At 38.0% G+C, this 50,526-nt stretch overlaps 3 protein-coding genes across 3 annotated transcripts; 1 reads left to right on the forward strand and 2 right to left on the reverse strand.

The window, feature by feature from the left end:
• Window positions 1-5,536: 5,536 nt before the first annotated feature.
• On the reverse strand, window positions 5,537-44,501 carry LOC125238193. Its single transcript, XM_048145466.1, has 15 exons — window positions 44,431-44,501; window positions 29,260-29,316; window positions 28,801-28,956; window positions 27,211-27,406; window positions 26,557-26,747; window positions 25,787-26,196; window positions 25,285-25,396; window positions 24,716-24,978; window positions 23,666-23,918; window positions 9,559-9,714; window positions 8,446-8,644; window positions 7,869-8,059; window positions 7,104-7,486; window positions 6,668-6,776; window positions 5,537-6,034 (listed from the first exon to the last, which is right to left on the reverse strand). The coding sequence occupies exons 1-15, from the start codon at window positions 44,444-44,446 to the stop codon at window positions 5,772-5,774; spliced, it is 2,955 nt and encodes a 984-aa protein (XP_048001423.1). The 5' UTR covers window positions 44,447-44,501; the 3' UTR covers window positions 5,537-5,771.
• LOC125238400 (ornithine carbamoyltransferase, mitochondrial-like) lies at window positions 12,813-23,167 on the forward strand. Its single transcript, XM_048145712.1, has 7 exons — window positions 12,813-12,937; window positions 13,103-13,223; window positions 15,709-15,857; window positions 16,123-16,276; window positions 18,270-18,395; window positions 21,291-21,467; window positions 22,729-23,167. The coding sequence occupies exons 2-7, from the start codon at window positions 13,104-13,106 to the stop codon at window positions 22,903-22,905; spliced, it is 903 nt and encodes a 300-aa protein (XP_048001669.1). The 5' UTR covers window positions 12,813-12,937; window position 13,103; the 3' UTR covers window positions 22,906-23,167.
• Window positions 23,353-24,695, reverse strand: LOC125238401 (probable 28S ribosomal protein S25, mitochondrial). Its single transcript, XM_048145713.1, has one exon. It carries the CDS (start codon window positions 24,081-24,083, stop codon window positions 23,580-23,582), a length of 504 nt encoding a protein of 167 aa, XP_048001670.1. The 5' UTR covers window positions 24,084-24,695; the 3' UTR covers window positions 23,353-23,579.
• Window positions 44,502-50,526: the final 6,025 nt, after the last annotated feature.

Genomic DNA, 50,526 nt, shown 5'->3' on the forward strand with positions numbered 1-50,526 from the left:
AAGTTCACCTCCTACTGGAAAAAAGTCGCTGGCGCATCCAAAAAAACGGCCTCCTCAGGGAAGCGTTCTGGCTCCGATCCTGTTCAATATATACACTAACGATCAGCCAGTAACGCCCGGGACACGGCGGTTTGCGTACGCGGATGACCTGGCAATAGCAATACAGAGCGACAATTTCGAAGATATTGAGAGAGGACTATCAACAGCCTTGGAGGGCCAATCCAGATACTACAATGCCAACTTCCTCAAACAGAACCCTACAAAGACACAGTCGTGCGCATTCCACCTGCGAAATAGGGACGCAAATAGACCGCTCAACATAATCTGGGACGGAACTGACATTGAATATTGCCAGAACCCGAGGTACCTGGGAATTACACTGGATAGAACTCTTTCTTTCAAAAGCCACTGTATAAATACACGCCAAAAGGTCACAACCAGAAACAACCTCCTGAGGAAACTCACTACAACGCACTGGGGCGCCTCTGCTCACACACTCCGCACCACCGGTCTGGCACTCTGCTATTCGGCGGGTGAATATGCAAGCCCGGTGTGGCACCGCTCCCCCCATGCAGGACAAGTTTCTTCAGCTCTCAATGACACCTGCCGCATAATAACCGGTTGTCTGAAACCCACCCCTCTCAACAAGCTCTACCCTCTGGCGGGTATAGCGCCCCCGGAGACACGCAGGGAGGTGGCCTGCGCTGTGGAAAAACTCAAACAAGAGCAAGACCCAAGACACCCTCTCCACGGACACGAACTACCGCCGCCGCGTCTAAAGAGCCGAAGAAGCTTTATGCGGTGCACCACTGCTATCAGTGCCCCACCACCCGAAAATCGGCTAGCACACTGGCAAAGTACCCGTGCCCCTCCTGAAGACTACGTTCGTCCCGCCGAAATGCTCCCAGCCGGGCATAAACAACCATGGCCGACCTGGAAAGCCTTAAACAGACTGCGTTCCCAAGTTGGCCGGAGCAAGGAGAACTTGGTAAAGTGGGGCAGCCTAAGTTGCTCAGACATCTTATGTACATGTGGGACGGCTCCCCAAACCATGACACACATGCTGTGCTGCCCAGCAAACCCACACACATGCTCCGTGGAAGATCTACGGGACGCGACAGACAGGGCAATAAGCGTCGCGACCTTCTGGTCCCGCTTAATATAAAAAGAAAAGAAACCATCGACACGAGAAGAAGAAGCATGCATTCTGTCTTCTGGATGTTCGCCGCGGCTTGCGCGTGCGCGTGTCTGTTCACGGCGCGCTGTGTGCCCGAGACGAAGGGGAAGAGCTTGGTGGAGATACAGGAGATGCTGGGGAAATAATGCAGCGAAGATAAGTTGCCAAAATAGTGAATGTTCTGATGGAAAGTTCTTGGTATCGGTCTGTGCACATTCATTGCCAAACTTTATTGTATTTAAGCTTGTAAGTATAGGTGGGAATTTTAGCGAAAAAAGATTCAAAAACTTTTTTTCTCAAATAGGTTAATTTAATGTTTTTCCTACTCAAAATTCCATCCTACTGGGCTGAAAAAAGCGTCCCAAATTATTTTTTCCACTTCGTTACCATTTTTCAAACACTTTGTACATTGGTTACAAAGTGGACAGTATGCAAAATAATAGAAAATTTTGGGATCATTCTTTTGTCTCTTGTGTTTTTGTCCTAGATCGAAAGAGCTTATGATTCTGAGTAGGAAAAAAATGAAATTTACTTACCTTGGAAAATTATTTTTGGTGATTGTTCACTCGAAAATGCCCAGGTACTACGGGTGCTAGGCGACGATATACATACTTACATATACCTACATAGAAAACATCCATGACTCAGGAACTCATCACACAAACAAAATGTCCTTACCAGGATTCGAATCCGGAACCGCGGCTTTGCAGGCAGGGTCACTACCAACTAGTCTAAAACGGTCGTCAAAACTGCAGGATTACTTATTAAAATATTTCTCACAAAAATGTATGTTTTTAGGGTTCCGTACCAAAAAGGTACAAAAGGAACCCTTATGGCACCGCTCTGTTTTATCACTGGTCACATCAAAGTGTGCCCTCGTCTCCGGTACAACGAAAAATAAATCAGAATAAATTATACAGAAGAGGCGGGTTGTTTTGACTTATTAACCCTTAAGTAACCCCTAGCATCCTATATACCTACTTATACAGAAATATGTAAATTATGTAACCAGATTCATGTATTCCTTAAAGGGGTAGCGGAACTAGCAGAGCACATTAAAAGCAAGTACCTACATGAGTAAGTAAGACTGCTCAAAGGCCTGTGCCACTTTTGGACTAAGACTAAAAAAAAACCTTATAGCAAAAAAAAAATGACCGACGGGCCAAACTGGGAAATATCCAAACATTAAACGTCGATATGAACTCTACATTATACCAAAGTTTCATCCTTGACAAAATGAGGATGGTCTGGCGGCTTTGAGCTCTTAGTCCATTTGGTCAAGTAAGTTGTGGTATTACAGTGATAGGTTGACAGCCCATGGTCGACTACTTCGAGACCATTTCGAGACCAGTGGGGGAATCCGCTAACCTAAAATTGCTCTAAATACATAGAAAATATCCATTATCCAGGAAATTGTTCACAAAATAAATGCCCCTACCGGGATTCGATCCCAGGCGAGCAAGCAGGGTCGCGTGATATTGCCTATCACGTCGCTGCTTCCTTTTCACACATTCTATAAGTGCATCAAGGATGCAACGACGAGATAGGCTTTATCAATTATCACACTAGTGTGCTAGGCCCGTAGGATAGGACTGTCTGATTAGTAGGTAGGGTCACTCACTCAATTCTCTAGGCCAGACCGGTTGTCACAAGAAGACAGGTCGACAAGGACGGAAATCCCTTTGACATGCTTGTAATCAAAATACGATTTTATTTTGTTTTTATTTATTTAAGGTTTACCAACAGATACAACACGACAACAATTACAGATATTTATAGCTAAAAGATACATGAATAAATGTCTATCAAATTATAGGCGAACAGAATATGCGACTAAATGATATCTTAGGCGCTTTTAAATATGACAAGGTTACCAGCGATTCTAGACAAAGCACAACACAGTAAGAAATCTTTAAGACTCTACAGGAGCGAAAATGCTAAAATGGAAAGGAGCCCCCTTTTTCAATTTGGGAATTTTAGTTAAACATGCTAGTGTTATTAACTAGATTTATCGAAAAAAAATTAAAAGATATTGCGAAAAAATCTTCAAAATCGAGGTTCCGCTCTCGACTGTTTCCTCCTTCAACACTTAATCACACAGCGGATATTGTCTCGCTCGAATCTAGAGCAGAGCCCAACTGGGGTAGTACCTCCGCCTTACAGAAGACCGCAGCCAAATAGCACTAGACCCTACTCATAGTGTTGTGTTCCTGTCGGTGAGTAAGGCTGCCAGAGCTCAACGAGGGTGCGGTGTGCTGATGACGGGAGGACTTACGGAACTAACTTGTTCCGTTTATTGTCCTTTGAGTCGTCGGCAACCCGAACCCTCCTTAGAACTTGTACACTCCTTTTTACTGTGTACTTAACACAGCAAAAGGGAATGTACAAGTTTCTAATGGGGTGGCAACGCGCATGTGACACTGTTTGAGTTGCAGGCGTCCATAGGTTACGGTGACCGCTTTACATCAGGCGGGCCGTATACTTGTTTGCCACCGACGTAGTATTAAAAAAAAAAAAATCAATCGTAACTAAATTTGAGAATAACAATGAAATAATCAGTGTTGGACCGTTTAGTTTTTTTTGGCTAACTAATTACCAATTCAAAATTCAATAAGTACCACACATTTTTTTGCGCCATAATCTTCAAATTGCGGTGAGCTCTAGTCTTTAAAAATATTATGAATATCAAAAAAATCTAAACGGTCCGACACAGATAAAAGGATCGACACAGATGAAGGATCTTCTTAAAGGCCGGCAACGCACCTCCAACACCTCTGGTGTTTCGGGTGTCCATGGGCAGCGTTGATCGCTTACCATCAGGCGACCTGTCTGCTCGTTTGCCTATGCCATAAAAAAAAGATGAAACTTTGATGTAGAGTTCGTATCGACGTTTAATGTCTGCATATTACCTTGTTCAGCCATTTTTTTACTGTAAGGTTTTTCTTAAACACTAATAACATTTAAATTCTCAAGGCTGATTTTTATATTTAATTTCATTAAGACTGGACCATGGCCATCACTACTGACTGAAAATGTATTGTAATGTATTTAATAGCTACTCATTAATCTCATTATTTAGTAAGTCGATAATTGGGTCGGTGATAGAGATAAGTACTAATTAATATGTACATAATTTCATTTTGTAGTTCCGTAGCAAAATGTTACTGAAGTATTGCGCATTTTTACAAGCTTTTATTCAATTTGCCTTGTTAGTATGTTAGTGTGCGTCAAAACGTAGAAGCTAAATTTGACCCACTTCGCGGTTTCCGATTGAGCTGAAATTTTGCACACATATATGCAAATCACGTGACAATGCAATATTATGGTATCATGGAGTTGATCTGATGATGGAGCAGGAACTCTCTCATGAAACGTCGTATCCCCATCAGGAACGAGTAGGGGTTTTTAGAAACGTCTCAGAGAGCAGTAGATGACTGTTGAAAGAAAGGTACAGTCGGTGATAAAAGCTTGTGCCAAAAATGTCATTTTTGCAAAAAACTTATAAATAGTATTTTACTGGTGCTTAAAGTTAAAACTTGTTAAAAAGAGTCCTAATAATAAAAAAAAACATGGGGTTCTGATGAATGAAACTTGCGAATGTATGATTATGTAGAAATATGTATTTTTTTTTAACTATTTTCAATGTAAAACTTTGATTATTTGATGGATACCGATAAAAAATCGAGGGAACAGCGTGCATTTGACATTCAAAGGAACGACGCATATCTCATGTTAGGAGATTTGTTCTCTATGTTATGTCACAGAATATATAATAGTACAAGTACAGAAGGCTCACTCCTTTGATATTCACAAAATGCCGCCATTCTAAATTCTTAAATCTACCTACATTAACAAAGAAACCGCACGCGACCAGCCGACATTTAATTCTATTGCGCCGCGCGAAGGTCGTCACCACTGAATGGGCCGCGTACTTTTTTTTATTATTATTATAAATGGGCTTACTCTGGGCCACAGGGCAAAGACGTGGCCTACGATGGAGTGAGCTCGCCCAGAAGATGCCTGTTCACTCTTGATTTGAAGGTCATGTACTTGTAGCGCGGCGATAGAATCGCGGAGTGAGCCGCCCCTGGTTATGTTTGTTAAGCACGGGTTTTGATGTCACATTTTGGTCAAGGTTGAGTTCTGGTGTTGGGATCCATGAGGACTCAAGGGAACTCCTTAAATCTGAATGTCTATAGCCTCTTCAAAACTCGGTTCAGAGACAGTAGCATTGTTAGGGTCACTATAATTATTATCCCTAGGCCAAACTGATCATCACGAGAGGATAGAACAACGATTTTGTTGTTACATTGATATAGAAGGATAGGCAATCCTTTTGATAATCAAAAACTGTTTTATTTCTTATTTAATTTTTATTTGTTGAAAGTTCACCAATAGTACAATACTAGATCAATTTTACAGATATATAGCTAAAAGATACATGAATAAGTGTCTATACAATTATAGGCGAACACGAAAAACGACAAAATGGTATAGAAATAGATAGGTGCTTTTAAAAATTATAAGGTTAATAGTGATTCTAGATAAAGTTTAGCAAAAAAAAAACACAGTAAGAAATCTTTATCCTCCACAGTTACTCCATCATCTGCTGTATCTCCAACAAGCTCTTTCCCTTCGTCTCGGGCACACAGCGCGCCGTGAACAGACACGCGCACGCGCAAGCCGCGGTGAACATCCAGAAGATAGAATGCGCGCCCGAGGCCATCATGTAGCCGAACAGTGATGATACGACGAAGCCGACGATCCAGGAGGTTGTGATAGTGACGGCTGCGCCGGCGCTGCGAACATTGGCGCTGAACATCTCGCCGGTAAGGGTCTCAGGAATTATGCCGAAACCTGGAAAGAAGTATACAATTTAGTTGAAAATACACACATACATAAACTAATGCTTGTAGATGTAGATATTCCCACGCGGGACAGATCTTATGAGCTCTTGGAATTTAAGGGTCAGAAAGGAAAGAATTTGTCATATCGCAGTTACAGGTTGCCAGCCCAGACCACAATAGAATAGAACCCATGCCCTACAGTCGACATACGACACCCTCTGAGTGGACTTCCACCCAAGCACAGTATAATAAAGAGTACTATCGTACAGTATGGCCACTCCCGCTCCCCGCTGAAAGTGCCGCCTACCCCCTCTCGGTTACCTCACAGTTACCGCCTGTCAAAAACGCGAACTGTCGACCTGTCATATCTCACTCATACAAGCATGGTACGCGTTCACCTACACGAGCTTAGAATGTGTGCTAAGAACGCGCCTCTTTCATATATTTGATCGCCAGTGTCCGAGGTGTGACCCAAGGGTCCTGTAACTAGTAAACTTACAGTAAGGTGAGTGTTAAGAGAATTTGGAGAAATCGATATATATTTACGTAATAAACTGCTATTTTTTACGATACTAAGCAGTAATTAGTGTAACTAATTACCCAAATATAAGTAAAAAATTTTTTTTTGAACAAAAGAGTTTACCTAAGCCATAAAACATGAAGTATAAAATCACAGCGAAAAGCGGTAGCCAGCCGACATTCTCTAGTGCATATCCAATTCCAGAAAAATAGAAGTAGGTACCCAGCACAGCCTGAAAAAACATATTAGATGAAACAATGATGATTTTCAAATAAGACCACAAATGCAAATTTTTCGGAGTGTAATATGTAGTATAATTTGATGAATACACATTTGGTAGATAGGTTTAGTAAGTAGTATAAATAACTTTTTCCCCTCACTAGCTCAGAAACACGTGTTTTACAAGAAGACCCATTAGAAACTTGTACACTCCTTGTACAATTGACAAATAAAATAAATATTATTAGAATAATAAAATTGAAAATGCAAAAGCTGAAGAAAGAAGAACAGACATTGTTGCAAAAGTACATATCTCTAAATTATAAATTAATGAACTTACTACGCTCATACCGCAGACAGCCGTTGATAAAAGCAACAACGTTTTTCTTCCAGACCATTCTACAAAGAATGGAGTCAAACAACTAGAACCAAGCTGTGTAAATTGAATAATAATAATCGATACATGAGGAGTAACTAACAATCCAGCCAATTCAAATATAGAAATAGCAAAAAACATCGTGGCCACTGTCCCAGTCATCGCCCGGAATATGACAAGCATTAATATGATGAACAGAGCTTTTCTGTTTGATTTTATTGTGAACAATTCTTTACATGCAGCGCCATTTTTGTGTTCTTTCTCTTCGACTTTTGATGCTAAGTATTCTTTGAATTCTTGGTCTCTTCCAAGGTCTATGAAGATTTGTTTAGCTTCATCTTCTTTATCTAGAAAAGCAAAACAATTAACAAACAAATTCTAAACTTATACGTCGCTGATTGTATAATGTAGTATTAACAAATACATCAATCCCTAGTCGAAGTATAAAAACTGACGAATGACGATAGACTTTCGGTGCAAGGCGTGAAGAAGATAAATCCGTTGTAAGGACGGTACAAAACTGAACCATATGACTTCATATGTTCTAAATTCAAATTTCATTAAAACAATACCTCGATTTATCAAGTTCTTAACGCCATCCAACGATTGTTCATAATTTCATATACACTTTTTGTTATGTTCCTCCAATTTCTGGCCCTCGGGACCATATTGTAAATAAGATCCTAAATAATAACCATCAATATCAGACGGATGTAGTTTTATATTTACCTTTTATCAAATAGAATATCGGAGACTCCGGAATCCGTAGCATAGAGCCGACAAATATTATTGTAAGTCCCAAGCCAAGCCACCCAGTGACTGCATATGATACGAATGGACCCACTAAGATAATGATTTGAGTACCCAGATTACTAGCAATTCCAAGAACAGTAAGGAGAATCCCTCTAATGTTTTTTGATCTGAAAAGAAATCAATTTGTAAGTATGTTATTTTAGGAATCATATAAAAATAATGATATTAATGACGGTAATAAATATGAAAATAAATCTATGGTTTAGCCTTTAGATTTTATTTTGAAAAAAATGAGACACATGCATTAGGTACTCGTATTATGGATAGTCAGCAGCAGAAGTGCCATAGCGGGCAAGATGTTCACAATGATCCTAACACGCTCTTATTGTCTTAAAAATAAGATCGTGTCAAGTTTTTGAACATCAGCTACAACGCCTAATGCTATTTTTATTATATTTTTTATCAGCTACATATTTACTTAATTATGCGTGTTAGTCATAGGTCATAGGAAATGATATAAATATGTAAACAGTATAATATTCTTATAACTTACGCTATTTCTCCAATATAGACAATATTGCCAACAGTGATGATTCCAATCCCGAACCCCTGGATGATTCTCAAAGCATAAATCATGGCCAAGTTACGAGTGCAGATGACGAGGATGAAGGAGAGAGCTGTGATGATGCCACCAAATAACAGACATGGTTTTCGACCGATGATGTTTGAAAGGTAACCAGTGATATAGGAACCTAAAATTTGATCATTTGATGTTTTGAATAGTAAACAAAATTAATGTAATGAAATAACCAACTATCAGAATCTTGTCTGTGAGTTTTAAATAGATATAAGTACAAAGTTATTAGATAACTAACCGACATACGGTATTGTAACAAAACAAAAGCAAGACTACCATAATAAGTTATGCCATTAAAGAAACAATAGTGGGTCAAATATTGTGCCCTGTGATACACCTCTCTTTCTTAGTCTAAAACATTATTTAATCGCTGCTTATCCTTATTATTATAAATATATATGGTTAATTGAATACAGTCGACGTATTTGTATTAAGTAAATATTGCGGAAGTATAATTTACATAAGTATATACTATTATGCCAACCGTATCATAAGCTTTGTAAAAAACAAATGCAAACTATTACTGCGAGAACATTTGCAGCACGTAAACTCGCACGCGATTTTAGTTACATTTCAGACTGTTGAGATTACGTCGAATCGCTAGCCAATCATACTCTCATGAATAGTTTCATACTCGCATAAGGTTCTTGTACTATGTGTAGAGTATATTAAGTTTTGTCTTTGACTTTCTGGTTTCGTGTCTATGATTTAACAGTTGAATAAATCATTCTTAGACCAAGCTAGTCATGGTTGTTGTTTCTTTTAAATACTAATATTACATGGCGCAGTCGGTAGGATACGAACCTACGCTCCCAAAGGGAATCTGATTTCCAATATCTTTTAAATACTAATATTACACTATGTACATCAGACCCTAGTCCCACACTAGCCGAAGTGACAATCATAGAGGCTACGTGGCGAGTGGTTCTCTGTCGCACAACTACAGAAGAGTGATAGGGAATTAGGGATGTACGCTTATGAAAAGTACGTTAGCTACATTACATTAGTTACCCAGGATTGAATACTGACCAATAATACTTCCTATGTAAGGTAGCGAGGAAATCAAAGACATCAAAGATGGTGTGATATGAGTAGAGATAGGAGAATCATCCGGGTCCAGAAGCTTTTGAAACACAGCGGAAGACCACCCGATGCTGATGCCAACTATCATCTGGCCGATATATACTGGAATGAAATAGGGTACGTTAGGAGTTATCTCAGTTTTTAGGATGTATCAGCCATAGAGTACCTATATTGAATAGTATGGTATAGAGTTATCAGTCAAGATTGTCAAATGCAGCACTATCCAATTAAGTTACAAATGTTCATGTAACTTTCCATGCAATTTAGTTCTGAATAGGAGAAAAAATGTGTCTCAGAATGAGGCGGCACACTAACATTTTATCCTATCTTATCGACAAAGTGGGACGTTTTCCCGTGCACACTCACAATAAATAACTGTTAATTAAGTCTAAATCTTATCGCCAATACGATTTATTTTAATGCTTATTATAATTTACTTATTGCAGATTATACCTATTAGATATTGGTGGTTATGATTTTAATTATAATAATTAGCACATGTTTTGCATAGCATTATTATTATGCCTAACCACAGTATAATAAAGAGTAAATACTATCGTACAGTATGGCCACTCCCGTTCCTCGCTGAAAGTGCCGCCCACCCCCTCTCGGTTACCTCACAGTTACCGCCTGTCAAAAACGCGAACAGTCAACCTGTCATATCTCATTCATACAAGCATATATGGTACGCGTTCACGTAGGTACACGAGCTTAGAATGTGTGCTAGGAACGCGCCTCTTTCATATAAGGTGTGACCTAAGTATGTAAGTAGGTACTTAATTATTAAGGTAAGGTTTATTTAAATATAATAATGGTAAATTATGGATTTATTGAGAAACAATCACGTTATACAGTGTGTTACCTGGGCGTTTTCGAAAAAAGATTCAAAAATTTTCTTTCTAAAATAGGTAATGATTTTCCTACTCAGAATTACGAGCCCTTTCTATCCTACTAGGCAGAATAAAGTGTCCTAAATTTAATTTTTCCATTACGTTACCATTTTTCGAACAATCTCTTTTTAATAAGTCAGGTCTCATTGCGTCTACGTGTAGGTAGGTACTGAAGAATAATGTACTATTTTATTCCCAAGGGAGTAATGGATTTAGTTTTAAACATTAATAAAATCCGTACAATACTTCAGGCAAATAATGTTTCAATCATCCAAGGATTTTTTTGCACAACTAAAATATCAAATTTTAGTTGTGCAAAAATAAAAAATATTTAGCTATAAAAATTTATCATGCGGTATGAAAAATGCACTTTATTTATGTTTTGCAATTATTTCATTGAAGGTTTTGCTCTCCAGCCTGCGTCTGTCGCGAGTTATTAACACTCTTTGACAAAATCCTCCTTACCTCACTTGTTGCACAATAAACTATTATTACAAATTGATTACAGGAGTCCAAGGGGACTATTATTAATTGTTTTTGATCGTTTGTGCTATATAAATGCATGACCACAAAACGGTAATAAAAATAGTAAAAAGAAATCCAATAGATAAAGATTGTTTAAGATTTTTTTTAATATTAAAATTGAGACGTGTATCGTAGCACAATTTTATTATTTTAAAGGTTACATTGAAGATTAAATAACACATGGATTTTGCCAGCATTTGAGTTAAGTTTGACCTCACAAGAAATGAGAAAGAAAAAGCACCATTCGTACTGAAATAGTACATTCGAAAAGAGTGGCGATAAATTTACCAATTTCCTTTTCGCACGTGTATCGTACGACATTTTTCAGTGCTGATGACCCTCTGAAGTTTTGCACTAGTGCGGGCAAATAGTAACATTCGGTAAGTAGCTACTTACTGAAAAGATAACTTACAATTTATTCAAGTATAAAAACATAGGTAATTACTTATAAAAGTTACTTAAGCTACCTAGTTAACATTTTAAATTGCAAATTATTATGTTATGAACAACAATATAAAAAAAATACTAATAAGGTACAGCGGGGCAAATCTCGACTGGAAGGCAATTGTAACTGATCAATTTTTTCATTATTACACAATCATGTGTTTTACATGTATCCACTGAACTCGCTTACTATAGGTATATAACTGGTGGACACTCTATTTAATAATGCAAACATTGTAAAACATGGAAAAAATGGAACAGTTACATTTGTCCCTCAGTCGAGATTTGCCCCGCTGTACCTTATACATATTATATATGAATGATACTTACTTATACCGGCTATTGCTAGTTGTTTCCTTAAATATAACTGCATTTTTATAAATAAAATTACTGAAAAACTCGCAATTTAATCAAAATAAACACCCGAGAGAGACTGAATGTTATTTAACAGACGGACTCATTTCAAATGGCTATAGTATAAATTTCTATAATAAATGGTGTATTCATTATATATTATACGAGTTGATAATTGGATCGATTATAAAGATAAGTAACAAATTAGTATGTAAATTTTGTAGTTCCGTAAAAAACGACAATACTGTGAAATATTGGCCAATTTTTAAAATAAATTATAAATTAAATACCTATCAAATGTCTTTACTATAAAAATAAATAGTTATTTGTTTTACAAGGGGGCAAAGTTGTTGTTTAACCGCACGTGCCAATATTGATACCGGAGCAAGCGTAAGATTACAATATTGAACCGCGAGCGTAGCGAGTGGTTCAAAAAGTGGAATCTTGAGCGTTGCGAGGGTTTCAAGGCACGAAGGTTAAACAAACTTTGCCGCCGAGTGAACCACATAATTTTTCACCACAACACAAACTGACAACAAAATATTAAACTAAATCAAATCTATCAATCTAATCATTATTTACTATTCAAAATCATCATTTATAGGTAAATTATACCAGCTCAAGACATCAAGTTAAAATTTGTATGAAATTACTTTGCACTCTTGTGGATAAAATGCAATTTTGCTATCTGTTTTCGAATAGCAAAGTAAGCCTTTACCAGTTGGTGTGGTGAAAAAAACTTTCTTAATCTGCAAATTAAAAACGTGGTTACTCCATAATATTTGAATTTAGCGCCTTTTCCTATTGATAAAGTGGATGTGCCAGAGTATGCCTACTTCTTCTTGATCATAAATAGGTATATATCTACTCGACTCGAACTCAGATTATATTTTAGAACGAAAATTTAAAAAGTTTGCCTTGTTTGTGACAATTTCATCGTGACATTTTACTCCAACTTTATTGGACTTTAAATTGTTTTTTACTAATTTAGACAACAAAAATCACTCGTTTTTAATATTGAAGCAAAAATGAAGATTTTCAGGAAGCTAGCCAAGATTATATCCTGTTATAATTCAAATAAAAAAATACACATCGGACGGGCAGTGTTTCCCGTTAGTATATTTACATATAACCCACATAGATTATTATGTATCTTACCATATCCCGGATTTTTTAGAGGCATCTATGTGTGGTGTAGTGTATGCGCGTTCTTATGCGGTCGCATTTTAATGTATGGGATGGTATATGTAAGCATAGGTATGCATTTCGTTTTGCAGAATGTCTAAACCCAACCACCTAATATGCTTCAAGCAGTGGACGGCGGAAATGGTGATGAATATTATAAGCAGCGCGATAAACCTTAAGTATTGCTATAAAGACACTCATTGCAAGCGAATGGTAAGATGTCATCCATATCTATTGATCGCTCTTTTACCCGATGGGGAAAGTCTTCTGGGGAAATATTCCCTGAAATCGGGTAAATTACTGTAAGGCCCACTTGCACCAATCACTTAACTCAGGGTTAGTGGGCTGTCATATGTCAAATTCCAGTTGTCAATGCAAGTGGCCCTAATGGCGCATTTTCATTAGTCGATAGGGCCCGCATGCGGGGTACGAGAGATTTCTGGAACGCATGCCACAGGGCCCGCATTCGGGAAATTCTATAGAAATAAGTAGAAACTTTCATTGGTTGTTATCTCGCATGCGGGGAGTCCCCGTATGCCGCATACCGAACGAGTTAACGACCAATTAAATTTCACAACTTTCATTGGTTATCTCGCCTGGGGGACTCCCCGTATGCCGCATACCGAACGAGTTAACGACCAATTAAATTGCACCACTTTCATTGGTTGTTATCTCGCCTGGGGGACTCCCCGTATGCCGCATACCGAACGAGTTAACGACCAATTAAATTGCACCACTTTCATTGGTTGTTATCTCGCCCGCGGGGACTCCCCGTATGCATGGGGTCATGACCCCCCCTCTGGGACCTGGGCCTTTACCACGTGACCCCCCCCCCCTGGGCACGAAGCTGGATCCGCGCTTGCCGATACCGTTTATAAAACGTACTACTTTTAAGTGTAAGGCCTGAGTGCACGGTCATATTGGAAGTGCAGCGGGGAGGGGCGTGCGGCGTGCGTGTTGTACAAATTGAAGCTCATACAACTGTCCTGAGTGGACGCTGGACGCTCGCCCCGCCGAACGCTTCGCTCCGGGCGTCCACTCAGGTCTTAGTGCGTTTTCATTATCCGATCCGATATCGGATGTCGGACCGATATCCCATACATTACAGGCGCCATCTTGGATTTGTTCCATAGAAATCCTTCCAACATCCGATATCGGATCGGATAATGTGAAAACGGACTGACACTGACTGCTGGCTTAGCCAGAACATCAACTTAATCGAAGTGTTTGCACGAAGAGGTGATTTATAGAATAGCTAAGATGAATGAGGTACCTAGGGAATAACGGAGATGAGGATAAGATCAGCAATTCCTGAATAGTTTGTACATTTGGATCACGTCTCCGATTTTGATAAAAATTGGTAGGCTGATAGAGTCCATGATGCTGAGCAAGATCCACTAGGTTTCCCAAAATGTCCTAGGTTGTTTGTATGAAACTTTCCTTTTTTGTTACCGAAAATGTATAGAAATCTGGTAACAAAAACCGGCCAAGAGCGTGTCGGGCCACGCTCAGTGTAGGGTTCCTTAGTTTTCCGTATTTTTCTCAAAAACTACTGAACCTATCAAGTTCAAAACAATTTTCCTAGAAAGTTTTTATAAAGTTCTACTTTTGTGATTTTTTTCATATTTTTTAAACATATGGTTCAAAAGTTAGAGGGGGGGACGCACTTTTTTTTCCTTTAGGAGCGATTATTTCCGAAAATATTAATATTATCAAAAAACGATCTTAGTAAACCCTTATTCATTTTTAAATACCTATCCAACAATATATCACACGTTAGGGTTGGAATGAAAAAAAAATATCAGCCCCCACTTTACATGTAGGGGGGGAACCTAATAAAAAAAAAATTCCATTTTTTATTTTTGCACTTTGTTGGCGTGATTGATATACATATTGCTACCAAATTTCAGCTTTCTAGTGCTTACGGTTACTGAGATTATCCGCGGACGGACGGACGGACGGACGGACAGACATGGCGAAACTATAAGGGTTCCTAGTTGACTACGGAACCCTAAAAAGGAAGGTTTCATACTATCAACCTAGGATATTTTGGGAAACCTAGTGGATCTTGCTCAGCATCATGGACTCTATCAGCCTACCAATTTTTATCAAAATCGGAGACGTGATCCAAATGTACAAACTTTTCGAGAATTACTCAGATATGAAATGAGTACGAAGTCTGAAAGTTTCACCCATTGCATAGGCCATAGTGGAAAAAGTGAGAGTGAACCTAGCACGGTATTGGCGTATGAAAACTTACCTAACGGGATAGGCAAGAATGAATGTCGAGGGAAGTATCAGAGGAAGGCTGGGGAAATGTAGGTGGACTGTATAAGAACATTAAAAACGCAGGTGAGTGATCACTTGAGATGACGGGCAACAGAGTGGTGTGGAAGAAGACATACTGCACCAACCCCAAATGAATGGGATTAGGGCAAGCGAATGAATGACATTAAGCCAAAAAAAATTAAAATTTTGAAAAAACCCCCGACCGCGACATAGTGGACCGATTTTCATGAAACATGGCTAAGAACACTCCCGACTAACTCAGCTTTCAAACAAAAAAACTAAATCGAAATCGGTTCATCCGTTCGGGACCTACGATGCCGCAGACAGACAGACAGACACGTCAAACTTATAACACCCCGTCGTTTTTGCGTCGGGGTTTAAAAACTGTTGTTTCTATTTCCATTTGCAGAACGTCCTCCAAGACTGCAAGATTATGATTCTACAGGAGGTGAACGAGCCAGTTCTGAACATGGCCGTGTCGAAAGCAGCAACCTTGCTGGGCGCGTACGATTGCAGCATCATTGACAATGTTGTTTGGAATAAGGACTACAATGGGAGGTAAACATTATTATTATTAGTAGACATAACGTGAGACATGCGCGGATCCAGGAGGGGGGGGTTATGACCCCCTCCCCCCTGTAGCGAGCGTAGCCCGGGCCAACTGTATGGAAAAATGGAAAAAGACGTCAGGCTTTGCCATACAGTTGGCCCGACGCTACGCGAGACGCTCGATGTGGGGCCCTACAGTTCTGTATACCTATTTTTGGAACTTATTCATAGCTTTGTTGCTGAGTACCTATGAGCTATGTATTGTTTCTTTCAGTATTTTCTCATACATGGCGGACGCGATATTCGTAGCGACATCGACACATCATTGCATTCAGCGATTTGCGAACCAAGCCACGGTGCCAGTCATGTGTATGAGGTCTAGAACTCATGCCAGCATACAAGCGCTTTCTACCGTCATGGCTATTATTGTAAGTTGAACTTTGTTTACCTTCGTTGCATTATAAATAAATAAAAAATATTATAGGACATTCTTACACAGATTGACTGAGGCCCACGGTAAGCTCAAGAAGGCTTGTGTTGTGGGTACTCAGACAACGATATATATAATATATAAATACTTATATACGAAGAAAACATCCTTGACTCAGGAACAAATATCTGTGCTCATCACACAAATAAATGCCCTTACCGGGATTCGAACCCGGGACCGCGGCGCAGCAGGCAGGGTCACTATCGACTGCGTCAGACCGGTCATCATAATATAATAAATAAATGCTATTACATAGGCTTGTGTAGTACATGTACTAATAGTACAAAAGACACGATTCCCTGCACTGTACTAGACGAATTACTCCCAAATGATTCTGCTCTAGTACATTTAGTGCACTCACACACGTGCAACAGAATGGGAGCGAAGAGCCGAGAAGTGACAATGACAGCAAAGGGATCCGTGACCACAACCGACTGACTCGAACCGAGAGCGCGCGAAAACGGCCGATCAGCGCTCGGCTAGTACAAGTGAGCGTTACTGCACGCGATATGCACAACTTGTCTCTCGCTCTCTCGGTGTCTGTCCTAAATGTCCTAAAAGAACGAACTAGTACACTTCGGAGATCGTACTAGTTGGGAGCGATCTTTTCAGTGAACGAGCAGGCACAACTCTATAAGTACTATTACATTTGGGCGATCACATTGCTGAATTGATTGGTTCAGCGGTCTAAGTGTAAGGAGTCGACGCTCATATTTGGCGTTGCAGTTTCAGCGGGGCACGGCGTGCGGCGTACATGTCAAACAATTGAAGCTCATGAAAGTGTCCTGAGTGAACGCTGCATAGGGTGGACGTGGACGCACGCTCGCCCGCCCCACCGAACGCTCCGCGTCCGAGCGTCCACAGTCCTTTCGCTAACGGCTCAGCCACGACATTGGTCTAAGCGCGACAGCGGTGAGCGGCGGCCATACACAGCGATGGGACTTTTCATTCGCACGTACGGCTGACGCTCACCGCTGCCGCCCTTAGACCAAATGTCGTGGCTGGGCCGTAAGAGTGAACCTGTTAGAAGTGTTTACCTACAGAACAGTTACCTAGGGGGTCCATTCGGGATCCATAAACCTCATTGGCTAGTTCTGTCTTCGGTTGGGATTGGGAATAGGCTAGTTTCCTATACTGAAAATAAAATATTTAATGCAGACCACGAAATAAACCACCACATAATTAGAAGAAATATATGGACAGTAGTTAATATGTTTAAACATAATTTATATTTAATAAGTCAAAGAGAAAGATATAAAGTAAATGAATTGACCGTGACGTCACTTCTCAGTATTTCATAGTATTTCCATATTAGCAAATCGTTTTGACAGTTCTTAAAAAGATGCTGATTTGACTAGTAGGAAACTAGCCTATTTTTAGCCTCTCTGCACGGGAAGCATGGTCGCGCGATAGACGATAAAATAGCAGGCCGTCCCTATCGCACTATTTGTAAGTGCGATAGGGACGGCCTGATATTTTATCGTCTATCGCGCGACCATGCTTCCCGTGATGACGTTCCGAAGGGGGTGAATAAATAAATATAGCGCCTGCAAGATTACATAGCAACGTTTACCATAGCGTGATTAAACTTACCTTACTGTTTTCAATTACAGCGCTTCCTTAGTCTCATCGTCGTTATAGTAACCTGTAAATTTTTAGGCTTAGAGAATAATTTTTTAAGTGGAAGATGTCTGCCTTAGGTGAGACTTGAACTCACGGCCTCTGGAACAATACTCCAGCGCTCTGTAAATTATTAGCAAAGAGAATCGAGTCTATAGAGGAACACTGTCAAAGAAAATGCGTAGTCACAGTGCGTAGATTGCTATCGGTCGACACAGGATTAATAAGATTTGACCCAAGTTTTTACTGCCATCTATTTATAGGCTTTGGGTTTCACTAAATTTGGCTTGCTTTTATTAAACTGGTTTCAGGAAGAGTATGGAGAGATGAGATGTCTAAACATAGGTTGGATTGGACCAGCTCATCCTGTGTTGAACTCGTATCTGCTGCTCTGCCCTATGCTTGGAGCGAATATTAAGTTTTGCTGCTGCTGTCCAGTAAGTATTGATTAATATAATGCTATGCCTACACCAATTTTCACATGCCTAACGGCCGAATGTATTAAGGCTCTGAATCTTCATTTGTAACATCTTATGTACCATATATTCTTGTGAATAAATGAAATCTAATCTATAAGGTAAGTACAGGGGGCATTTTGACTGGCATGTAATTTCAACTAATCGACATTTTTCGCTGTTAACTTGAGTGCTATACGTGTCCACTGAACAGGCGTGCCATACGTAACCATGGCCCAGAGCTTTGAGGATCCGGTTACCATCAGGCGAGCCCTGGTCCCGATTCCTGTGTTTCTTATAGACACACCTTCAAACTAAGTACCTACTTGTGTGACGATAATTAGGTACTTAAGATCACAAGGTGATAAAAAAAAAACAATAAATCTATGCAGACTTGCTAAGTCAGAAAGACATTTACCACCTAGGACCCGCCGTGTATAACCGCTTGCCTGACAATATAAGAGATGCAGCTACCACCGCCATTTTTAAAGTCAGATTAAAAAACCGGCCAAGAGCGTGTCGAGCCACGCTCAGTGTAGGGTTCCGTAGTTTTCCGTATATTTCTCAAAAACTACTGAACCTATCAAGTTCAAAACAATTTTCCTAGAAAGTCTTTATAAAGTTGTACTTTTGTGATTTTTTTCATATTTTTTAAACTTATGGTTCAAAAGTAGAGGGGGGGGACGCACTTTTTTTTCCTTTAGGAGCGATTATTTCGAAAATATTAATATTTCAAAAAACGATCTTAGTAAACCCTTATTCATTTTTAAATACCTATCCAACAATATATCACACGTTGGGGTTGGAATGAAAAAAAAATATCAGCCCCCACCTTAAATGTAGGGGGGGTACCCTAATAAAACATTTTTTTCCATTTTTTATTTTTGCACTTTGTTGGCGTGATTAATATACATATTGGTACCAAATTTCAGCTTTCTAGTGCTAACGGTTACTGAGATTATCCGCGGACGGACGGACGGACGGACGGACGGACAGACAGACATGGCGAAACTATAAGGGTTCCTAGTTGACTACGGAACCCTAAAAAGTGGCTATTGCTTGAATTGTTTTACGATTACGACGAATTCTTTGAATTGCCGTTGACACTTTAATAGTACGATAAATATGTGATAAATATAAATAAATATACATAAATATAAATAATTATAACTGTATACTATAATTATAATATAGTTTAACATAGATATTGTTTATACCAAATGAAATAAATATATTTGAGTTTAATACACAATAATATTGGGTTGGTAAGAAAGTAATGAGCGATCGATTGAATTCCACATACAATTTTTGAGAGAGTTCTAGAATCTTCTATGGTCGAAAGTATATAAAGGGCGAGTCGCACAGTATCTCGTCAGTCATTCACTAGCTGTCGCCGAGCTAATATAAGGAAGAAAATGGACGAATTAAAAGTGCATGTAAGGCATTGCTTACTATATGAATTTCAGTCTGGCCATTCAGCCGCCGAAGCAGTGCGTAATATATGTCAGCGTGTTGCTCCTGAAGTTGTGTCTGAGGCCACGGCGAAACGATGGTTCCACCAGCGGTTTCGTAGTGGCGACTTTTCATTATCAGATCAACCTAAGTCTGGTCGACCGGTGAAGATTGATGTAGCCAAATTAAAAACCTTCATTGAAGGAGATCCGAGGCTAACGAGTCGTACTCTTGCTACCGAGTTAGGCTGCTCTCATGTCACCATAGAAACACATTTACACGAGTTGGGAAAAAACTACAAATACAGTGTTTGGATACCGCACGAACTTGATAGAGATCAACTAAACCGCCGTGCTGATATCTGCATACAACTTCTGTCTTTTCGCCGCACATTCAACTGGTTGGACCATCTTATCACTGGAGATGAAAAATGGGTTTTATATATAAATCACACACGCAAACGTCAGTGGCTAGCTCCAAACGAAAAAGGAATAGAGGCACCAAAAACAGAGCCTCACCCGAAAAAAGCTATGCTGTTCGTTTGGTAGGATATTCATGGTATTATTCACTGGGAACTCCTACCAAGTGGAATGACTGTTACCGCATCAGTATACTGTAATCAGCTTGAAAATTTAAACCAAAAAATCTTTCAGAATCGTCCACAGCATGCTAAAGTTTTTTTCTTACACGACAATGCTCGCCCACACATTGCAAAAGTGACTCGGCTAAAGCTATTGGAGCTAGGTTGGAAAGTGATACCTCATCCACCGTACGGAGAGTACGGTGGATGAGGTAGGTAGGACTTGGCACCTACGGATTTCGCATTGTTCAGATCGCTAAGCAATGCCTTGAATGAAAAAAAGTTCGATGATCAAACCCATCTACGACACTACATAGCTGAGTTTTTTGAATCTAAACCTAAGAACTTCTTCGCCGATGTTATTCATTCTTTACCAGAACGATGGAGACAAGTAGTAGATAACGAAGGCCGTTATATTTTTGATAAATGATTAAAATAATAAATTAAATAAAAATTACAATATTGGTTATGATTCGCTCATTACTTTCTTACCAACCCAATAACATAATATACTATTTAGTACTGACATGTAACGATCTGTTATCAAATAAATTTCATTTCATTTCATTTCATATGTCCGCTCGCCGTCTTGAAAATAATAGCATTCCTAGACCATAAAAGTGTTCTCATCATGCCCAAATTCAAAAAACTATCAGTCTTATTTAAAAATATTTTAAGCGGGTTACTCACGTGTTAAGTCGATGTAGCGTTCGACATGTTTCGATCCATTTTCGAGGATCTTTCTCAAGAGTAGCGACCCCGCCTTTACATATCGAGACTGCATTGCATACTGCGCAATCAGTCTACGAATATTTCCAAAATTTAAGTAATTTTCTGCACCACAGAAGTGTCCCGTAACCCCACTCCTCTATAAAGCGAGCAAGGACCTCAAAGAGACCACCCACACAGTCGTGGAGACATGTAAGGAGAAGTGTGCGGTGTTAGTTAAATCTGACATTGTCATCGCCGGCCCCACTACGCAGAAGAAGGACAAAATACAGTATTTCACTTTTGGCTTAAAAGTAAGTTCTTGTTAGTGCGTTTTCACATTATCCGATCCGATATCGGATGTCGGACCGATATCCCATACATTACAGGCGCCATCTTGGATTTTTTCCATTGAAACCCTTCCGACATCCGAAATCGGATCGGATAGTGTGAAAACGGACTTACAATACAAGATGATTTTGTGAGTACTAGCCAAACTTTGCATAGTGACTTTTGAGGTCATAATGAACAACTTCTATTGGGCATTTTCGAGAAAACAATCACCAAAAGTAGGTAAATTTTATGTTTTTCCTACTCAGAATCACGAGCCCTTTCGATCTAGGACAAACAACAAGAGACAAAAATATGGTTCTAAACTTTTCAATTATTTTGCATACTCTCCAGTTTGTAACCGTTTCCTGCAAAGAGGATCGAGTATTATAGAGAGTTACTGTCGAAGTAAAATTTGTGTAATCACAGTGCATAGACTGCCATCTCTTGACACAGGCTTGAAACTTTTGAACCTCAGTTTTGACAATTTGGGCCATATTTTTAGTTTGATATGTTTTAAAATGTCAAATATTAATATTAGCGCCATCTAGCTGAGCGTACCCCAAAGGTGTAATGCCATCTAGGCCACCGTACCTTTTTCTGTATGGTAGGTACCGAGGTATGTTTTTTTCTTAGACTTTATCTGTCTATACGGAGTTATATGTCTGGTTTCCTGTAAATATTTTATGAAACACTATGTACATAGTGTTTCAAAAATGGTAACTAAGTGGAAAAATTATATTAGGGATACTATTGTTTACTTAGTAGGATCGAAAGGGCTCGTGTCGTGATTCTGAGTAGGAAAATTTAAATTTACCTATTTTGGAAAAATAAAAGGTTTTGAATCTTTTTCGCGAAAATGCTCTATTATGAGACCAATGGCCAAATTTTGGCTATTTCATACATTTCGACTGATGTGAAGCCTCTCATTTGTACTTATTGAAATCTTTGCAAATGGAAATGAAAATGTGGTGTCTTTAGTGTCTTAGTAAGTTACAAAAAGTACATTGAATTTAAAATCAGGAGGGCGATTTTTTTATCTCACGGATTTTGTCACTAAAATACCGGTTGAAAATGGTGACTTGCTTATTATTTTCAGTGACAATTTTCTGAAATCGAACGCGTGAGACTCAATCAGCCCGTAGGTCATGTTTTGTCACATAATAAGTATCAGCTCTGTCTTTCCAAGATCTACTGACTGATTCAGAGCTTAAGTCAAAATAAAAGCTAATTAAATATTTACAGGAAATTCAAGGTAGCTGCAACAAGCATTGGATTTTCTTCCACACTTGCCCGAGAGGTGAGGAAGTGAAAGATGATCTGTTTTATCATGAAAACACACGGACATTCAGATGTTTTGAGAACATGCAGTTTATAGCGGCCGCTCTGATGGCAAATGGTGTTAAAGGGCATATATTTTAATGGTTTCACGACGAAGAACCTGTGTGGTAGGGACTCATGAACTTTGCTCAGATACCAAACCCAGAGCCCAGCGGGTTGTCACCATACAAGCGGGCGGTTATAGATAACATCCAGTTTCTGACATAGTGTGCCAATTTTTTGTCTGGTAATGAATGTTTCAACAAATTTCATGTGTTGGTAATGTAAAATTGTTTTTGGTAATTAATTGGAAAAGAAGTAATTGAATTGTGTACAAATAATCGTAATACATGTTTATGAAAAATGGTAATTATTTATTACTTCCTTCAACCCAATGCTCTTTTGAATTTATTTCATATATTTCCCTTCAGTAACTTGTAGAAAATAATTACTTGATTATTATCATAACATCAAAATTTATTAACTAGATGTGAGTAGTACTTAAATCTTTAGCTGGGTAGTATGAGTTCAATAAAAGTCAAGTTTAGAATAAGTTTTTTACTAAATTAACAAATTATCTATTTAATAACTACCTACTTATATTACTTTATTGAAAACGCTTATTCATAAAATGCGACGGCATCAAAAAATTTTAATATTTTACACAGTTGTACATACTTTATTTTATTTTAAGACAAATGTACGAAATGTATGTACAATGATGTTGTAAGTGTTCAAAACATGAAAAAGCATAATCAGCATACCTTTACACTACACTAGTTCGCCGGATTCTTGTACTTCCCTCTCATAAACTTAGGCAAAGTCACAACACCGGAGCAGGGCACTTGTCCGTAGTTCTCACACATGCAAGCTCGCTCACACCCCACACCGAAGTTCGCCGGGTTGTCCTTCTTCTCCGCAGCCACCGCCTCCGCTTCCAACACCTCCTTACTCTTCCCTACAGTATTCAATAAGTGCTCTAAAACATCTTCTTTACTCTTATTGTCAATATCTATCAATACTTGCCGGCCGTCTTCAAAATAACACTTGATGAAAGGCGACGGCGTCAGATTTTTCAACGTCGCGACTTGTACGTTCGGATTTTTGTACTGGATCTGAGGCAAATACCAGAACACAAAATCCTTTGCCCCAGCGTTGTTCTGACCCGCAATGTTGTATGCGACGGAAAATATCTTGATTTTGTCTTTCAATACCAGCTTTCCGGCGTTTAGGTAGTTTAATGTGCGACGGATCGGCGCTCTTCCTTTCATGAACGGCATTTTGTTAGTATATTTTAACCTTTTGACGACTAAATTATTGTATTTTTCTTTGGATTATCTAACCTCAAAATGTGGGATTGTGACTATCACTGTCAATGTCACGTCACTGTCAAACAGTTCAAGTTGCGTTTCGTTATCGCAAGATCAATTTTACCCTGAAGGGGTGTACACATGTCACAATTTGACTTATCGCCGCGATTTGTTGAGTCACAAATCGAAATGGTAGTCATTTGCAAAATAAAATACGAAATATTTTAAAAAGTGGTTTTATCTTCATGGATCATATCATAAAATATCTTTGTAATGAAAAGCAATCCATGACTTGTAACAAAATAAGTACTTATTAAACTAACTAGGTTAAGTAGGGAACAAAATATCTAATTATTTCATTGCATATTTTTTGATTTGTTTTTCAGTTTTAGTTCCGTTTATAAAGAAAGTCTCTCTAGTTATGAATTGAACTTTATTTTAATATCATATCTTTGTGTCTGACGAGACACATTTGATACGAGTATCAAATTTAATAACCTATTATAATAAGATACTACATATTATAATTGGTTATTAAATTTATTGTTATTAACACATTAACTGAATATTCTTTAGAGTTTATTTTATAAATCTCATTATTTTTCCAGCATATAACCAATCTCCATTAACGTCTTCCCTCTTGTCTCTGGCACCACGAACGCCGTAAACAAGAACCCAGCAGTATTAATAGCTGAATACAGCCAAAAGACGCCATGATTCTGCAGCGCCGCTACAATGTAGCCAAAGCTGGAGCCAAGGATGGCAGCTAGTGACCAGGCTATGGTGATTGAGATTGCAGAACCTGATCCGCGGAGAGCAGGGCTGTACATTTCTCCTGTTAGGGTGTTTGGAACTATCCCGAGACCTGAAACGAAACAAAACATAGATGGATGATGTCTAGCCTCGCCAGGATATTAATTTAATAATTTCATTGCACAATGCATTAATTTTAATATACTATAATATGTTATTTTTTACTTAGGTTTTCAATGTCAATTATTTTTTACGAAGGTGTAAATGCTAGGGGTGGATATGATTTAATAGTCTAATCGGCAATCAAATTTCTGACCTAATTAGCAATTTGTTTACCAATAATAAATACGCCTAGATAGTCTTGGAAAAAAACAATAGCAGTATTTAAACTTCTTTTCAGACCATGTATAATAGTTACCTATGTTGAAAGCAAAGAGGCATATAACCAATAACACAAGAGGGAGCCACCGAATTGAAGAGATTATGGACACTTCTTTTACTTCCAGGTAGAAATATGTTCCAAGTAAACCCTGAAACAAAAAATAGGTACATCTAAAATATTTTTTCAGTTTTCTGAATCACTCTATAGACCGGTACTGTGCCACTTGTCACGATACAAGCTAGGGTATAATTATTTTTCTGTAATTAAGATAGGTAAAGTCATCATATTAGCCCTTTATCGCCCTCTTAAACAAAGGTTTTTCTTTTAGTGCACCATTTAATGTCGGGTCTGGCCTGTTCTCATCAAGACTACTCGCAACCTTCCGAAATGCCACCCACCCAACAAGTTAACGGACTCCATGCCCTCCGCTTATCCGAAAGCAGCCGTCATTCCAAAAATTATTTACAGGTATGGTCTAGGTAAGAACCATAGATCTAGGAATTAAGTAGAAACTATCCAGAGTTTAGTGAATTCTTACCATAGCCAAAGAGCAACTGCCGGTAGACACAAGCAACAAAACCCGTCTGCCACATCTTTCAATCAACGAAGGAGTCATCATCACCCCACACAGTTCTGTTAAGCCAAGAATAATTGTTCCAACACTAGGATCCACCGATGACTGAGCGTTTTTGAATATCGTCGTTGCGAAGAACACAACAGCCAAAGCCCCTCCGCTGACTTGGAAGCAGAAAAGTGCTGTAGTTATCAAGAAAGCTTTTCTGTTCTTCTTTTCTGATATCAATTGTTTCCAATATGATGTTTCTGATTTGTGTTTCGCTGGAGGCATCAACTTTTCGTCAGCGTCTTCAGTGTTGGGTCGCAGTTCTTTGTCAATATCTTCACTTCGTCCCAATTTTAGAAGTGTTGCTTTAGCTTCTTCTTCTTTGCCTTGAAATAAAAAAGGATTTAGACAGTTATTTTGATCGAGGAAGAAACTGATTCTTTGGAGTTTACGGTTAACTTTGCATTGGACAGCTGTAAATTTGGATTGCCTTGATCAGTTCACTTTAGTTTCTTTATTGATAAAAAAAATACATAACTGCTAAAAGAAAACAATTTAAGTACTCGAACGTACAACAAAAAAAAAAGTTTTGATCTTCGAATCCTTCTAACTCACAAGACGCATATCACAATGCATGTATGAAGTTTCATTATGTATAGAGTCTGTTCGGAAAGAGACTAGTCATGAAATGTATGGGGTCCAATACATTCCACGACCCTTCTCTTTCCGAACAGACTCTAGGGTACCTTTTATCAGATAATATACCGGTGATTCCGGAATACAAAATATCGCTGTCAAATGGGCACAGTTAAGGCCCACACACACGTAGCAGACGGCTTTGAACGACACATACGGCCCGACGGAGTAGACCACTAGTGTTCCAAGCACGTGGAACGTACAGGTCAGGGCTAGGAGAGAACCTCTGATGTCGGGCGATCTGCAATGAAACAACTCATTATACTTGGCGTTAGAATTTAGAAGTTCCTTGTTCCTCCGTCCCCATTTCGCTATAGGACCACCAGACAATTAGCAATGCGGCACCGCTTCACGGTCAGTATTCCAAAAATACGCACTAAGCGTTTCGCTTCAACATTTCTTTTGTGAACCGCCAAGGAGTGGAATGCCCTACCTGGTTCTGTGTTTCTGCATTAATACAATCCAGGTCTCTTTAAAGCATGAGTAAATAGGTAGGTATCTCTTAGGTAAGCGTGCTACACCGTAGACCGCATCATCACTTACCATCAGGTGTAATCGTGGTCAAACGTCTACCTATTCAAACTAAAGAAAAAAACGGAATCATTAGTAAAGTCGTTATTTGGTTCTCACCAAGGGGCATCATTTGGAGCTATACTTTTATAACTAGACAGCTTGGTAGAAGACAGGTTAAATGGATATCTTACGCTATCTCTCCAATGTAGATTAAGTTAAGAATGGTCAGAGCTCCAGCCAATCCAGCCAAGGTCCTACCAGCAAGGACAGCGGCATAGCTCCAAGCGTTGGCTATGATCATGTAACCAGCCAAGTGGGTGCAGCTGAATAGGAGCATGCAGGATTTTCGGCCTATTATGTTTGCTATGTAACCAGCAGCGTTGGTTCCTGAAATTAAGCAGGTTTTAGACTAAAATATGCAAATATAATATAATCTAAAAAGACTGGCATCATTACTCCCTTTATTTTTAGCCAGATACTGATAGGTTTAAAGCAGCAATGGTTTAAAGCAGCCGTGTCATAAACTAAAAACACACATAGACGGTTAATTTCCTGCGTGCCTAGCCGAATGCACAAACGCTCACGAAACGCTCACGAAACGAAACGCTCATAGATATCTATCTCTATCGCTCTTGCGTAATGGCGCGACAGAGCCAGACTACCTTTCGCGGCGTTTCGTTTTCGTTTCGCGTCGTAGAAATGCCATTCGGCTACGGGTCCTGAACTTGCTTATGATAAAAACGGTGATGCTATTTTTTCGCCACCCAGCATTAAGTAGCGAATTCATCGGTACCGCTACTAGTCACTACGTCACGAGTGTCGTTACTAACGAAAAGTGTAATGCTCAACATCTTATTGGCTCTAATATGGCACAGTTTTCGTGTCAGAACTGTTTTCAGAAAATTTGTAATAATTACATACAATAATTAGTAATTTATATTACTTACAAACAATATTTTCGCAAAGGAGATCTTCAAAAAGGAGTGTAGAGATTTCTAAAGGGGTGGCAATAGGATATACCTTTGGAGTTTCAGGCGACCATAAGTGAGTGATTACCATCAATCAGGCGTACGTATTTGTTTGCTGCCGCGCAGTATAAAAAAAACCGGCCAAGAGCGTGTCGGGCCACGCTCAGTGTAGGGTTCCGTAGTTGTCCGTATTTTTCTCAGAAACTACTAAACCTATCAAGTTGAAAACAATTTTCTTAGAAAGTCTTTATAAAGTTCTACTTTTGTGATTTTTTTCATATTTTTTAAACATAATTATGGTTCAAAAGTTAGAGGGGGGGGGGGACGCACTTTTTTTTCCTTTAAGAGCGATTATTTCCGAAACTATATATTATCAAAAAATGATTTTAGTAAACCTTTATTCATTTCTAAATACCTATCCAACAATATATCACACGTTGGGGTTGGTATGAAAAAAAATATCAGCCCCCACTTTGCATGTAGGGGGGGGGGGGTACCCTAACAAAATAATTATTTTTTCCACTTTTTATTTTACCACTTTATCGGCGTGATTGATATACATATTGGTACAAATTTCAGCTTTCTAGTGCTAACAGTTACTGAGATTATCCGCGGACGGACGGACGGACGGACAGACGGACAGACAGACAGACAGACAGACAGACAGACAGACATGGCGAAACTATAAGGGTTCCTAGTTGGCTACGGAACCCTAACTAGTTGACTACGGAACCCTAAAAAGGAAGAATGAAGCAAATAGGGGTTCTTGGGAAGACAGATGGAGACAGAAAAAAAGAGCGTTGAAGATCTTACCTGGTAATGCACCCAGAATGAAACAAGTGACTACCCATGACACTTCTGTGTCCGATATTGGGTAAGAGAAGGGGCTCTGCTCTGGATCCTTGAGTTTTGGGGCGATGGGTGCAGACCAGCCGATGGAGTATCCGGACATCAAGTTTCCAAGAATTACTGTGAATTGAAATTTTAATTAAAAGCACGAAAATCGACAAAAAACACGCTGAGCCCTCTATGCTCATGAACGATCATTGGTATATTGTACGGATTGACGTTTATCAAATTATCAGACGGCTATTTTTATGTTACGTATGATTATCAACATATTAACAGTCCCTCTTCGAATATGGCCAGACTTTTTTGTACCTATATATGTTAATGTACCTACTTTAGTATGACAGAGACATTATACCTATTACCTATACAGTGTATTTTTTATGTATGTGCTAAGGTTTGCTCTACCGATACTCAACTTACCACATATTGCAAATTTCGTTTGTTTCACGACGTACGTCTTCACGTTTCTGCTTTTTCCTGCAAAATGCAAAATATGTACCTATAAAATATACATACATACAATCACGCCTGTATCCCATAAAGGGGTAGGCAGAGCACATGAAACTACTAAAGCTTCAGGGCCACTCTTGGCAAATAAGGGGTTAAAAGAAAACGAAACTGTGGCATTGCAGTGACAGGTTGCCAGCCTCTCGCCTACACCACAATTTAACCCATATCCTATAGTCGCCTTCTACGACACCCACGGAAAGAAACGGGGTGGTGAAATTCTTAACCCGTCACCACACAGGCATAAAATATAAGTAACATAATTATAACTCAACTGTTTCGTTGAATATTTTTTGATTTGTTCCTTTTTTCAAGTAGTCACACTACTGTACTAGAAGATATCATACACGAAAGAAAAAACGGCAAGGCCTACTGGTGGCCGAGTCGGGAATCGAACCCGGGTCTTCAGCTTACGCGGCTAACGTCTTTACCACTAAACCAATGACACAACAGACACAAAATTCCGTGCTTGTATGTTACATTACCTATTAAAAAAACATTTTGATGGCGATAAGTGTCATCAAATCAATAGCTTAGTAATCTCGTGGATCATAAATAATCATAATAGAAAGTTTAAATCGCATTCATTTAAATATTTATCAAAGTTGTCAAAAATATTTTTTGTAAAACACTTGCAATCTATCAACGTCACAGAAATGCAATTCTTTGGATATTAAAAAGCAATTTATTAGACAGACGCCTAAATAAAAGTACTTTCAAAGTAGCACCTGCCGGTTTAGGAATTAGTTTTCTGTAGAAATGTAGAATAGTGAGAATAGTTACCTATTTGTTATACAAGGGGGTTGAAGTTGTATTTTAACGCCGAGTGTGGAATTGAAAAACGAGCAACTGAAAGGATCCTATAGTTGAACCACGAGCGAAGCGAGTGGTTCGAGAATAGAATCCTGAACTTGCGAGTTTTTTTAACACACGAGAAGTAAAATACATTTGCACCCGAGTGTAACACAAAACTTTTCCCCTCACTATAGCGAGGAAACTAAAACGCAAAAAATGCGTTTATTACTGCTTCCAGTAGTTCCACAGGTAGTAAATCATCTTTATTAGTAGATTTACCTACTTTTATCAATTTTAAAGCAGTTAATTTGACTTTATTCAAGGTCAAATTACTTTACCCACTAGTGGATAAAATGCGTTTTTACCCGCTGGTAATAAAGGACAAAACACATGTTTCCGAGCTAGTGGGGAAGATATTTCGTTTTCAAATATTTTCATGTTTCAATTATTTCTTAATATGCTTCTATGCGTCCACGAGAATAATGACGTGCTTTTACTTCAGAGTATAGTCTTGAGATATATTTAACGGTCGATTCAATTGTGTACTAGCGATTGCACGCGTGTATGTATATTAATAATTTGGTTAGCGCCTGATAAAAAGTTCATTGCAATGTTTCGATTTGAGCAAAATGTTGGAATCAAATATCAGGCACTGCCTAAATTATTTCATATTCGGAATGGAAGATAAGTCATTTTTACTTCCTTAGGGATTAATAAATTATGGCTAAAAATAACTCAACCCCGCTTAAAAAGTAAAAGTAACAGACTGGAGTTTTATGACGGTCCGTTTTACAAAAAAAGAACTCTTAACAAAATTACTACCCTGTTTTTATTAACCTCTTTTTAGAACCCTTACATGAGTTTCTAACCCCTTTTTAAAACAAGGTAAAATGCACCATAGCATTATTCCGCAAATTGGCCTAATTTTAAATTACTTCATACGTTTACTTGACCCTCGTCATTTTTAATTGGTTTTTAAGGATTTCGCCCACACACCTACTCCACATATTCTCCTGTCTAGGACCTTTCAGATGGGTGTGTAATGATTTGTATAACTTTTTTTGGTATAGTAACATTTGATATAACAACATTTGGTATATATTTAAAGGATATAATCACTCATTAGACATAATTAACATTTGGTATAACAACAAAATATCTACTTTTATTTTGTATAATCATAATTTCGTATAACACTTATTTATAATAACCATTATATGGTATAATTATCTATTGATATACGACTAGTATAATATAACTAGCAAACAGTATAAAACGTTTCATGAATTCATTTTATTATTTTTTGAAGGGATCAATTTTCTAACCTAACCTAACCTACTTTTCTGATAGCAGTACATATGTTTAAGGGTCACAGTTCTAACCTAACCTAACCTATTTTTCTGGTAGCAACTCGTTGTGTCTAGAGATCACAGTTCTAACTAAACTTAATCTACTTCTCTGGTAAATGATGGATCTAATTTATTGTACATTTTTTTATTCTAACTGTGCTTTAGAAGGACTTAGTGTTATACAATTTATTTATTATAGGAAATAAGCATTATACTTAAAGTATGTTATAATCAATGTTATTCGAAAAAATGATTATTATATTAAATGAGCATTATAACAATTTGTTAGTATATTATTTGTTGTTATATGATTCAATAATTATATCAAATGATTGTTATTACAACTAAAAAGACATCAAAAAAAGTTATATCGATCGTTACGCTCCCCTTTCAGATAAGTACTTCCTATATGATTCCCCGGGATGTCCCGGGACTTCCTATATGAGTTTCTACTCTACCACACCTCGGACACTGGCGATCAAATATATGAAAGAGGCGCGTTCCTAGCACACATTCTAAGCTCGTGTAGGTGAACGCGTATCATGCTTGTACGAGTGAGATATGACAGGTCGACTGCTCGTGTTTTTGACAGGCGGTAACTGTGAGGTAACCGAGAGCGGGTGGGCGGCACTTTCAGCGGGGAGCAGGAGTGGCCATACTGTACGATAGTACTCTTTATTATACTGTGACTCTACCATGACTTTTGTAGTTTTGGAAACGTTACTCGTGTACTCATAGACGTTCAACCAAATCTCGACACTAATAACCTAACCACAAAATTAAAATTTTGAAAAAACCCCCGACTGCGACATAGTATACCGATTTTCATGAAACATGGCTAAGAACACTTCCGACTAACTCAGCTTTCAGACAAAAAAAAACTAAATCGGTTCATCCGTTCGGGAGCTACGGTGCCACAGACAGACACACACACAGACAGACAAACAGACAGACAGACAGATAGACAGACAGACAGACACGTCAAACTTATAACACACCGTCGTTTTTGCGTCGGGGGTTAAAAAAATGACGAAATTTAAATTTTCTATGTGAATCAAACCACCCCTACACTTTCAATAAATTTTGAAGTATTTTCTATAATACAGAACCCTAATACACAACTTTTATTCCGAAAATCTCTTTTCAATTCATCAACATCCAACAAAAAGCGAAGCAAAGGCAGCGCACAGAAATGTTTTCGACAAAGATTTCTAATGTAGGGATAGGGCTAACCGTAAAAAAATACAGAAAAAAATGTAGGTTTTAAGCAAGATCTAAACAACATTAATGTCGTCCTGTACTCGGGCAATTTTTTTCAGAATTGTCCTCCCACTTTTTTTGGATTTGGAAATTTTTATGTAGTTTCCACTCAGAATCGCGAGCTCTTTCAATCCTAATAGGAGAAAAAAAGTGTCCCATGGAATTTTTCCCATTCCATTACCATTTTTTCATACATTTTGTATGGCGGCAACTGAATGGAAGGTTTAAAAAATGTATGGAAATCTTGGCACATTTTTTTTCTCCTATCAGAATCGAAAGACCTCGCGATTCTGAGTATGAATCGCGTAAAAAATACCCATGTTACAAAAAAAGTGGGGTGGACAACTTTAAAAAAAATGGCCCACTCTCATGAACCATAAATACTTTCTGAAGGAGATGGATAGATATAGCTAAAGTATGAATTTTCTGAGATGAACTTTTCGGTTTTGCCCTAATCTGTTAAACAAAGGCCTTTGTTTCTATTATTCGCGGCGGTTAGCTCCCGTTTCCACAGCACGTGCTAAAGTCTCAGTGTAGTTAAAAAGCAAGCAGGGTTAGAGCCGGCGTAGCTTTATTTGACGTTCATATGCGCATTGTAATATGCCTACTTGAAAAATAAATATTTCATTTTCATTTTCATTTTTTTTTTTTCAACTATCATGATAGCAATAAGGTTCAAATTTATTAAACAGTTTGCAATGTGCAGGTAACTTTTTTTGAAGATGACAAAACGTGTTATCTCCGAAAGGGCTTTTTATGGATTTGAACCTTATTGCTATCATGATAGTTGCTTTTTAACTACACTGAGACTGTAGCACGTGCCGTTTAAACGGGAGCTAACCGCCGCGAATAATAGAAACAAAGGCCTTTATTTAACAGATTAGGGCAAAAGCAAAAAGTTCATCTCAGAAAATTCATACTATACTGTATTCGATATTAAATTAGTACCCGAGGTATCGTATTTTCTTTCCCACTTGGGAAAATGGTTTAAAGTTTTGGTGAGCACCTATTATAATTGATGTAATGGGAAGCAGTACTATGATAACATTTATGACGTCACGCAGCCGTCATGAATATTCTCGTTTAATAATCCTTTGTGGAATACTACATACAATCCGTTTCGTTTATAAACACGTGTCGTCCATGCGCGCGATTGGTGCATAGGTTGCACGCTTGGGTCACATCGCTCGCTCGCATCAATGAAGCCACTATACGGGTGCCGTTTTCAGTGCTATGCCACGTCCTTACGAATCAATAAACATGTCAATGGTTGCCGATTTCATTTCAAACTCCACACTTGCATTTTTGCGGTTATTCAAAGGACTTCATGGACTGCATGAACGCTTTTCTCGTATGTCATGTTCGATTTGGATTAATATGTATTTTAAAATGCATTTGCTGTATAAAATAGAATTATTTTCGTAGACTCCTTATTATTATTACTAAAGATCGTTATCAGGGTGCACTTTTCGTGGCAAGTGGTACGGTTGGCAAAAAAAAACAAATACATTTAAATATTCACTTTGTTCTTAACTACAAAATAAATATTTACCTTACACTTATATTTTTAAAACAATATACGTCAAATGACATTAATTATGTATGCCGTAAAAATACATTACGCGAAGTGTAATTATATTATTTAAATCCAAATAATCAAATGCACTCTAGATACGACTAATTATCTAGAATTGTTATTCAAGTAGTTCAAGTCAAAAGTAGTGCACGAAGTAAGACGAGCACGGAGGACTGTAATAAAGTGCACGAATAATCCCAGTATCTTCATTCACAGTATGGATATGACACAATACCTAGATTTTATAACAACCTTCTTGTAACTTCTGTCAACGTAGAAAGGTCATTTAAGTAGTTATTTAAAATGGATTTTTTCTAATCGACGTGAACGACTGACAGCAAATATGTTGAACAAATTTTAGTTAGTCGATTGCAGACGTTTCTGCTAATCAGAAGTTAAAATTTTAGTTATTTATTCAATGTAATTTGGCTAAGTAATTATAAATATGTATATATTTCATAATTTGTTAAGTATAATATGTAGTGTTTTAAATACTTGTGTATTTGTTTTTTTGTCAACCATACTCTGCCACCAATACAGCACGCTGATAACGATCTTTAGTAATTACTACGAAAACTACCTTACCTTACAATTTTATCTTCCTTCTACTGATATTAGTAAAAACATTGTATGTGCTGTATGTCGAGTACGAGAAAGATTGAAAACAAAAATGCACATAAATACAGGGTGGCCGAAAATTACGTTGACAAAGAATAGGGAAATATTGAAGTAAACCAAAATATCGAAGTTACCGAAAATATTTTTTGAGCCTTTATATATATACTAGCTTTTACCCGCGGCTTCGCCCGCGTAATAAAAGTATTCTTATTGAAACGTTTACAAAAAATAAGATTTTCATTTGGATCCGTAGGTTTCTTTGTAGGTACAGATCCGCGATCCGCGATTATTTCGATTAAGGTAAAGCGGGGCAATTCTCGACTGGAGGGCCATTGTAACTGATCTATTTGCTGTACGGTCCGGTTTTGGCTGACTGTACCTTACACATATTACTATTGCTTTAAAATAAATTCTTGCAATGATTGTTGAATTGTTACAAAGCGTCCACAGCGTAGGTAGTAGGTACGAATATGTATGTATTTTACCTATTTAAATATTTATACTGGGGAAACTTCATACAACCCACATAACCAGTACCTCGACGCTATGGTCGGTAGGGTAGAAAGTACTTCCTTGCATTATCGCTTACAATTTTTTCCATTTTGCTTATACTTATTGCAAACGTAAACATATAAAAGGCAAGCAAACAACGATCTTCTTACAGCACATTGAATGTAATAGTTATTACGGATGCAGGATACTCGCCGATGCCTACTTACTAATACCTTCCCACTGAGCCACCTGCATTTTATCCCCGTCCCCGTCCTAATTTCTATCCCTATCCCTATCCCTAACCCTAACCCTATCCCGTTCCGTCCCTGTCCCTGTCCCTGTCCCTGTCCCTGTCCCTGTCCCTGTCCCTGTCCCTGTCCCTGTCCCTGTCCCTGTCCCTGTCCCTGTCCCTGTCCCTGTCCCTGTCCCTGTCCCTGTCCCTGTCCTGTCCCTGTCCCTGTCCCTGTCCCTGTCCCTGTCCCTGTCCCTGTCCCTGTCCCTGTCCCTGTCCCTGTCCCTGTCCCTGTCCCTGTCCCTGTCCCTGTCCCTGTCCCTGTCCCTGTCCCTGTCCCTGTCCCTGTCCCTGTCCCTGTCCCTGTCCCTGTCCCTGTCCCTGTCCCTGTCCCTGTCCCTGTCCCTGTCCCTGTCCCTGTCCCTGTCCCTGTCCCTGTCCCTGTCCCTGTCCCTGTCCCTGTCCCTGTCCCTGTCCCTGTCCCTGTCCCTGTCCCTGTCCCTGTCCCTGTCCCTGTCCCTGTCCCTGTCCCTGTCCCTGTCCCTGTCCCTGTCCCTGTCCCTGTCCCTGTCCCTGTCCCTGTCCCTGTCCCTGTCCCTGTCCCTGTCCCTGTCCCTGTCCCTGTCCCTGTCCCTGTCCCTGTCCCTGTCCCTGTCCCTGTCCCTGTCCCTGTCCCTGTCCCTGTCCCTGTCCCTGTCCCTGTCCCTGTCCCTGTCCCTGTCCCTGTCCCTGTCCCCCTGTCCCTGTCCCTGTCCCTGTCCCTGTCCCTGTCCCTGTCCCTGTCCCTGTCCCTGTCCCTGTCCCTGTCCCTTTCCCTGTCCCTGTCCCTGTCCCTGTCCCTGTCCCTGTCCCTGTCCCTGTCCCTGTCCCTGTCCCTGTCCCTGTCCCTGTCCCTGTCCCTGTCCCTGTCCCTGTCCCTGTCCCTGTCCCTGTCCCTGTCTCTATCCCTATCCCTAACCCTATCCCGTTCCTGTCCCTGTCCTTGCCCCTGTCAAATTATCATGATTATAAAAAATTATAAAAAATCCTTTCTTAGTGCTCCTCTAAGGAACTTCCGTGTTAATTTGAAATCTCTTGAACCAGAAGTAAAGATAAAAACTAAAGCTATACTTATGGCTATTTTGGATATTTTAACCTCATTGCACAACAACAGGGGAGAAAATTTCTTTTCCACCTCATTAAATTTTAAAATCGTTGTATTTATCGTGATCAGTAAAGATCGTTATCAGGGTGCACTTTTCGTGGCAAGTGGTACGGTTGGCAAAAAAAAACAAATACATTTAAATATTCACTTTGTTCTTAACTACAAAATAAATATTTACCTTACACTTATATTTTTAAAACAATATACGTCAAATGACATTAATTATGTATGCCGTAAAAATACATTACGCGAAGTGTAATTATATTATTTAAATCCAAATAATCAAATGCACTCTAGATACGACTAATTATCTAGAATTGTTATTCAAGTAGTTCAAGTCAAAAGTAGTGCACGAAGTAAGACGAGCACGGAGGACTGTAATAAAGTGCACGAATAATCCCAGTATCTTCATTCACAGTATGGATATGACACAATACCTAGATTTTATAACAACCTTCTTGTAACTTCTGTCAACGTAGAAAGGTCATTTAAGTAGTTATTTAAAATGGATTTTTTCTAATCGACGTGAACGACTGACAGCAAATATGTTGAACAAATTTTAGTTAGTCGATTGCAGACGTTTCTGCTAATCAGAAGTTAAAATTTTAGTTATTTATTCAATGTAATTTGGCTAAGTAATTATAAATATGTATATATTTCATAATTTGTTAAGTATAATATGTAGTGTTTTAAATACTTGTGTATTTGTTTTTTTGTCAACCATACTCTGCCACCAATACAGCACGCTGATAACGATCTTTAATTATTACTGACTGCATACTCAAGTAATTCCATTTCGTAGTTTTACTAATGCCTTGTGGCATTAAGTGCGGCTATTGTACGTTGTGTTTTTGTTCAATAAAGATTAAATAAATAAATAAAAATTATATTACAACTACAACTACACCTAGTTAATATTACAACACATTTATTATTTATAGAGAAAATTGACAGTATTGTCGCGAAAAAAGATAATAATACTTATATAATTTAATAATAGAATAATTATAAAAGATAATAATAGAATAATTTAAAACCGCTATTAATTAATTACAATACAATACAATACAAATATTCTTTATTGTTCACCAATATAACAAGATTACATCACATAACTTTAATTAACTATGGTAGACAACAGGCGGTCTTATCGCTAAAGAGCGATCTCTTCCAGACAACCTTTGGGTAGTGGAGACAAGACACAAAAAACAACTGATTTGAGTAGGTGATGCAGTGAGTGATAGAAAACGTCAAATAATCTTAATACTAATAAACATACATAAATAGGAATTAAAATAAACCTAAATATACCGTACATATATAAATACTATAACAACACAGCTACGAATGTACATAGATCAAAAACAATGCGGCCAATAGCGATAAAGGAAAATGAAACAGGACCATCAATAAATATTGTATTATGGAATAGATAAATAATGCTCTTTTACTTGACTTTTAAAAATGTGAATGTGTTAATTAAAGTAATTGTGACTGATTTATTTTTGTTGTACTTGTGATTGGACCTTATGTTGCCTTAAATAAACGAATTTATTATTATATTGTCAGAAACTTATTTTTACAGACCGGTTTTATAAGTAAATGCTTTAAAATAGTATTTTAATATGCGTCACCTAATGGTACGTGATCTGTGTTATAAACACAGTTATATTCACATTTGAAAACGTGAATGAATTCAAAGCATGAATGCGCAAAATATAAAAACGCATCATTTCATTTTAATTTTTCATTCAAAAGTTAAAATGAAATAGGCACTTAATTTTGATGAATATTTTGCAGGAAAAAGTGCGAAGCGCTGGTACCCTAGCGGTAAGTACTTGCGACTTTCGTTCCGGAGGCCGCGGGTTCGAACCCCGGCTCGCACCAATGAGTTTTTCGGAATTTATGTGCGAAATGTCATTTGATATTTGCCAGTCGCTTTTCGGTGAAGGTAAAACATCGTGAGGAAACCGGACTAATTCGTCTACTTCGGGTTGGAAGGTCAAGCAGTCGCTTTCGTAAAAAACTAGTGCCTACGCCAAAATCTTGGGATTAGTTGTCAAAGCGGACCCCAGGCTCATGGGCCGTGGCAAATGCCGGGATAACGCAAGGAGGATGATGATGATTTTGTAGGAAAACGTGTCCATTTGATGCGCATTTTGAATCACTCCCTAGCTCCCTAATACGCTAGCGGCTCAATGTTGGAATCTTTCGCTTGCTCGGATATCAATATTATCAAATACTATGTAAACTCTACGAGTTAAGACGATACGGTAGGGGTCAATTCTCCATACAAACGCTCTCGACTATTTCCTCCCTGGTTTTTGAAGATAGAGCAATGATTTTTTCAACACAGATTGTTATTATTTTTATCTGTGTCGGACCTTTTTGATTTTTTTGATAATCTGCTTTTTAAAGATTCTAGAGCCAATTAAAAATTTCCAAAGACGGCCTTTTTCATTGTGGCGCAAAAAAAGGTGTGATACTGAAGATTGGTAACAATTAACCAAAAAAGCTAAACGGTCCGACATAGATTATTTCATTGTTATTCAGATTCTCAAATTTAGTTCCGATTGATTAATTTTTGAAGGAGGAAAGCGTCGAGAGCGGAACCTCGATTTTAAAGATTTTTTTGTAATATCTTTTGACTGAGTTGTTCTTAATGGACAATTTTTTTTCGATAAATCTAGTTAATAACACTTGTATATTTAACTAAAATTCCCATGTTGAAAGGGGGGCTCCTTTCCATTTTAGCATTTTCGCTACCGTATCCTCTTAATACGTGCAGCTTGGTGCCAAAGTTGGCAACATGCGATACTAGCGCCCCTAGCGGCATGAGTTGATCAAAATAGTTTAGTTCATACAGTATAAAATTAAAAAAAGTCACACATTCTTATTTTTTTGTTTTATTCCGTCTAAAAATGTTAAAGTAGATCAAGTAATCGCATTTTCTATTTTAATTTACTAAAATAAAAGTCTGACAAACTACTTTGAACAACTCGTACCGCTAGATGGCGCTAGTAAAATTGTTGCCGCTCCATTGTATGGGAAACGTCAGAAGCACGTATTAACTCTAGAGTTTATATACTTAGTATTTGATATTATAAACTTGTAAACAACAAGTTCGCCCCCTAAGCTTAAGTTAGTGTATGATATTTATTACCAGACATAGTAACTTTTCCAGATATATTATACTAGCTTTCCCCGCGGCTACGCTCGCGTTCAATTCGAAAATTGCGAAATGCTGCATACAAAATTCCACCCCCCATTTTAGGGAAGTGGGGGTTATAAAGAGACAAAAAGCAGCCTATTATGTCACTCCATCCGTTCAACTATCTCCACTTAAAAAATTACGTCAATTCGTTTTGCCGTGAAAGACGGACAAACAAACAGACACACACTTTCTCATTTATAACATAGGACTAGCTTTTGCCTGCGGCTTCGCTCTCGTTAGAAAGAGACAAAAAGTAGCCTATGTCACTCTTCATCCCTTTAACTATCTTCATCACTTAAAAATCGCGACAATTCGTCGCTCCTTTTTGCCGTGAAGGACGAACAAACAAAGAGACACACACACACTTTCCCATTTATAATATTGGTATGGATTATGACCTGTCCAAACTTCCAACAGCAATAGTTAATTAGGATTAGAGATGGGCCGAATATGGACTTTGCCGAATACGAATATTCGGCCGAACATTCGGTTTAGTTCTTACCGAACCGAACATTCGGCCGAATATTCGGTTACGCCATATTTTTAAAGCGAATGTTAATTTTAATCTTTAAAACTATGAAATGATTGATAATGGTTATACATACTACAACTTACGTTCTTATGATTTAGTTGATAACTAAAACTTAGTTAAAACAACTCTGAACTCTTCTCAACTCTTAAACTACGGTTTTTTAACTTCTTTAAAAACAATTGTGTTTATATTTTGACGCATTTTTAGTAGTTCCTTAGAAAGCTACTAAAATAGGAGCTTATTATCCAATGGAATACGTAAGATTTTCATTAGTTATTTACTTTGTTTATTCGGTCGAATTATTCGGCCGAATACGAACATTGAAAGGGTTTGCAATCCGGATATTCGAATATCCGAATTATTCGAATATCCGCCAATATTTTTATCCGAATATTTTTATTCGAAAATATTCGAATAATCTAAGTGAAATTATCCGGATAAACGGATAATTTCTATAAACATTATTTTTTATTTATAAGTGATATATTTAATAGATAGACGTCACTTGAACCAATTTCGATCAATTCTTAATACGGATAATGTTATTGCTAACAAGTTAACACCTATTTATCTTCAAAATCAAACTAATATTTACAAAACAAAGAAAGCATTCGTGAACAAGAAGTAAGCAGAATGCCTCACCCCACGCACTCAGTTTTTATCGAATATTCGATTAATTGGATGATTAAAAAAAAACAGAAAAACGTTCAAGTATTATTTTTTAATATGAAAACGTTACCCCAACCTACTTTCATTACTGCTAATAGCTAACGTGAAGTTATCTGTAAAACCATACTTAATAAGGGAGATTTATACCTAGATTTCCTGGTCCCTTTTTTTTGGAAATTGAAATTTAGCGCCTCACTCCGAATTTAGCTGTTATCAGTTCCATGGCAATTTAGTACTCCAGAATTCCCTCCACTTCACTAAGAAATATAAGGCATTTTCCTTTTAAGTCATTAGTTACATGCATACACAAAAATCGGTCTAATTACTACTTACACTTTGAAATCTTAGCCGATCTACTGATCAGCTTGGAAACTAAAACCCATCAAATCGCTGCTGAGCAATTTGAGGCGTTTTGGATTTGAATGTTTAAATAAGTTCGCCTTTGTACCTCCTCCTTCTTCATTCTTTTAAATTTTATGTCTGGTATATTTTATGTTGGTGGTACAATAAAGAATTTACTTACTTATTTATCACCTCTTCCCTTCCAGTGGTTCTTTGGTACCAGCCACTGTGCAACTAAGGTTTAAAATGATCCACACCTGGATAGAAAGTGTCTTCGACTAATTGCTTCTCTTTTTTTGGTTATTCTGTTTTGAACGAGTACCTATATCTTTGCTCATTCCTGTTCTAAGACCCTAACCAGGACGCTTTTGTTTAGAGCCTACGAAAAAGTTTTCAACTTTTTATATTAAGTATCCGATCCGGTCCAAGATGGCATTTGGTACGGGCGTAGGCATTTATGAAAATGACTAGTGACTACAGTGGTAGTATCAGCATGGACAATTATGCCACTGTCTTCCAAGCCGAGACATACCCAATAATTACCTGTGTACATAAGAATATAGTTAGACAAACCCAAGGAAAGAATATCTATATACTCAGCGACAGTCAGGCGGCACTCAAAGCCTTCACATCGCCCAGAGTTGACTCTAGACTGGTATTAAACGGCATCCAAGCTCTTAACAAGCTTGGAAGGCAAAACAAGGTGCAACTGGTATGGATACCGGGGTACGAAGGCTTCATTGGCAATGAAAATGCTGATGAACTTGCCAAGGCCAGGCCAGATCTGTAGACAACTTCACAGATCTGAAGGAACCATTAAAGCGGCTATGAAAGACCAAACAAAGGCTAATCACCAAAAAGAGTGGGATGCCCTGTTAGGTCTGAAGCATTCAAAGCTCTTTATGTGGAGGGTTGAATCTGGATGGAGCAAAAAGTTAGGAAAGCTAGGCAAAAGACAACTCAAATTATAACGGGGGTGTTCACAGGCCATTACGGGATCAAAGGAATTTTGGCCAAGATGGGACACGCTGACTACACTGATTGTCGCATGTGCGGCGAAGAGGAAGAGACCATCAGACATCTAATGTGTGAATGTCATGCCCTCGCCAGACAAAGAATGAAGAACTTTGGAGCAGGCTACCTTGTACCAAAGGACATCAGAGAGCTACCCATGAGCCTCATCATCCGATACGTGGAGATGGTCGAGAAGCTCCTGAATAGCTGAAGGATCTTAAGATCGAAGGGGGTAATTTCACAAAAGATCCCGATGGGTCGAAGTGTAGCCGGAAGGGCCCCCGCAGATTTAAGATGAGTATCCGATCCGATCGAGCGGAGGACCGACTCCTATACATTCTCGAAATCATTCAAGGCGCCATCTTTGATTTTTGCCTTTGACATCCTTCCTACATCCGATATCGGATCGGATAATATGACAACGCTGTATGGCCCTATAACCATCATTATATCCAATGATGTTGTCTCACGTTCCACTCTCAACAAGCCATCCTCTCTACCATCCATTTCCAAGGTAAAGGTGTTGTCAGAAAAACTTCTCCTTATACTTTACACCTATCTAATTACTACTACTGTCTTATATCAACAGCTCACTATCTGATTGCAAGATTCTAGTCATAGAACGAAATAGAGATAGAGAGCTAGGTGTGTTTTAATTTCTACAGTTTGCTGATTTACGCAAAAAATAAATAAAATATGTAGGTACATTTCGCATTATGGCGCTCATCTATCTCAGCCGTTATCAATTTCACGCTTATACGCATCTGAAACATTAATTTTGTTCCGTTTAATAAATTATCCGAAATTATCCGAATTATTCGAATATTCGAATAATAAAAATTGTATTATCCGAATTATTCGAATATTAAAAACTCGTCGGATAATGCAAACTCTAGGGCGTTTAAAGCTTATAACTAGATGGCGCTGTTCGCAGCCTGGAAGTGGCCAAAATCATATTTTTAACCCCCGACGCAAAAACGACGGGGTGTTATAAGTTTGACGTGTCTGTCCGTGTGTGTGTCTGTCTGTCTGTCTGTCTGTTTGTTTGTCTGTCTGTCTGTCTGTGGCATTGTAGCTCCCGAACGGATGACCCGATTTGGATTTAGTTTTTTTTTTCTGAAAGCTGAGTAAGTCGGGAGTGTTCTTAGCCATGTTTCATGAAAATCGTTCTACTATGTCGCGGTCGGGGGTTTTTTCAAAATTTTAATTTTGTGGTTAGGTTATCTCCAAATATTTTTGCGTATTTTTATTTTTTAACTTCCGACGCAAAAACGACGGGGTGTTATAAGTTTGACGTGTCTGTCTGTCTGTGTGTGTGTCTGTCTGTGGCATCATAGCTCCCGAACGGATGGACCGATTTCGATTTAATTTTTTTTGTTTGAAAGCTGATTTATTCGGGAGTGTTCTTAGCCATATTTTATGAAAATCGGTCCACTATGTCGCGGTCGGGGGTTTTTTCAAAATTTTAATTATAAGAACAAATGACATTTATAATTTCTTTATTTTAATATCATGATATCACGTCAATACACATTTTGAAAAAAATATTGTAGGCATCATCGGTGTAGTTATGATAGTATTTAATAGGTGGCGCTAAAAAATCGAGGTGCGATCCTTAGTATGAAGTATATAATGTATATCCTATATAAATAATCTATAAATCGTCACTACTTTGAAAAAATCTCGTATCTCACTCTGCTCCTCAAAGTTAAAACGCAGTAAGTCTATATGCATTCCATACATACTTACTACAATTTTCTTTTCATTGACAGACGAAGATACAAGTTTTTTTTAAAAGTAGTGACGAAATAATCCTAGCCTAAATAGTAAAGTATTTGATTACTTACTTACATCATCCGACATTTTTGTTTGTCCCGATGAAACACACTTGAACTAATAACTTAGTAGTAACTTTCCCGTGACAATGTATTTCAAAACTAAATGCATTTTGCATCTTAATGCATATTTATAGTGCATAATATTATAATAGTGCAGTCTAGACCGATTCTGATAGCACATCTTGATTTTATTTAGATAAGATAAAAAAAATAAGAAACAGATATGGGAGCGTGTGAGGTGCTCATAAGTATCTGAACATTCTGAACACGTTTTCTATTGCCATGGTGATAGAGGCCTGTTTAAATATTTTTGAGTACTTTGGGCGCTCGGATTCTTATACCTACATGTATTTGATGTATCTTACGGTGGCCGAACTTTACGATACGGTGCGGAGTGTTAACGAAAGTTATCTTGGCTACAGGGCACTTAACCAACATCACAATCGCCTCGTAAGCGGTATCGTAGAGCGTAGTGCTAGCTTTCTATCGCTCTTCTGGGTAAGTAGCCGAACGGCACAAACGCCAACGAAACGATACGCTTGCAGATATCTATCTCTATCGCTCGCTCTTGCGTATTGGCGCGACAAAGCCAGACTACCTTTCGTGGCGTTTTTTTAGGGTTCCGTAGTCAACTAGGAACCCTTATTAGTTTCGCCATGTCTGTCTGTCCGTCCGTCCGTCCGTCCGTCCGTCCGTCCGTCCGCGGATAATCTCAGTAACCGTTAGCACTAGAAAGCTGAAACTTGGTACCAATATGTATATCAATCACGCCAACAAAGTGGAAAAATAAAAAAGGGAAAAAAATTGTTTTATTAGGGTACCCCCCTACATGTAAAGTGGGGGCTAATCTTTTTTTTCATTCCAACCCCAACGTGTGATATATTGTTGGATAGGTATCTAAAAATTAATAAGGATTTACTAAGATCGTTATTTGATAATATTCATATTTTCGGAAATAATCGCTCCTAAAGGAAAAAAAATGCGTCCCCCCCTCTAAGTTTTGAACCATATGTTTAAAAAATATGAAAAAAATCACAAAAGTAGAACTTTATAAAGACTTTCTAGGAAAATTGTTTTGAACTTGATAGGTTCAGTAGTTTTTGAGAAAAATACGGAAAACCACGGAACCCTACACTGAGCGTGGTCCGACACGCTCTTGGCCGATTTTTTTTTCGTTTCGCGTTGCAGAAATAGTACATTTAGCTAAGCAAGAGCGATAGAGATGATTGCTACGAAAGAGATATTATCGTGAGCGTTTCGTGAGCGTTTGTTCATTTAGACACGCAGTAGTCGTGCGACAGAGCCAGACTCCGTTTCGATCGACAGCGTTTATAGCGTCAACGATGCCAATTATGCTAGGGTTGCTGATAAGAATGAAAATGTTATAAAAAAAACCCACTTTTGAAAATTAGAATCATTTTCTCGATCGTAGTTACACAGCTGTTTCTTAGAACGTATATACAGTGTGTTGAACGTATATACGGCCGATATATGTATTAAACCGGGCATATAATTTATTTGTGTAATAATTAAATTCAGAGGTGTTTCAAGTTACTCTTAATTTAAAAATTTTGACCTTATTATTATTATTTTTTTCTCAGCAGGGTTAGCACATGATTGCCGCAAGATAGACTACCCGTCCTTATGTCATTAATACAGAGCAATCAATGGTCAATGGTTGTGGTGAGTACCTAATGAGATTATTGAAAATTAAATTTAAATAAAAAAAACCCCGACCACGACATAGTGGACCGATTTTCATGAAACATGGCTAAGAACACTCCCGACTAACTCAGCTTTCAAACAAAAAAAACTAAATCTAAATCGATTCATCAGTTCGGGAGCTACGATGCCATAAACAGACACACACACAGACAGACAGACAAAAACAGACAGACAGACAGACACGTCAAACTTATAACATCCCGGCGTTTTTGTGTCGGTGGTTAAAAACGACGTTTACGCGAATACGATTATGTAAACTTTAAATTGCGCAACTATTAATTACATTTCTAATATCCTAAATTACAATCACCGTTAAGAGGTTAATAGATTCGTCCGTATTACATTTACACACTGTATAAATAATGTAACCCTATACCATACCTCGGACACTGGCGATTAAATATATGAAAGAGGCGCGTACCTAGCGCACAGTGTAAGCTCGTGTAGGTGAACGCGTAATATGCTTGTATGAGTGACATATGACAGGTCGACTGTTCGCGTTTTTGACAGACGGTAACTGTGAGGTAACCGAGAGGGGGTGGACGGTACTTTCAGCAGTGAGCGGGAGTGGCCATACTGTATGATAATACTCTTTATTATACTGTGCCTATACACATTATTTTAACCGTGTAAAATAGTTTGTTAACCTTTTAGAGTGGATATTATGTTCATCACCTCTACTACAGTAGAACACGTACCTACTATCTATTTATTTACTCGTGTTCATTCATATCGTAAACAATAAGAGATATATTACTGATTATTTATTAACTGTGTCTGAATCTTAATCCAATATTTCTTTGCAATCAATTCAAAGAAAATAATGTATAGTTTTATAATATCGTAATTGGGTATTTTCGCGAGAACGATTACCAAAAATATACTTTTTAAGGTAGGTTTATATAATTCCTACTGAGAGTCACGAGCCCTTTCGATCTAGGACAAAAAACAAGAGACAAAAAATGGTCCCAAAATTTTCTATTATGTATTTTGCATATGTACTCTTTCCACTTTGTAACCGTGATATGGTAACAAAGTGGAAAAAATAATTTTGGGACGCTTTTTATTACTTACTAGGATCGAAAGGGCTCATGATTTTGAGTAGGAAGAACATTAAATATACCTATTTTAGAAAAAAAAAGTTTTTGAACCTTTTTTCGCGAAAATGCCCAGTTACGGGGGAGATGTTCAGAATGTGTACATCACCAGACAATGAAAAACTGATAAGTGATAAATAATAAAAGTAGTTCATTGAGTTATTTTATTAGGTATCCTTCATATCACATTTGATCTATGGATCTGTTGGAGCTTATGCCGATTATCGTACTTTGATCGATCGATAAAAACAATCTGTTTAATCAAAGAATCTGATCACAAAATATGACTTTGACTTGGGCTTAATGACCCCTTTTCAAAAAATACCCATTAAATTGGACCTCTTTGTGTGAACGATTTGGACTCCCATTTTATTATTTTACTAGCTTTTTCCCGCGGCTTCGCTCGCGTTAGAATCAGACACAAAGTAGCCTATGTCACTCTCCATCCCTTCAACGATCTCCACTTAAAAGATCACGTCAATTTGACTCTCCGTTTTGCCGTGAAAGACGGACAAACAAACAGACAGACACACTTTCCTATTTATAATATTAATATGGATTCTTATCTTTTCTACCCTCACCATAGAACAAGGCAGCATAAATATTAGATACATATACTCTTATGGCTCTACAAATAAGTTGATGTCAGATATTTTTGCGGTCTTCTTTTTAAGCGATGTTATTGCCAGTGTATTTACCTTTATAGTATGAAACCCTAAAAAAGTGTCTGGGCTATTTTTTTCAAAGTTGTTCACCTCACTTTTTTTGGATTTGAATTTTTTTATGTGGTTTCCATTCAGAATAGCGAGCTCTTTCAATCCTAATAGGAGTAAAAAAAGTGTCCCAAAGTTTTTCCCATTCGTTACCATTTTTTCATACATTTTGTTTGAAGGTAACGGAATGGAAGGTTTGAAAAATGTATACCTAGTATGGCAATCTTGGGACATTTTTTTAATTCTAAGATCAGGATCGGAAGACCCTGCGATTCTGAGTATGAATCGCGTAAAAACTACCCATGTTTGAAAAAAATGGTCCGTCTAATTCTACTTAGTCCAAGTTTACACTTTGTACCTTTGACGTATTTTCATACGGAAACCCTGTGAAACCGGTCTTTTGGTAACCGACAACATTTCCTGGGAAATTGCATGTTTATGGTGTAAACCCCTTCAAAATTTCTTTTGTACAAAACTAGGAAAGGCAAGGTGGGGGAAAACTCTTGAGGGATAAGCGCATTGTCACATTATGCGATCCGATATCGGATGTCGGACCAATATCCCATACATTACAGGCGCCATCTTGGATTTTTTCCATTGAAATCCTTCCGACATCAGATATCGGAACGGATAATGTGAAAACGGACTAAGATAAAATATTTTCCGTATAACGGGCCGCTTTCTATCTTACCCCGCAAGTCAAATCCTCCAATCTTTCCCCACCTTACCTTACATAATATGTATAATAGTAATATAATAATAATTTAATTTATTGAGGACCATTGGATCACTTTTGTTAGTAACGTATGTAACAGATTAAGACATACCTATACTAGATTTTGCCCGCGGCTTCGCTCGCGTTAGAAAGAGACAAAGAGTAGCCTGTGTCACTTTCCATCCCTTCAACTATATCCACTTAAAAAATCACGTCAATTCGTCGCTCCGTTTTGCCGTGAAAGACGGACAAACAAACAGACACACTTTCGCATTTATAATATTAGTATGGATTATTTACCTGCGGCTTTATTTTTTTTTAACTCTTTCCTGGACAGAATTTAATAATAAGTAGGTATTATGATTTATTAACATTATATTTAATGGTAGCAATAAAATAACATAAGTATATTTCACCTATTATTTAACCTCATAGTTATCAAACAATGGCTGACCATCAGTTCAAGGCTACATCGCTAGAGTAACATAATAGTAGCAACAGCAATACTATACTAATATATTACTATACAAACTAATGTTTAGTCTCGGCTTATAAAATATATACTTAACACTGATGCACATTGGATTGGCTATCCGCAGACTTTCACTGTATTATATGTATATAGGTAAATTAAGTCACTATTAAGTTATTATTTTAATTATAGTTAAATTTAGTATAATACATTACTAAAATCCCTACTCTAAATACATTTGCATGCTGTATGAAGACAGCTGGAAAAGGTGGAACTTTATCTAACATAATATTAAGACATGTAACTAACCCTTTTTCTGCAAATAAATATTATCTTATCTTATCTTATCTTATACTAGCTTTAGCCCGCGACTTTGCTCGCGTTAGAAAGAGACAAAAAGTAGCCTATGCCACTCTCCATCCCTTCAACTATCTCCACTTAAAAAATCACGTCAATTCGTCGCTCCGTTTTGACGTGAAAGACGGACAAACAAACAGGCACACACACTTTCCCATTTATAATATTAGTATGGATTACAATATGTCAGTCACAAAGGGATAAAGGTTGTGCATTATACCTTGAACGAAGCGGATGACTTCTGAATGAATGACGGATGAATTGAGTTCTGAGCGTAGCGAGGTGTTCTAAAAGAATCCTGAGAGAGATCACCCAAGGTGGAAATTATTATACTACCATGTTACACATACTGCTTAATTTTATGTTCCAAAATGTTATTTAATCCAAGAAAATGTATGCAAAATGTATGCAAAATTTACAAAAACCCATGTAATCGGCTACGCAAAAGCGTGTTCTTGGTCGAAAGGTTAAAAACGCTCAAAAGCGTGTCGGGTTCCGTAGTTTTCCGTATTTTTCTCAAAAACTACGGAACCTATCAAGTTCAAAACAATTTTCCTAGAAAGTCTTTATAAAGTTCTACTTTTGTGATCTTTTCCATATTTTTTAAACATATGGTTCAAAAGTTAGAGGGGGGGGGGACGCACTTTTTTTTCATTTAGGAGCGATTATTTCCGAAAATATTAATATTATCAAAAAACGATAGTAGTAAACCTTTATTAATTTTAAAATACCTTTCCAACAATATATCACATGTTGGGGTTGGAATGAAAAAAATATCAGCCCGCACTTTACATGTAGTGGGGTACCCTAACAAAACATTTTTTCCATTTTTTATTTTTGCACTTTGTTGGCGTGAGTGACACACATATTGGTACCCAATTTCAACTTTCTAGTGCTAACGGTTACTGAGGTTATCCACGGACGGACGGACGGACAGACAGACATGGCGAAACTATAAGGGTTCCTAGTTGACTACGGAACCCTAAAAAGGCTGTGTTCTGGACGAAAAGCTCACTTTCCTTTTTT

Source organism: Leguminivora glycinivorella, chromosome 23, assembly GCF_023078275.1.
Source record: "Leguminivora glycinivorella isolate SPB_JAAS2020 chromosome 23, LegGlyc_1.1, whole genome shotgun sequence".
Classification (NCBI taxonomy): domain Eukaryota; kingdom Metazoa; phylum Arthropoda; class Insecta; order Lepidoptera; family Tortricidae; genus Leguminivora; species Leguminivora glycinivorella.

Excerpts from the sequence above, each read along its gene's own strand:
- LOC125238193 (XM_048145466.1), bottom strand. Across the intron at positions 25,397-25,786 it reads GCAGTTGCTCTTTGGCTATG|GGTTTACTTGGAACATATTT; the intron begins GTAAGAATTCAC and ends TTTTTGTTTCAG. Across the intron at positions 8,645-9,558 it reads TTACATAGGAAGTATTATTG|GTTCCTATATCACTGGTTAC; the intron begins GTCAGTATTCAA and ends ATCAAATTTTAG.
- LOC125238400 (XM_048145712.1), top strand. The coding sequence starts at position 13,104 with ATGTCTAAACCCAACCACCTAATATGCTTCAAGCAGTGGACGGCGGAA. Across the intron at positions 16,277-18,269 it reads CTACCGTCATGGCTATTATT|GAAGAGTATGGAGAGATGAG; the intron begins GTAAGTTGAACT and ends AACTGGTTTCAG. Across the intron at positions 18,396-21,290 it reads AGTTTTGCTGCTGCTGTCCA|AAGTGTCCCGTAACCCCACT; the intron begins GTAAGTATTGAT and ends TCTGCACCACAG.
- LOC125238401 (XM_048145713.1), bottom strand. The coding sequence starts at position 24,083 with ATGCCGTTCATGAAAGGAAGAGCGCCGATCCGTCGCACATTAAACTAC.